The sequence below is a fragment of the Ixodes scapularis genome, unplaced genomic scaffold, assembly GCF_016920785.2.
Source record: "Ixodes scapularis isolate PalLabHiFi unplaced genomic scaffold, ASM1692078v2 PGA_scaffold13__105_contigs__length_92229423, whole genome shotgun sequence".
In the NCBI taxonomy this organism is placed as follows: domain Eukaryota; kingdom Metazoa; phylum Arthropoda; class Arachnida; order Ixodida; family Ixodidae; genus Ixodes; species Ixodes scapularis.
This window is the reverse complement of record NW_024609839.1, coordinates 59,871,759-59,943,847: the sequence shown is the minus strand read 5'-3', so window position 1 is coordinate 59,943,847 and position 72,089 is coordinate 59,871,759. Positions and strand designations below refer to the sequence as shown.

General features: G+C 47.2%; 1 protein-coding gene and 1 pseudogene across 1 annotated transcript; both read left to right on the top strand.

Annotated features, from left to right (window-relative positions):
• The first annotated feature begins 27,643 nt into the window (after nucleotides 1-27,643).
• Nucleotides 27,644-42,071, top strand: LOC8033616 (beta-alanine-activating enzyme). Its single transcript, XM_042289652.1, has 7 exons — nucleotides 27,644-27,726; nucleotides 31,508-31,700; nucleotides 32,114-32,343; nucleotides 35,162-35,268; nucleotides 36,406-36,783; nucleotides 41,861-41,958; nucleotides 42,018-42,071. Exons 1-7 carry the CDS (start codon nucleotides 27,644-27,646, stop codon nucleotides 42,069-42,071), a joined length of 1,143 nt encoding a protein of 380 aa, XP_042145586.1.
• A 2,607-nt stretch (nucleotides 42,072-44,678) lies between these two features.
• LOC115331633 lies at nucleotides 44,679-46,327 on the top strand (annotated as a pseudogene).
• The last annotated feature ends 25,762 nt before the right edge of the window (nucleotides 46,328-72,089 follow it).

The following is a 72,089-nucleotide window of genomic DNA, read 5'->3' as shown; positions in this document are numbered from 1 at the left end:
GCGTCCGCTAAAACATAACATATCAAGCAGAAATCGTCCGCCGGGACGGCTGAAAACGCAGCAAAAGAACCCGCCGAAAGAAGTAACGGTACGAATAAGAAACCTCCTTGAAAACGAAGCTGACATCAGGTCACAAGGTTGTTTGACAAACAACCAACCCGCTGAATGCCCGCTGGGAATCTGATCGTAGAATTGTTTGTTTATATCGGTTTTAGAGTGGATCGACGCCTCCCATTAGAGTAATATTTTGTCCGTCCTCGTATTTAGTGTCCGCAAATCGATATCAGTAATGTACTCTGGTTCGACTTTCGACCGAAGTTTCCCTCTAAGTTTACGTCATCTTTCCCGACCAAGCGCGTGGAACAGATTGAAAACTAATAGACCGATCTCACTCAGCGTTCGGCGCATGCGTGACACCGCCATCACTTTAGTGCACAGGAGGCAGACGGCCGTGCATGCCCAGGGCTCGTGCCGTCTCGTGCTCCACACGCGCAGAGCTCCAGCGGGGTTGTCGCACGTGCAGAAAGACTAAAGTTCCCTTGATGCCCTACGGCAGTGGTGGCGTAGTCAAACTGGCTGGTGAGATCGGTATATTCTGCGTCGGCGTTTGGCCATAGGTTTTCCTGGAATTCGTGTTCGATTGGTCGTTCACTAACTGAACATGGACCCAGCCGAGCGCGGATGTCAGATTCGTCCGGGATGGGACGGAGCGGGATAGCGCACCGTTCGAGCAGCCGACCGTCGCGGCTCTTGGTTCAGCTTCGAATGCCTCTCGCACCAGCGATACCGCTCTTCTTTTTCTTCACTTCTCTTTCTTCCCTTTCTTTTCCCAAATCATGACATCACCCCACATGCACGAGAAGTTTATAACAAACTTCTATCTTCTCCATTTCTTCTCTTCTATACTCTGTTTCACCTTGTATTGTACCGCAGGAGAGGCTACAAGCGCGAGCTCCTTGCTCTACGGCACATCAAGATTGGCGGTCTCAGCAGCCAGTTAATGTGAGCTTGTTCTGAGAATACGCTCTAAACAGCAGCCACAAATATGGCGTCCAGTGAATACTCCCTATGCGAATGTGGCTCGCGTATAATCAGACCATAAAAGCGCCGCTTTTATGGTCGTATCGCCCGGATGGTGCAGCCAGCGTTACATGACCGCATCATGAGGGCGCGCTCGCGCTCCCTGCCCGAGGGCAACGTGCCTGTTACTGGCGATGAAAGTTAACTACATTCGAAATAAATTTACCGTACGAGCCTACTACGTCCTCACTGAACTGACGTTCGTGATTTTTTCTATGCAATACAATGGTGACAGTGGGTGAAATACATTAAACGGCGTTGATAAAAAAAAAAAAAAGACACGAAAAAAGAATGGTTAAAGCGGAGACGAGCTGGGAGTATATTATTCATGCCCTGAGACTTGGAAGGAAACTTGAAGACAAAGTAGAATGCACAAGAATAAAGTGGACAGACAGCGTCTCAAACGCTGCCAGCCCACTTTCTTCTTGTGCCTTCTGCTTCGTTTTCAAGTTTCCTTCCCAGTCTGAGGGTAAGGCATACTCACATTTCGACGCTTTGCCGGCATCCTAGAACTCCGGGTCGGAGTCGAAGTAAGTCCTTTGCACGGGCGGTGTTCCTATAAACCGGTCATTAGTTCTTGCTAACGAATGGCAAGATAAAAGACAAGCCGTACTCATGCATGCCGCTGTGGAAGGCTCACGGCGCACGGAGCGTCGTGCATTATTGAACGAGCTTACGGTGCGCTTCGCAAACATTTAGTCCGTTGATAAATTCGCGTACCCCTTCATGGAGACTGCTCGGACAGCTTGTCAAACAAATGTGTTCTATGTAAGCTTCGACGGCGGGAAGTTGTACACCCTGCGAAAAGCTTCTGGTATGTCTGCCGCTGAGGGGAAATTGGGCCAGTGTCGTATGATTCTTGTCAACATGGAGTCCGAGCAGCTTCCTGTCCGTTACATTGCGGAGCTCATGCAACACTTTCTGTGACAAAAGACCATTTTCGAGAGTTCATTAAGCAACATTGGCTTCTTGCCCTTTACATTACGCAGCTAACTGACCTGGACTGACCTGACTGACCCCGACGGACCTGGACCATAGCATAAAAAAATTGACAACCTAGACAATTGTATTCTTTATTCCATGTGCCTTCAGAGTTGCGTCAACGCGCAATTGAGAAGGTCCTGTTTTCAACCTCACCTTAGGTGCGATTTTTTCTCACGAATACAAAAAAAAAAAAAAAAAAAAAAAAAAAGCTTCTTGCAGAAGTAAGGTATTTGCGGTTGTGTGGGAACATTTCTCTACCTCACAAAAAACTTTAATTGAAAACAAAAGATAAGCGTGACACGACTATAATGTCGTCCTTATCTGAACACACCCTATAGTAACTCGAAGTAATGAAGAGAGTTACCAAAATGTGAATTAGGCCAAATTAAAATTTATTACGTCAATAGTAACTCAAACTAATCATAATATCTGAGCTTATAATAAATAATTTAGTTGAATATTAGCTCAAAGTAATCTAAGTAGTAATCAAAATATCAATTAGTCCGAGTTACAGTCCACTGTGTCAAAAGTAAGTCGAAGTAATAAAATGTAATATCAATGTGAGTAGAGATCATAATCGATCAATGGTGGTAAAATAGGTCTAAGTAATAAAAACAGTCACTAAATTATCAAATAGGCCATGTTAAAGTTAATTGGGCTAATGCAACTCAAAGTATTCAAAAGAGTAATTAATGGCATGCATGCTCATAATAAATAAATTGGTTGAATATTACCTAAGCGTAACGAAAATAAAAAAAGTAACTTACGCCGAATTCAAGTCCACTGGTTCACGAGTAACTCAAAGTTTGTCAAGAAAAATATTAAGGTGACTGGAGCTAAAAATAGATTAATTGCTGGTATAATAATTCGAAGCAATGATGATGTCCATTTTTAAGTTATTAGTAAATCGAAGTAATCAAACTGCCAATCATAACTTCAATTAAGCTCATAACAAATCAATTGATTCAATAGTAACTCGAAGTAATCAAAGAGTAATCATAATGAGACTTGTGCTCATAATAAATCGGTTAGACTATTATTTAATGAAAACAATGTTAAGAGTAATCATGATGCCAATTAGGCCAAATCAAACTCTATTGGACCCATTTTAAGTCCAAGTAATCAAATGAGTGATCATAATGGTAACTGAGCTGAGAATAAAAGCCCAAAGTAATAATCAGGGTGAGGATTATGTCAATTAGACCGATATGGTCGAATAGGTCACCAGTCACTCAAAGCAATCAAGATGTCAATAATGCTGATATATACTCGGCTGTGTGACCAATATCGGGGAAAGATAAAAAGTAACTACCAAGTCAATTTAGTTAATTTAAAGTCAATTGGCTGAATAGTAACATGGAGCAATCAAAGGAGTAGTCCAAAACATGTAATCGACTGAGTGATAAGAATTCTACTTCTATAAACTTATTTCTGTCAATAATACCTATATAATCAAAAATTAATCAGAAGGTCAAATGAGCTTCGACAAGTTATATTTTGTCACCTGGACAGCAAAAATTCCAAAAGTGAGGCAAATCTCCGCACAGACACACGAGCAGTTTAGGTTCGACATTCACTGTCGGCCATAACGATTCATCACGATCGCTATGCAGCTCATGCATCGCGATCATCTAAATTGTGTCACTTATGTAAAACTCATGATTGATGCGACTTAAACTTGACACTGGTAATTGTATTTAAATTGTGCCGAGTTTGGCAATTTCAGAGTTAAAAATGTTGCTTTTACAAGACCCTTCGATGCGGCGTTGCGCATTTCCCTCTAGTGACATTTTTTTGGGTAGAAATCTCCATGAAATTTTAACTCAATCACCACTCCTCCTCGACGTCATCAGCGCGCCGCGATGAAGTTCCCTGCCAGTTGAGTTCGCCGCCGATGCCGCCGATAGAGTTTAGGCTCCTCCCACCGGCGACGTCACGATGAAGTTTCTCCATCGCTTTTTCCAGCATAGACAGACGAAGACAGACAGGACAAAAAAGCCACCTGGATCCTGAAGGGCGAAACAAAGTAGAGGTTGAACGCGCTACTTCTAGATGGCGCCAGCCTCCAGGTGAGTGAGGCACTGATCTCAATGACAATTGCTGGATCGCGCTTCCCGCTTCCGCGAGTGAAGCCACCAGACGGCCATCTTGCTCGTAGAGGATTTGCGGTCTTGCTAGCGTTACAGAGGCTGGCGACAGCCTGTTGAAGACACGTTTTCTACTCGTTTGTCGTCATTCGTCAAAGAAAATTTTTAAAACCCTGTGTAAGGGTTGAGATTTGCCTTTGAGAACACGTGGAATGTTTTACAAAAGTGTAGTGCGGCAGAAAAAATCCACAAAAATAAATAAACATTTAGTACTACTGATTTGATTGTCATAAACGCCTAGTAAACAAAAACAAAAACAAAAACAAAAAACGGGCCGCTGATGCCGCACTTTCTCCCCCTCTTCCGTCGCCACTGGACACTGGATCAAGCTAATTTGTGCCGCCAGTTACAAATACAGTCAAAGTTAAACGCTGCCCAGAGGTACATGCGGCTTCACGTACATTGCACTGGGAAAACGCATCCACACGGCGTCGATTCTTGATCGGTATCCAAACGTGCGAAGGCACAGGGACGCAGCACTTCGGCGCGCCAAGGAAGCTTTGACACCGCCGCGAGACCGGCGAAACTTACTTTCGACGGCCTGTGCCTTTTTCCTGCGGCACTCCGCTTTCATAAAATTTGCACGTGTTCACAGCGGAAAGTTTCAACGGTTACGCAGAGTCTTAAAAAGCGTCTTCGGCGAATGACGACAAACAAGTAGAAAACGTGTCAATAGCACGCTGGCAAACCGCAGCAAAACGCTAGCAAAACCGCAAATCGTCTACGAGCAAGATGGCCGTCCGGTGGCTTCACTCGCGCTGCAGCGAACAAGCGGGGAAGCGCGATCCAGCAATTGTCATTGAGATCAGTGGCTAGGGGAGTGACCAAGGAGATTATATAAGACTTCTGGAGTGGCGGCCCGGAGTGGCTAATTAGGAGTGGCCGCTGCGCAGTGTTGCAATACTTAGCCTTTTTCCCGCTAGACTTAGCTTTTCTTGGTGGTCGCCTAGCTGGCAAAAATATGATCCAGCGGCTAGCGGGAAATTCTAGCTTGTTTGTATAAACTCTAGTGGGTTTTCTAGCTTGTTCTGAAAACAACTATTTTAAATACTTTTATTTCAAAATCGGCTACGAGTCGTGTTCCAGAAAATACCTGGCTCCGGAAACATATCTACCCTACCTACCGACCCACACTATCCGCCACTACCGCAACACCACCTAGGCGGGAAATAGGCCACTTAGCACCTAGACTTTCTTGCATATATTGCCTCGCTTGGTTGTCACGTGATCTGGCCCTCTGGAGTAAACGGGACCTTCTCGAGTGGGGCTTGTCGCTCAGCTAGCCGGCTAGCAGCGAAAAATGAGCACGGCCCTGTCTGGAACCTGCAGCCCTGCAACTAAACCAGCTGAACCCGTACACCTGGTAGTGGTATTTTTTTTTTCTTTTATTGTTTATTTTTATTTGCATCAAGTACAACGTACATGTATACTGGAGGCTTGTGGAAAAAGCTGTCGCAAGACCAGCTTAACAAAGCAACAGGCCCCCACGCTTGCATTTATGAAGCACTAAAAAAATAATCAGCATACCATAAAGTTTACAGCATTAGCAGAACAAAAAAAGAGAATAAAGAGAAGCAACAATTCACACAGTCAAATTACGTCATAACCACGCTAATGAACGCACATGCACAACAACTCTCGAGGTTTAATAATATCGCACAGCATTTTTTACATAAGAAATGTCGACTGGGTGCTCAAATAACGCAATGCTTTAAACGTGATATCCAAAAGCTCGACATTTTCGACAGCTAATCTATCCAGTAATGTTGGTAGTTCGTTGTTCAACGTATCTTTCCCGTAAATTGTTCTATGAGCGATAACTTTTCAAGGCTCACTATAGCGCGCTGTGTCGGCTGTAAGGTAGCTAGTCCTTTAAAAAAAAGGAAAAAAAAGATTATTTAATTCTGACCTCTTGTTCAAATGTTTTAGAAAGCCGATAATCGTACATTTTTTTTTTTTTTTTTTAGATTGGTAATGCATTATATTTTACGAACAACTGATTTGTGTGAAAGCAAGACGGAATATTTTCGAAACTCTTGGGAACCGTTTTTGTATTACATGTATTTTATGTAGATTTTCTTGAGTTATGGTTGCCCAGACTAAATTAGAATAGTTAAGCCTAGATGAAAATAAACTATTATAAATTAAGATCGTAATATTTCGGGGCAGAATTTGTCCATTAAGATATACAAGACCGACTATTTGGGACAGCTTCGCGGCTACAGAAATAATACGTGTATCCCACAACAAAGTTTCTTGAAAAACAACCCCTAGTACCTTAAAACTAGATACAACTGCAATAGGAGTTCAATTTAGAACTATTGGCTGGTGTAACGCGACATTTTTTTTTTTTAATTTTTTGCTACGAAATAAGATTGCATTAGTTTTGTTTATATTTATTTTCAAACTACTTTGTCACGGCCATTCATCTAGTTTCTGTAACCTTAAATTTGCTTTATGGACTATTTCATTAGATAACTTTCCGGTTATAAATATGCTGGTATCGTCGGCGTAAATGATCATAATAACGACTGATCCAACAGAAATTATGTCATTTATATGCACATGGAAAAGAAAAAAGACCCAGATTACTCCGCTGTGGTACGCCGCAAGAAACAGGAAGTGGATCGGAGAAACGATCGTCTATACGGACAGTTTGCATACAGGATGGTGTAGACAAGACGTGATTAAAGATGCAGCCTTCCCGCGGAAAAAATCACGTTGAAGTTTTTGAACAAGCAGCGCATGGTATAAAGGATAAAATGCTTTAGTTAAATCGACAAAGATACCAAGAACCAATTTTCCTTCTTCAAGTGCAGTCAAGAGTACTTTCTGCGCGAGCAATGCGAACTCTGCACCGAGTCCTTTACGGAAACTAAATTGAGATTAATTTAAAAGGTTATCTGTCTGCTCAAAATCAATTAGCCGGTTTAAATAATTTTTTTACGGTGCTTTTGAAAAATTGGAAGCATTGAAACGGGACGGTAGTTTCCCGTGTCATTTTTATCACCTTTCTTATACAGCACATTTAAATGGGCAACCGGCAGTCTTCGAGGAAAAACAGTCTAAGACAAAGGTTAAATACAGGGTGTCACAAAAGATAATTTAGACGGTCTTTTTTACCGCAAAAAATAAACTAGGCATCGCCGAACGCTCCTTCACCGCCCAAAGGTAGCGCTAGAGGTCACAACCTGATGCCAAAGTTTCGGCCCATTCCGATAAGTTAATCAAAAGTTATAAGTGATTTTTTTTTTAAATTTCAATGGGAAAATGGCGGCCGACGGAGTTTTCAAACACATGGGGCTCTATGGCACCAGAAACCGAAAACGGGCAAAAATGGGCTCCATTTTCCCATTGAAATTTTCAGAGAATCACTTATAATTTTTGATTAAGTTATCGGATCGGGCTGAAACTTTGGCATCTGGTTGTGACCTATAGCTCTACCTTTGGGCGGAGAATGAGCGTTCGGCGATGCCTAGTTTATTTTTGCGGTAAAAAAGACCGCGTAAATTTTCTTTAGTGACACCCTGTATATGTGTTAGGTAAGGTGCAAGAAGGTAAGCAGCGTGCTTAATTGGTTCTATCTGAAATTCATCAGCGCCTTTAGCATTGCTGTTGCTTAAATTTATAATTGTAGTAGTAACTTCTTGTTCATTTACAGGGTTAAGAAAAATAGAGTTCGAGTTGGACGGAATATTCACAAGACTGTTCGTTGCGGCTTTATTGACAGTATTCACGGAATATTTGTTAAATGCATCTGCAAGTTCTTTTCCCAATAATTCACCATCATTTGTGTTTATCATGTTGACTTTGTTGGGGGAGACATTATTCTTCTAGACGGCATTTAATCTTTTCTACATGTGTTATTAGAACACCCTGCCGCAGAAATGAATTGATTTGCAAAGTAATCGCGTCTTGCCTGTTTTAGTTCTTTTTATGTGGACGATTGGGACAAGTTTTAAAATCACGCTATATTTCTTGGTATTTAATTTTAATAAATCGGCTGTAGAGCTTGTCCTTTTTGTCTATACGTGCGAGAAGCTCGGAGTTAACACATGGCTTACAAGTTTTTCTGTTTTTTGTTTGTAATACGTACAAGGAAAACTTGTTTCATATGTCGGTTTAAATATGCTAAGAAATTCATTATAGGCATCGTTTGCGTCATTAGTGTTCCGTACAATTTCCCAAGTTGTTTGTGCAATTTTATCACGAAAGATGGTCAGGTATGTTTCGGTTATTTTCTGTATTGGGCGTGCAGGCTGCAACATTTTATTTTTTACGTGGCCCTCCGTACAGATTAATATTGGTGGATGGTCACTAAGGTCGCAGGCGAACACGCCTGCTTTCAGTTGGGCAGAGCTTATATTTGTTAAAAACACATAATTTAGAGATGAAGAGTGCTCAGTCACCCTTGTTGGTAGCATAGCAAAATTCCGCAAATCATGCGACGTTAATAAAACATATAGTTTAGACCTCTTTGAAACACTTTTTATGATATTAATAATCCTGTCCCCGTCGCAAATGAAATTGAAACAATTTTTAGGTCTCACTTTACAGGTCCACTCCTCGCTTTGCAGTTGACTGTAAAGTGAGGAGTGGACTCGACCACCATGCCCAGAAAAACAAATTAAAAGAAGTATCGTCCGTATCCTCGAAGAAGATGTTCTTACCGCCGAATTCAGAAACCTCACTCAAACTACACTCAAACTGAAGGGCCCCTCCACTTCCTCGAGGAAGGCGCGAGGGCCGGCGCTGGCCAATCGTGAGGACGGATCCGCCGTCGCGATTGGCCAGCGCCGGCCCTTGAGCGTTCCTCGAGGAAGTGGAGGGGCCCTTCAGTTTGAGTGTAGTTTGAGTGAGGTTTCTGAATTCGGCGGTTAGCCTCGTGCCGGGTGCTTTTTAGCCGTGCCTCAAGAGCGTACTAGAATAGAGCAGCGCACATCAAAGACAAAGAGAATTCGACCCCTTGCGCGAGGCTACATCGTCTGTTACGCGAGTTGTGAACCCGCGAAGCGAGGGGGTACGGACCCGTGTTTGGTGTCTGTGCAGGTGGCGGGAGACGTCGAAGAAGTTGGAAAGAGTGAAACGGTGTAAAAGACAAAAACAAATAAACACAAAGAGCTTTTTTCTGCCCGGGAGAAGAAAAACTCGATGGAAGGCGACAGAGAGCCTACTCGGCGTTGTTTAATTTTGTCTTCCGTATATTTGAACATGCCTTGCCCGTTCTGCTAATGGCTCTATTGACCGGTCAAAAAAAAATCGTGTTTTCTTTTCGGCTATTATCCTCTTCCTGTTGTTTCATATTTTGTTGAATTTGCTTTTTTATGCTGCTGAATATTCTGCTCGTATTGTTTCAGTTACTTTATTATGCTCATATATAAAAAAGTAACGAGTAATTAAAGGAGCTGTGCAACGATGTTCACTTGGAATGTTTTTCTCTCTACACGAGCTTACTGGCACATCTGGGACTCAAGGATACTCACACGCAACGCCATTGGCCAAGAAACTCCTTTGTTGCGGTGTAATTTCAAGGACAAAAGCGATCATTTTCATTCAATCTCTCCTTTGCAAAATTTGATGACGTAACTCGGGGATCGCTGTACACCCAAGTGACGATATTTGAATGCGGTTCATAGATTGGACCCGAGCATTGCGTGCGCACTCGACTTGGGCTCGTGACAATTGCTAGCTCGAGAAGCAATTCGGGTTGTGACCCGTGTCCAATCGCTGCAACGACGACAACAGCCGAGCCATAACAATGTCTGCAACTCAGCGCGTGTCCTGCGCTTTGCCAACCCCAGCGCGTGGCTATGATCAGCACTGGCGGCATATAATCGGCTCCAGATCACGTGGCCACTTGTTCTGGCTGCGAGTTGAGGGGGTGAACGCTGCTCGTTTTTCTAATTTTGTTTCTGGGACTTCTATTGCGTGGGGTGAAAAACGAACGCGTGTTTCATAGGTCATTAACGTTGGGGATCCGTTTTAAGCGGTATTTGCGCAAAGTACAAAAAGTGTTGCATTGCTCCTTTAATGTAATCCGTTACCAATATTATGTAACAAAACTACATTACAAATTACTTCCGAAAAACAGTAACGTGGCTATTACAAAATTACTTAAAGAAGTGACGGATTACTTCCGAAGTCTGGGTAGATTTACCAACCTTTTGAGATGAAGGGACAAGCAAGTTACACCCTAAAAACGCAACAATTGTAACTTTTTTTTAAAGATTGAGTACGATGAAACCAAAGGACAAATAGGGGACAGTGTCAGACAGGCACATGCCTGTCTCTGTTCCCTGTGAAAGTGTTCCCTGTAACGCCGAATTAGAGCGCAGCACTTGAGGAAGAGGAGGGAAGGGTACTGAGAGGGGGGGTCACGTGACCTCGGGGAGGAGGGTCACGTGACCTCGAGGGGGGGGGGGTCACGTGACCTCGAGGGGGGGTCACGCGACCTCGGGGAGGGGGGTCACGTGACCCTCCCTCCCCGAGGTCACCGGAGGTACCCGAGGTCGTGCCGAGGTCCTCCTGAAGGAACCCGAGGTCCTCCCGAGGGAACCTGAGGTCCTCCCGAAGGAACCCGAGATCCTTGGGGGGGGGGGGGGGGGGGGGGGGGGTCACGTGAACCCCCTCCCCGAGGTTACCGAAGGTATCCGAGGTCCTCCCGAGGTCATCCCGAAGGAACCCGAGGTCCTCCCAAGGTCCCGCCGAGGTCCTTTGGTGGGGGATAGGGGGGGGGGGGGGGCGGGGGCTCGCGGTTACGCCGACGGCGACGGCGACTCCGACGCCGATGCCGCTCAAGCCGGAAACGGGCGCCTAAGAGCTGCGCTCTAGAAAAAAATCCAGACAGTGTTTGTCACTCGTAAACAAGGTTTATTTTGCACTTGGAGCAGAGTGGGCCCTTGCCCGCTCTGCCCCCAGTGCAGAGTGCCTTCGTTCGGGCAACGAGTATTCCTTTGTACCATTCTCTTTGTCCTTTTTGTCTGATCTCCCTCTCCCCGCTCCGCCGTCTGCAGATCGGCGGCTCAGTTCATTTTCAAAACGTTTGAATTCAACAATTCTCTCGTCTCCTCCTAGATCCTACAGAATGCCAAATTTAATACATACGCTAACACGTTGTTTACAAAGAAGCCCGCGTGCGCAGAAACCAGATGCGCGTCAGATGATGCCTTTGCGCATGCGCCGTGGCGACAGCAGCTCCACCGCAGCGACGCGACGCGAGAGCCGCGCGTTGGTTCGTAAACTTTAGAACTATGCCGCGAAATTTCCTTGTTGCCATTTTTGTTCTGTACCATTTTGATCCGGACCATTTTATCCCACTCCTATGCCTCTCTATCCTCCCGCTGTATTTATTATTTTCCTCAGGATCGTTTTCTGGTGCGGACATAAAAGCTCAGACTCTCTGTTGACAGAGGTCTCTTTTAATTAATGGCTTTTATCGGCTTTTCACCGAAAGATCATGCGAACCACCCGTGTGTAGGAAGTCATTCTTCGTGTTTGCATAATGCCCCATAGGGATAAGCATCACAATGGAAAAGAGTGATGAAACATATTAAACGGCCGTCAGCAGCTTGACGGAACGTTATTCGATGAAGCGGTGTTCGATGGAACGTCATTGGATGGAACAGCGTTTGATGAAACGGCGTTCGATGATGCGTCATTCGATGAAACGGCGTTTCAAGAAGATTCATTCGATGATACAGCGTTTGATGAAACGGCGTTCGATGATACGTCGTTCGATGAGATAGCGTTCGATGAAACAAGTTCGAAGAATTGTCATTCGTGATACAGCGTTAGATGAAACGGCCTTTGATAAGGCGGCGTTCGATGAAACGGCGCTCGATGAAACATGCAGTCACTTCTCTGACGAAACAGCGTTCGATTAAATGCCCAATAACAGACGCAAGCACGGCGGTGGAGTTCTCGTTCCTCCGACCCAGGGGCGGATCCAAGGGGGGGGGAGGCGACGGAAAGCGGCCGCCCCCCCCCCCCCCCCCCCCCAAAACAAAGAAAAAACAAAGTCGACCTTTCTTCTCCCCCCTTCTGGGAGGGCAATGTGACATGGGCGGACCCCCCGGTGCACACGGAAGAATGGAAGAATAGTATCCTTACAAATTTCCCGTTCCCCCCCAAAAAAAAACAAGAACAAAAAAACGGAGTTCCGGATACACCCTTGCTCCGACCCCGTAGACAGAAACGGGGAGATGAGGAAACGAAAGCGCGCGGCGACGTCTCAATACCGCCGAGCTGTGGCTGGAGCTGTAGTTGGAACACCGAGTTTTGGGTGGGTAAAAGTAAAGCTTGCTGGTCTTTGCCTACACTGTACTCGTCTAAAAACTAGCTCACACATCCCCGTTTTATTACGCTTTCGCAATTCAATCACTAAAACGTTCGGGCCTCAAAGGTTGATTACGCGACAGATGACCCGGGGACTTGTACTTAAGCTCTTGTAGCTTCAGCGTTCAAACGCGTCCGGGCAGTGCGATGGAGACAAAGGCTTAGCGCCATACCCACAAATCATACCAACCAGTGCTGGGTGTTCTGACGTCCCGACGCCCTATTATCTCCCCCTCTCCCTCAACTTCTGTCCGCATACGTGACACATCTGGGCTTGAAACAGACCGTTTGTCTTCCGGGAAGGTAGTTTTTGAAAACCCAACCACATGTGCTCTGATTACAGTTAAAACCGAGTACGTACAGCGCCAGTTCGCCACAAGCAGGACACCTGTTAGCACGTTTGCGTAGTCAGCGTGGGGGAACGGTAGATTACATCCCTGAAGCCTGACTGTCTTCAATGGAGGAAAAGGCGGCGACCCTGACTCTGGATCAGTGCTTCGACGCGGTGGCTCCGCAGCACGCAGAGGAGACGGCCGTGGTCTACGATGACGGCGCCTTCAAGGGAAGTCTGTCGTATTTCGAGGTTTCTCGGCTGGCCGGAGAGGTCGCCGCGAAGATTCGGAAGTACGGTACCGAGGCGCATGGCACAGTTGCCTGTCTGTGCGCCCAGTCGCTCCACGTCGTTCCGATTATCTTGAGGTAAGTTTTCTATCGCACAGAGGCGCGTGTCGTTGGTTTCTTACGAGTAAGCATATGAGTAACAAATAACTACTTTTGCCTCTTGCTTTAAATGTTTTTAGTGAATCCGCATCTCCGTGTACGTTGTGCTGTTACTCAATCAGTGCGCGTGTGGGAAAAAAAGAGGGCAAATAAGGAGTATGGACCATTTTTGTGTGATGGTTAGCATGTTGAAATATGACGTAGATGGGTTGGGCGACAAATATTAAATACTTTAAGCATAACTACAGTAATAAGGTACGCGAAGAGCAAGTCGTTTGCTTCTAGCCCAGAGGCTGCAGTAATGTCAGAACACCGAGCTCGTATTGCCTCATTGAAAAAAGAATAGTGGGTAGACCTCAAGACCAGGCACGGCGCTAAGAGGAGGAGAGGGGTGGCGGGCGCTACCCCTAAAATTTCTTCCGCCACCCCAAGATGAAGCCGCTCTGTATACAGATAATTGCCTACGACGTCGGTTTGAAGACCCAGTGTAAAGCGCCGTTCACACATATGCAATTGAGTAAGACCGAAAGAGACAGACCGGTTTTTAAGCCTCTTGCGACGTCTCAGGACCGGATGCTCTGCTGTGGAGCTGGTCCTAAGACGTCGTAAGAGGCTTAAAAACCAGTCTTGTCTCTCTTGGTTGTACTCGGTTGTAAAGGCCCGTTCACACTCTGCGACCGAGTAAAGCGCCGTTCACATATATGCCACCGCGTAAGACCGAGAGAGACCAAACCGGTTTTTAAGCCTCTTGCGACGTCTTAGGACCGGATGTGCTGCTGCGGAGCTGGTCCTAAGACATCGTAAGAGGCTTAAAAACCGGTCTGGTTTCTCTCGGCTTTATGTGTGTGAACGGCGCTTAAGACCGAGCGAGACCGGTTTTAAGCCTCTTGCGATCTCTTCGGACCAGCTCCGCTGCAGCGCATCCGGTCCTAAGACGTCGCAAGAGGCTTTAAAACCGGTCTGGTCTCGCTAGGTCGTACTAGGTCGCAAAAGTGTGAACGGGCCTTGAATGTGTGAACGGCGCTTAAGCTATCAAGCGCTTTAGAAAAAGCAGCTCCTCTTCGTGGCGCCTGCTGGCTTAATTTTTTCTCCGTATTCCCTCCCCTCTGTGGTGCTTATCTTCAGTGGAGACCAAAAACATGGACGAAGGCGAGGTTAGCTAAAGGCAAGGTCATAAGGAATTCCGGACTGAGAGAAGCAAAACCTGGTTGTGAGCGTGAGCACAGGTGGCAGAGGTCCCTGCTGCGACAACCCCCCTCTTCGTCCTCGTGACTCCGCGTTTGCCTTTTCAATAAGCACACCGCATAAGCTATCTTCTGTAAGCCCGCGGGCGACAGCACCTCAGAGCAAGCTGAAAGAGACATGCCGGTAGACAAGCCCAAAATCCGAAGAAATGAACAAAAAAAAAAAAAGTAGTAAAAAGGCGGCTGGCAGTGAGGAAGGGTAATCCCCCCTTTGTTACAGGATCTCATGCCTGAGGAAGGCGGCTTGGCGTCTGTGTCTGGAACCTTTTAGTGCAAATCTTCAGGGAGAGAAAAGAGAGGGGGAGGGGGCTCAGGAAGGGAAAACAGAGGTGTTCTTGAAATTACACATGGTTTTCTGTAGTCGACATATTTTGTGTCTGCTCAGTTGGACAGTAGTAGACCGGAAGCGTCCAGTCTGATGCGCTATGGCGTTTAGTCGTTCAATGAGTGACTTTTTTTGGACACAAATGCACTAAACGAAAAGATGAGGAAGACGTCTCTGAGCCTGATTGCCATGAAGCCAAGCGTGCACTCGACGAGAAATCGTTGGGTAACGCAAGCGCCGGGAAACAAGAACGTGCCTCCAGTCCATCTCAGAGCGACGACGGCGAGCCAATCGTCAGTCTTCGGAACGACGAACGGAAAACCCCACCCACTCGCATGAAGGCAGACATACCATCTGGTGTGGCCAAAACAGCCGACGATTCCCCAGCGCAGCCCGTGCTACGATCCTTTACCACAACCAAGTACGGGAGCGATTCCAGGACCGTCAAGACAAAGTGGTACACCAGCTTCCCGTGGTTGGAGTACAGTGTGGCTTCGAACTCTGCTTTTTGCTTTCCCTGTCGGATGTTCTCCACAGGCGGACAGAGAAGCGGAGGTGCGGTGTTTATGATATAGGGCTATCGCAGCTGTAAAAAAGCCCTTCAGAACGATGGCGGACTTCGACTTCATGCGAACAGTGCGGCGCGCAAGATGTTCCAGGTATCCTGGGCTTCCTCAAGGCTCATGAAGGAAACAAGCACAGAAAACTCAGTGGTTGTGCACCTTAGCGAGGCATATTCAACCGAAGTGAGAGAGAACCACCACTACATTTCTGCAATATCTGACGTGCTTCGATTAACTGCGATTCAGGGGATAGTCCAGAGAGCAGACGACAAGTCATGTTTGAGCAACGGTAAGGGAAACTTTCTCGAACTGCTTCGGCTTGTTGGGAAAAGTGGTCATTTTGCCAGAAAAAACTGGAGAGTGGCCCTGCGATGCGAAGTATACACACCACTCGATTCAGGACGACATACTTTCTGTCATGTCAGATCTGACTTTGCGCCATTTTAAGAAGGAAGAGGACCCAATGCTTCGCACAAATGGTTGAGGAGTCCCGCGATGTCAGCAAAACAAAGCAGCTCTCCGTCGTAGTACCTTCCTCAACGGGACCGTGTACGAGATGTTTCTTGCATTAAAAAGTGCGAAGATGCTGGACACAGCCTTTCTCTACCGTACGTGGGATTTTGCACCAGATGGACTTCACGGTAGTTGCACATTTGTGCATCTTCATCCAAGTCTTGGGCAGGCTGCAGATCATCTCAGACTACCTACAAATCAAAACATGCGCCCTTACTCAAGCATCTATGATGATCACTGGAGTATGTGAGCGGTTCAGCAAACTGAGTACGGCAAAGGGCTTCGCGAGCATTTTGAGTCAATGCGTAAACCTTGCAGAAAAGAACGGTATTAGTCTCAAAACTGATGGACGAATCAATCGTCTGCCTGCACACCTTGCAAAGTAGGTGACAAAAGCAACGCTGCCCGGGAAAGACACCAGCTACTGCACCGAAAATGACTATCGAGTGCACATTTTTCTTCCCATCTTGGATAGGATGTGCGAAGAACTTCAGCAATAATTTGGCGAGAACGATGATGTTCTCAAAGGCCTTAACTGTTTCTAGCCCCAGCATGATCGTTTCACGGACATTACACAGGTTGAGACGCTGGCAATCCATTACTCATGCGACTGGGATAGTTTGGTGGCTGAGCTGAAACTGAATTCTAGAGTTCCACAGCGATACAAGAAAGACAACCAGTGCAAGGTGACAACCACCATAATGTTTGCTAAATTTCTAGACAAGTTTCAAATAACCTTCCAGGAAACCTATCGTTTGTGTGTCATAATTCTGACAATTCCTGCCTCCAGTGCCGCATGTGAACGTACGCTTTCATGCCTGCGTCGGCTGAAGACGTATCTGAGAAATAGGATGTGTGACGAAAGGCTCATGAGCTTCGCGGTTCTCGGTGTGCAAAAGGTCACTGCAAAAACCTTGCGTTTAGTGATATTGTCGACGCCTTTATGCCGCCCATAATACCAGGTGAATTCGCCTGCACTAAACTTTGGACTAGTAGCGTGTAAAATTGTAGATATAGGTGAATATTCGAAATGTGAAATTGTACGAAAACTTTGCTGTAAATACGAGTAAAAAGATAGAATCAACTGAACTTTAAATAATGCTCATACCCAGTCTGACCCAGCAATAGACCATTTGCTATATCCCCCAAGTGCCCCGGCCCGCGCTAAAAGAATCATGGGAACGGTGTTCCTTCAGCTCGTTAGCGATCGGTAATTTCGACCCTATTCTTGGTTACACAGCTATCGAACGTAATCTGGGGTCACCCTAAACAAGCGCCTGATATTGTCACGAATGACAATTGATGAGGCAAAGATAACTGAAGAAACTAAACGTTTAATGGGCCGAACTTGTGCCCAAATTATTAAAAAAAAAAAAAGGAAACAGGACAAAGCAGGAGAGCGTAGCGGGCGTCGATGTTGGCGAAACCGCAGGATCGAGCGCTGGGGCGAGACTGACTCGGGCTCGCCACTCGAAGCCCCTTATGTACACGCATGGGCTTCTGGAATAATCGGCATAGAAAATTCGATGCGTAGAACATTCGGGCCTGGAACGGCCATGAACCATGGGCCATGAACGAAGATCCATGGTCTGTGATGAGGACTTCAGGGGCGCCGTGCCGGAGAACAATGGACTCGATGAAAAACTTGGCGACTTCAACAGCCGTTTCTGATGGAAGGGCTTTTGTCTCGGCGTACCGTGTGAGATAATCGGTTGCGACGATTATCCATCGGTTTCCTTGCGTCGATGGTGGAAATGGTCCAAGCAAGTCCATTCCGATTTGCTGGAATGGAGCAGATGGCGGCGGAATAGGCTCAAGAAGTCCTGCCGGTCTCGTCGGTGGTTTTTTCGTTGTTGACACTCGTGGGAAGATCGGGTGTAGTGGTGCACTGTCTTCGCGAGCTTGGGCCAGTAGTATTTTTCGCGTATCCTGGCAAGAGTTCTGCTGTAGCCAAGGTGTCCCGCCGTCGGGTCATCGTGGCAGGCTTGAAAAACTTCTCGAAGACTGGAAGGAACCACCAACAGCCAGGCCGTGTTGTTGTCGCTGAAGTTCTCCTTGTAGAGCACACCTCGTCGGAGGGAGAAGGTTGGCAGTGTTCGTAGAAAACCGCGGGGAACGACGCTTCCTTGTCCCTCTAGGTGCTCGATGAGTGCTCGCAGCTCAGGGTCATCTTATTGGAGTGTTGCCATGTCGCTGACATCCAGAGCGCCGAGGAAGCACTCATCGTCGTCCTCTTTGGTGCAGGCAGGAGCGGCCTCGACTGGGGCTCTTGACAGGCAGTCGGCGTCATTGCGCTTCCGGCCGGACTTGTACACCACGGTCATGTCGAACTCCAGCAGTCGGAGGCTCCACCGGGCGAGGCGTCCAGAGGGGTCCTTCAGATTCGCCAGCCAGCAGAGCGAGTGGTGGTCCGTGACCACGCGAAAATGGCTTCCATACAAATATGGGCGGAACTTTGCTATTGCCCAGACGACATCGAGGCACTCCTTTTCAGTAGTTGAATAGTTCCTCTCCGCGTTAGACAGCGTCCGACTTGCGTATGCGATGACTCGCTCTGCGCCGTCCTGCATTTGAACTAGAACCGCACCCAGTCCGGTGTTACTGGCGTCGGTGTGGATCTCGGTTTCAGCACACTGGTCGAAATGGCCAAGAATCGGGGGCGTCTAGAGTCTTCGTTTGAGTTCGTCAAATAGACCTCTGGTGTTCTTCTGTCCACTCGAACTTTACGGCGTCCTTCGTGAGGTGTGTCAGCGGTGCGGACAGCTTGGCGAAGTCTCGAACAAAGCGCCTGTAGTAGGCACAGAGTCCGAGAAATCTTCTCACGGCCTTCTTGTCAGCCGGCGGCGTAAATGCAGCTACGGCGCGGGTCTTCTCGGAGTCAAGTAGAACACCTTTGTTGTTCACGACGTGGCCAAGGAACTTTAGCTCCCCATAGGCGAACCGACACTTTGTTGGCTTGAGTGACAGGCCGGCGGTCTTGATGGCTTGAAGCACGGCTCGAAGTCGTCTGAGGTGTTCGTCGAAATCTCGTGAGAATACCACCACATCGTCCAGGTAGACAAGGCAGCTCTGCCATTTCAGACCTGCCAGCACGGCGTCCATGACGCGCTGGAATATGGCTGGTGCTGTACAAAGTCCGAACGGCATCACTTTGAATTCGTACAGTCCGTCGGGGGTGACGAAGGCAGTTTTCTCCCGGTCACGTTCGTCGACTTCAATCTACCAGTAACCACTCTTCAGGTCCATCGACGAAAAATATCGGGAGTGGCGCAGTCGGCCTAACGTATCGTCGATTCGGGGGAGCGGATAAACATCCTTCTTCGTTACAGCGTTCAGTCGACGATAGTCCACGAAGAACCGCAGGGTTCCGTCCTTCTTTACAAAGACGACTGGGGACGCCCATGGACTTCTTGAGGGTTGGATGATGTCGTCGTCGAGCATCTCCTCGACTTGATCTTGAATCACTTTCCTTTCCTTTAAGGAGACTCGATACGACGACTGGTGAACAGGGAGTGCGTCGTCGTCGGTAATAATGCGATGTTTCGCCATTGGTGTTTGGCGAACTTTCGATGTCGTGGCAAAACAGTCACTGTATTCGGCAAGGAGATCAACCAGTTGCCGACGCTTCGGAGCTGAGAGTTCGGGGTCGATGTCCAGCGGCGGCGGCGTCGTGCTCTTCTGCTGTGGCGACGAGGTTTCCTCAGAGATTGCAGTGACCACGGCTGGTGCCTGAAGCTCTTCGACGTGGCCCACGGTGGTACCCTTCGTTAGGTGCTGCGGCTCCTCTCGAAAGTTGGTCACAAGAACAGTTGTACGTCCTTCTTGGAGATCCGTTACGCCTCGTGAGACACCAATTCCTTTTTGGAGGAGCAGTTGGACGCTGCCTTCCAGAAGAGCTTCACCGTGCATGGCTGCGTCGGTTATAACGGTGACGAAAACACTCGACCGCGGCGGTAGGTTCACATGGTCGGCGATAACTCGGACAGCGGTTGACGTCGTGTTGATCTCCGCCGGCGGCAGGACAGGGACAGGCTTTCGCAGCGTCAACTGGTTTGCCGCGAAGTCGATGACGGCGCCATACTCGCACAGAAAGTCCATTCCGAGGATAACGTCCCTCGAACAGTCTTGCAGAACGACGAACTTCACAGGGCACGTCTCACCGTGGATCTCGACGCGAGCAGTGCATCTCCCGACTGGTGTGATGAGGTGCCCTCCGGCGGTACGTATTTGAGGTCCATCCCACGGCGTCGTGACTTATCGAAGGCGGCGGGAGAGCCTCCCACTCAAGACTGAGTAGTCTGCTCCGGTGTCCACGAGTGCCGATGCGTCGAGGCCGTCGATAACAACGTTTAGGTTGTTGGACACCGATGCAGGAGCGCCGTTGTGATGCGTAGCGTCGGGAGAGTGGGAGCGCTCCGTCGTTCTTGGAGGCTCTTTGCGTCGGTCGTCTTCGGCAACTCCACCTCCAGGGGTTGCCGCGCCTAGTTTTCCCGGCGAGGAGCGAGGGGCGACAGGCTTTCACGTCAGGGTCGGTGCATCGGCGAAGCTGGACGTCGTGGCGAAGGCGATCGGAACTCTCGGCGGGACGCAGGCTCGGGGGACTGAGGTCGTCGCAGGTACTCGTCGATCTCCCGAGGGCGTTCATCCTACCGGGGGCGCGGGTCGTTTGGTTGGAATCCGCGCAGCCCGAGTCGTCGGTATGGGTATCGGCGGTACTCATGGTCAGCTTCCCCGCAGTGGTAACACAGCGGGCGTCGGTCGGCCGTCCTCCAGACGTCTGTCTTCCTCGGCGCAGGTCGCTCTGGGTGAACGTACGCCTGATCTTCCTGTCTTCGGGGGTACTGCGGTGTTGAGGCGTCTCTTCGGGGCGGCGCCGTGGCTTGGCGGGAAGCTTGCGACGGTCGTCGCGCCATGGCGGCGTAGCTCAACGTCGGTTCCTCCGGTGCCACCGTGGTGACGGGAACCTCTAGTTGGAGCGCCCGATGCACTTCTTCTCGGACAGACACGGCGATGGAAAGGGCTGGCGGACGGCTGGTGGTTGGCAGCAACCTTCGCAGTTCCTCCCGGACGACCTCCCGGATAATTTCGCGGATGTCCGTACTAGGAGCGTTTCCGCCGCTAGGCAGCGCGGTTGCAGTGACGCTTTGCTGCCGCTAGTAGTGGGAAGCGCGCGCTTGGAGGGCGCGCTCGATGTTTGTCGCCTCGGTGACAAAGGCGTCGACGATTGCCGGCGGGTTGCGGACGAGGCCTCCGAAGACGTCGTTTCTCACCCCGCGCATGATTATTCGTACCTTCTTTTCTTCCGTAGTCTGAGGGTCGGCGCGGGCGCTAAGGCGCAGAACGTCCTCCACGAAGCCGGTGACGCTCTTGTTGGGGCCCTGGGTTCGGGTTTGAAGTAGGTCTTAGGCCCTCTCTCGGCGGTGTTGGTTGAGGAATGTTGCCTTCAGCTGGCTCTTGAAGACATCCCACGATGTCAAAGAAGGCTCATGATTTTCGTACCAGTACCTGGCAGTCCATTAGAGCGAAAAATACGCGTTTTGCAGATTCTGCTCGTCGGTCCAGCCATTGTGGCGGGCGACACGTTCGTACTGGTCAATCCAATCCTCGACGTCCTCGTAGAGTTCACCGTGGAAGGGGGCAGCCATCCGCGGTACGACGGGCATGAAGAGGACGGGAGAAGCGGCGGCTTGTGACTGGTTTGCCATCGTCGTCTTTGGCTTGGGCTTGTCCAGCAGAAAACCGTACTCAGGATCCTCTCCCTTGGTGCGGCGGCTGGTCCGAGTTTCAGGTTCCGCGTCGTGTGGTCTTCTCACCGAGCCGGGAATCGGGCTTGCACTGCGGGCCCTTGGAGGGGAACGCTGAACGGGCATACAATACACCGCACCTCCACCAAAATGTCACGAATGAGAATTGATGAGGCAAAGATAACTGAAGAAACTAAACGTTTAATGGGGCGAACTTGTGCCCAAATTAATAAAAGAAAAAGGAAACAGGACAAAGCAGGAGAGCGTCGCGGGCGTCGATGTCGGGGAAACCGCAGGATCGAGCGCTGGGGCGAGACTCTGGATCGCCACACGAAGTCCCTTAACCAGACAACACTTGGACATCCCCAGGATGTCCTCAGGACAGCCTTTCGAGGAGATTATGATGTCCTGAGGATGTCCTCAAATGATCCTGGAAACATCCTAAAAACGTCCTATTGTCCGGGCTCAGGACATCCTCAGAACGTCCTCAGGAGGGCAGCCAAGGATTTTTCTATTACATTTTTAGGACAATGCAGCTGTTCACTGAGCTGTTAGAATGCTTTCATTTTTATTGTTTCTAGGTTTTCTCCAGCTGGTTTCTGAACCTGAAGATGCCTGCAAGAGCTGCCTGCAGGAAAAAGAATGCTTTGTTGTGCACTATTTTAAAGTGAAATTCACACACTAATTCTAGATCACTAGTCAGAGAGAGGAGGAAGCAAGCTGGCGGAATGCTGAAGAGGAGAGAAGAAAACCTTAGTAAAGTGGTTAATTGGGCGAGTTGGTAATGATTGAACATGGTTAAAATTGCGCACAAACAGAGAAGAGGGAAGATGGAAGAGAGAAGAGACAAGCGCAAACTCACAACTCGATGTATTGAAGGTAGAAAAAAGAACAGAACATCGAGGGCTGTTTATTATTTTTTTCTACCTTCAATACCTCGAGTTGTGAGTTTGCGCTTGTCTCTTCTCTCTTCCCTCTTCTCTGTTCTTTTTTGTTTGTGCTCAATTTTAACCATGTTCGAAGAAAACCTCCCCCCCCCCCCCCCCAGCATCCTGTCGGCTTTCTCCTCTGCGTATTTCTTTGCGCAATGTCCTCAGCCTGTAACTATAAGCATGATCGTGCCATTCATCATTGCAAACAAAGGTAACTGTTCAAGAAATACTTTATTGCAAAGCAAATGTTATACATGACTTTTTTCAATGTCTGCACCAGACGTTCAGTCTGGCTTCGCATTTTGGCCAGCACTAGTCCAAATAGTCAGCGGGATCTGCAGAAAAAAATCAATTCCATAAGCATTAATAATAAAAACAGGTAATATGAGAAACTTACCATCATGTCGAACATCTGCGGCCTTTGACTGCAGCTTTTTCAGTTTCTCTCCAGCGTGGCGCAGCCATACTTTGATGATGGTCTCCTCCTCAGCTTTGTTTGCGCACTCAACATTTCATTTCACTGCTCCTAAAACATTGATTTGTGATGACAGTCACAGCAGAAAGCTAAGATGGTCTAGAAAAAAATCACAATTAATGTTCGTGTGAGGAAGATACCCTTGCTACCGAGTCTACTTTCGCACAGTTGAAAAGCTCGAAGCCCTCGTTTACGCGCCGGCGTCTTTCCCGTCGAAATTGCCGTTCATTGTTTTCCGCCATTTAGAAGAATTCATTTAAAAACACACTAACCTTTGTCTCCTGCCTTGCATTGCTGCCATAATCAATTTGGATGGAACAGCGCGGGTATACAGACTCGCAGCGCTGATTAACAACTCAGTGATATATAAATTCTTCTTCTTCAAATCGTCATCATCTTCTCCTTCGCCGTTAATGAGAACATTTTTAACTTTTTAACACAAGAAACCAAATAGCCAATAAACATTAAAAAGTAAATAATAAATAAATAAATGACAGCTAAAGGTAAATAAAACAAAGAAAATTAAAAAATAAAAATAAAGTTAAAAACTATTTTTAGAAAATAAATTACAATTAAAAAATTATAAGCAGTGAGAGAGTGCAGGCGAGCTGGTAATCAATCGACATCTTGTAAACCGAGATGGGAAACGATAAAAAAAACGGTCGATCCCCACTCCCCGCACCACGAGCCACATTTTTTGTTTTTGTTTACTGACGCACCAGACACGGCACAGTAGTTAGAAACGCATAGTATCGCGTTTTGTATGCTGGGCCTGTTGGAACACACCAGCACAAGGACATCAGCGTAGGCAAGAAGCTTGATTTTGCAGCTGTGAAGGCGAAAACCTTGAACTTTGTTATCGTCTATAATGTGTCTGCAGAGGGGCTCAAGGTAGAGATCAAAAAGAAGTGGTGACATGGGACAACCTTGTCTAACCGAGCGTTGTACTTGAATGAATTTCGTAAGAGTTCCGTTAACAATAAATTTCGTTGAGATTCCAGTATACGAAAGTTTGATTCCACGCATTACGTTTTCTCCTTGCATTTTTACGAGAACATCAAAAGGAAAGGAGTGTTGAACTCTGTCGAAGGCCTTAGCCAGATCAACATGTAGAATAGCCACTGCTTCTTGTGTTCGTTGGCATATCTCTATTATGGACCAGACGATGTGGATGTTCGTTTGTACATTCCCTCCTTTCATGGAACGCGTCTGATGGTCTTCAACCAAAAACGATATCACGCTTTGTAAACGCCCGGCGAGTACCCTTGCGGACATGAACGCTGCCCGTCGGCGTCCGTTTTCGCCTTCTTTCATCTGCTATTTCGCCCCCGTCTAAAAACTTCTACAAAGCTCTCAAGACTCGACCATCCAAGCGGCGTACTAGCGTTTCATCTCAAGCGTCTGCCAATGTGCGGTAAAAAGTGACCGTGAGGACAAAAAAAAAAAAAAAAAAAAAAAGCCACACAATAAATATGCTGTTATTTGAACTTTTATGTTCTTGTTATTTTTTTTATTTTTTTTGTGGCATCTGCGAGCAAGGCTAGAGAGCGTCATGACGCACAATTAGAACGTGACCTAAATTAATTCGCTTTGACAGGCCAGGTGCACTGCAAAACATGAGAGCTACATGCCTTTCGAAGCAAAATGACAGGAACATACCTGTACTAACATGATGCGAGCCGAACGCCCGATTGCTTCCAGCCAAATGGCTCGCAAATTCTTACCTCTGTAGGTATCTTCTCGTTATTAAAACCATAATCGCAACCATGACGGTTGCACAATTCGCAGAGCAGCGGGGCCGCTTCTGCGGGAACCAACATCTTTATTCAGCATCAACACGCGCAAAGAAAAAATGAAGCCAGATCGATCAAAATAGTCAATGTTGGACACTAGGTTTAGGCCAGCCCCGCTAGGAAAACAAGTATCCGCACACCGCTTCCCAAGGCACTAACTTGCGACAGTTGTTTGCTGCAAACTGTGTCGGTTGATGAGGTCTTCCTATCAACATATCTGTGAACTCAAAACGACCCGCACTCATAAAAATTGACAAGCTCAACGAGCTACGCTCCTTTAGCACTATGCAGACGCCGTGTTTCTTAACGTTTCATACCAAAGCGAGAGTATAGCAACCTCGGAATACATTTGAAAAGAATAACGATTTTATTTTCATTAATTTCTCCTCAAACTTATTAGAAATTTAGTCGATTAAAATGCTATTATGGCATGGAGATACATATTTACAACCAATCTTTAATGTGGGAAGTGATCCAAAAGCGCGTGTCTTGATTTGCGTGCCATTGCAGCGTTCTCAAGGCTGGCCGGTCCTTCGCCTTTCTTGATCTGGAGAATGTGCAGCGGAGCATCCGTGCCCTGCAGAAATCAACGTCAACCGCACTCCTGGTTGCCGAGAAACTCATCTACGAACAGGTCCTCGGAGCTGCATACCCATTATCTAATCAAACTATCACAATCACGACTCTCTCTCTCTGTCTGTCTGTCTGTCTGTCTGTGTGCGCGCGTGCGTGCGTGCGTGCGTGTGTGTGTGTGTGTGTGTGTGTGTGTGTGTGTGTGTGTGTGTGTGTGTGTGTGTGTGTGTGTGTGTGTGTGTGTGTGTGTGTGTTTAAGGGGACATGATTGCGAGACTTCTGTTCTTTGTTTTGTTTAGCATTAAACAGTTTTCATGGAAAGAGTGAAATCTTACGTCAGATACGTGCTATGCGTCTGGCGCTAATGAAATCCTCGGTAATGCCTTGTCTGTATATTTATACAGCCGGAAGTTAGCCAGCCCCAATGGGCGTCAGGTGCCTCAGCCGCATGTGGATGAGAAATTTAGAGGGTGCAGTATACAACCGGTAGCCTGGGTTCTTTAATGCTCATCACGCGGTAGTGATACACGATCGCACTCTCACCCAGACCGAAACAAGCAGCGTTGGGGGACTGAACCTCATAGGAGGTATTCACTGGACGCCATATTTGAGGTCACTGTTTAGAGCGCATGCTCAGAACGAGCTCACATCAATAGCCTGCTAAGACCGGCAACCTAGATGGTGCTAAATGCACGCTCCAAAAGGACTGCGGAAGCTTGCCGTCAGCACGCGCTCAGCAGCAGCGGACACGGATGTGGCCGCCAGTGAATACTACCTAATCGCGGTGAACAGAAGCATCGCCACGGACGCTTTATTCTCATTCTGGGTCGTGTATCACTACTGCGTGGTGCACGTTAAAGACCCCTGGCTAGCGGTTGTACTGCACTGGCTAAATTGCTCATCTACAGCGTGTGACTCGTCGCAACTTTAATGGCAGACCAACTACACGCTGTATAAATATCCCCACTACCCCAATTATTATTATTATCATTCTGGGTTGTGAAAGAATTCCACCAGGTGGCCATACCCAAACTTTTCGCCGCGAATCGGTGACGTGCGTGATCGAAAGCGTCGCTGTGGTTGGCCAACCACGATTGGCTGAGTGCTGACTGTAATGTCAGCGAAGTATTCTCATCGACGGAAATAAGAGTAATGTGAGAACTTCAATTTGGTGGTATTGACGGCGTTGGTTTCAGAGCGGAACGATTTCGAGAGTCCGCCGTGCTCATTACAGACACCGTCGAACGTGTTGTTCTCAAGCTAATGACGTCAGGAGAGGGAACCATGGGAGGGCGACACCGAAACATATCGCCGCCTCTGGGTTCTGCAGGGCGAGCTTTCGCTCCACGCGTACCCCATGCTGCGGTGCTTTTAAACACGCTCGGCCACCGATCCCCCCGCATTCTTCGGGAGTAGTAGCACGGTCGCTTCGATAAGGTGGGCAGAAATTCGAGACATTGAGAACGTTGTCTTGTGCACGTTTTTCAGCGCTTATCACGCAGGCGAAAAGTGCCTAGTCACTGCGCTGTGGACAGATGCTCCACGCCCGATATTCCTTAGAAAATAGCTACGGCGCGTGGGCGGAGCCCGTTCCACAGCCCTGCACACAAAGGTGACAGCGCGCAAAAAGGCGATTGTGAGAATGGTATATATAATAACAGTAATAATAACAGTAATCTGTATTCATTCGTAGAAAGATGAAACATACAAATTGAGTCTGTGTAAGCCGGAGAAGGCTTGTCGGGCAGTGGAAGCACATTCTTCACAACAAGTCCGCGACAGAGATCGACGAGTGACACTTAAATAAACGTTCGATTGGGGGTGGTCTAATGGTCTGTACAAAATAATATGTTGGGCGATAGAAAATATACGGTCCTGGGGTTTTAATTCGCGTTTATTAATACTGTATGACCATCGCCTATAATTTTCGGGCACATATAACAATGTCTGCAGTTTGAATAAAATAATTTTATCCGACTTCTTTTTTCCTCGGAACGGCAATTGTTTTAGAATCTTGTGGATAGTCATGTGTGTGTGTTCGTGTATGTGTGTGATCATGTGCTCTTGCATTTCAGAGCCCTCTTGCCGACAGCGGAGAGTGGGAACTCGTGGAGGACTTTTGGGACGGTTTTCAGCTTCTCGCGAACACACGTCGAAGCGAGACTTCCCGGGACGACGTTCAAGAGACGACGCCAGGGCCCCAGATTGCTTACGTCATGTGGACCTCCGGGTCGACGGGAGAGCCAAAGACGGTTAAGGTACCCCATGCCTGCATCGTCCCGAATGTGCTGCACTTGAGGTAACGTATTTCAGCTTATCGCTCAAATTTGTCTACAGTCTCTCAAAACCTGTGAGGCGGCTCAGGGGATTAACGTCGAAGTTCGGGCTGATTGGTATACAGGCATAATAAACGCGAAAACAGCGCGAAGATGAGGACAAAGTAAAAGGTAACTGACAGGACACAGCACTATGTCCTGTCGGTTACCTTTTATTTTTTCCTCGTCTTCGCACTGTTTTTTTTTCTTTTTTTTTTCTTTTCTTATGTCGGATCGCGAGAGTTTTGTACCACGTGACTCTCGTGTCTGACGTCACATCATGGCGGCGAAGTTAGCTGTGGAACGGTGCATGTTCAAATGCTTCACCCCTTGAGAAACGGACTTCCGCACTTGCGCATTGCACACAAGCCCCGTGGCCTAGCCTACGTGGAGCGAAAGTTCATCTGCTTGTTTTGCAGGGGTTCTGGTGACGTCAAAAGGTTGACGCCTCGAGGTCTACCCACTATCCTTCGATCAGAGCCAATCAGAGCTCGGCGTTCTGACGTCACCCCAAACCCCTGTAAAAGAAGCAGACAAGCTTGCGTTCCGCAAGGAACCGACGAGTTGGTATCGCAATGACATGAAAACTCTGGAAGATTCTCTTACATACCTCGTAGCTGTCTGGCTTGCAACCTTTCCGGTGTGCTGGCGTGGGAATGTTCAAAGCCAAAATCGAAATATAAACTCTATCACGCTCCCCCTCTCCCAAACTGTAAAGATGTCAATCTTACGGTCCATATCCATGTTGCTCAAGGAACCCAAAACTATATACCAGGGTCACCAGCGTAAAGCGCGGTCGCACAGCTAATACATCAAACAAAAGACGGCAGGGAATTTTAGGGAACAGTCTTTGCACATTCGATATGGTAAGATGGGCCCTGCGGTACAAACTGTGCGTGTGGGAGTCTTCTGTGGTAGCGCTTGCACAGTTCATACCGGAGGGCCCACCGTAACATACCGGATGTGCAGGAACAGTTCCCTAAAACTCTCTACTGTTTGAGGCGTGTTTCTTCCTTGTCTGACGGTCACAAAGAAACAGTCTGCAGACCGGTTGGGATTTGTTTTTCGGCGTTCTTATCCCCTAATGCCACCAGCTCATTGGCTGCCGGGCAATAATGGGATGCTGACAACTCAGCACGCCCAGTGTTGTCTTAAGGGGACACTGACAGGGTATTTACGCTCGTGAAGTCTTTATTTTAAAATTGATCAAAAATAGCCCAACTACTCGGAACACAGTTTGCGGCTCGAAATTCGGTTTCTTTCCGTCCGAAAACAGCCGGTCGAGAGTGGACCTTTTTTGCCAAGTGAGGTTCTGCGCATGCGTACAGCCCCTCTCCCTTCCCGCGGTCCCCATTTTCGCGGGGCGAAATTCGGGTCGACCAACGTGTTCAGCACCTACCTTTGCGCGTATTTCGTCTTTTCTTTTTTATGCCGTTCTTATTTGAGTGTGTGCTAGTATATGTTGCATGAAAGGCCACGATCATCATCAATACAACGGCACGATGCCAATGTATTCTGACGGGTCGGAGGCAAGTTGGGCTGCCCCTCATTTGTAGTTCGAAGACAACTCCGCAGACGGCGCTCGTTACCCGAAAGAGGTCCATTGGCCGGTTTCAGTCGCGCCGACTCACGTTTCCATGGTGACGGGGCGTTCAATTAAGCTTTGTGAACCAAATGTATTCAAAGTCGGAGGTCACCTAAGGCACACATTCTATATTAAAAATATGAAAGAATACGAACCCCATTTTTGTAGCTTCCAAAAAGCTGCAAATATGCACGCAAAAAAAATGTAGGACTGAGGGGCTGGTCGACGTTACGGCAGTGCACGACGGACCAACGTTGCGACGGACGTGGGGCCACTACTTCGGAACTGTCGTTCATGGTTCTTATCGGCAAATCTATCTTTAAGCGCAGACCATCGAGCGGAAGCGATATAACTGCAAAACAATTGTACGACAAACAGTGCACGCAATTTCGTCGTCTGCTTCACACGCCGGAGAAGCGAAGAAAGAAAAAGCGCGGTCGGGTATAGCCACGTGACTTCCGGCCATGAGCTTCCGTGCTCGTGTTTCTGTTTCGGTTTCGAGCAGTCGAGTTGTTTTTTGATTTATTAATAATATACGTGACTCTGTAGCACAATGGTGATTGGGTAGTCTCCTGTAACCATATTAAATCGTCTAACAAAAACACAAAAATAGTTTTTTGAGGGTGTCAGTGTTTTTTTTTTTTTTTTTTTGAAGATGTCGATGAATGTGCTGTCCAACATGCTGTTTACAAACAAATCCGCGCTTGTCCACACCATGGTGGGGGCACTGCGCATGCACAGAAACCAGTTTCGCATGAGGGGAAGCTTTTGCGCATGCGCCGCGTCGAAAGCAGCGCCACCACAGCGGCGCCACGTCACAGCTGCGAGTTGTTGTATAACTGATATCGTTGTTTGGTGCAGCACCAAATTGGGTTGGGTTACCTGACGCTTAAGTTTAGTAGATATGTAACTATAATTTGTGACTCACCCGAGTCTTGGGTGTTATTAAGGGTATCATGAGTATATTGTATACCCTGTTTCATAATTAGTATACAACCCTGTCAAAGCTATGGTTTCCTTTTGTGCGAGAATGCGTGCAAATGGTCTGCGAGATCAAACTCCATGCCTGTGCCAGCAGCTTCGACAGCGTTGTACACTGTGTACTGGTTTCAGGGCATATGTCTGTTTGTTTAAGGTTATATTTTGTCGTTTTTATAATGTTGTTTTTTGTCAATTTTCGAGCCAGGATATGTCGCTGTGCATGTAGGGTGCGCGAAAAACAACAGTTGTTCCTTTAGGCCTTGTAGCTTTTCCATTTGTGAAGCACCCACGAGCTGACTGTACAGCGCGACAGGTTATTCGCAGGTGGAAAACAAACTTTTTTTTTCGTTTTTTTCATTAACTGAAGAGCGTGTTGGTATTATTGACTGGCAACAGAAAGAATAAGCTAACTCGTACCGAGTTTGTTTTATTTTTCTGTTGCCAGTCAACGTTATCTAAGGCCCTGGATTTCCTTTATACGGGCATGAAGCAAACGCTGACATAGATTTTTTTAATAAAATAGTGTTTTTGAGAGTGACAGCTAGTAAGATATATGGCTAGAGGGACAATTCTTCATGTGTTTTTGCGAACAAAATATTATTCTGTTTTGTAGAAAAAAAAAAGTTTGATATGTTTGTGAAACGTTCCTCGGCGCGGCTATTTGCCAAGCTTGAAGTGAAGTAATCAGGCTCGAAACACGAATAAAAAGCCAATAAGAACTTATCATTGGCATGTTTATATGCCGGAAAGTCGACCTGCTTTGTCTGCCTCGATATTTGGTATCTCGTGTCCTCCCCTCTGAAAGGTAAGAAGTTGATTCCAAATTGAGTGGTACGATTGCCCTGAGAATATTGTATAGGAAAGCTCGAGGTTTCAGTCAGCGCCAGCTTTACAGGCTTTAGCCCTTTATCTTAGACATCATTTTTATGGTGTTATAACAAAGCTATAGGAAAGACTATAAAACTAGAGCCAATGCACATGCTCCGCTTGGAAATTCGGCACTCCGCTTCCTGATCGTGTTGTGTCAGTGAATCTCAAGTCGAGGGGGGGACTCTTTTAGCATTTCCGGGGTGCGAAAAACCGTGTTCTGTTATTGCAGGTAAAGCTTCACGTAATCTACGTTTGCTGAAGTGTCTTTTACGGTATCTGAATCTATTTGATGACTACAAAAAAAAATTTAAAACAAAATCTTTATGCAGGACAATTTTCAATATATCTTCCGAAGACGTCATCTTCGTGTCATCTCCACTGACGTTTGACTCCATTGTGGTCCAAATGTTTATGGCATTGTCGACTGGGGCCACCTTGCTGGTGACGTCGGAACATCTGAGACGGATTCCGGGACAAACGACAGCTCATGTTCTGACCAGGAATGGAGTCACCGTTCTTCAGGTAACTGGCCGTCGAACCATTCTTGGTGCGCTTTTTACCCTGAGATGGGAAACGATAAAAAAAAAAAAAAACGGACGAACACAACGAAATCTCAGTAATCTCTTGGTGCGCTTTTGTTAGTTTTGAAGACCCGGCAATCCTTGTATATACCAGTTCTAGCATTGGGCAACGACAGCTCGCAAACATTCTACCCGACGTCCTTGAGCTCTATCAATGTCCCGCTTTCGTACATAAAGACGGTTTTAAAGCGGAGTTCATCAAGGGCGCAGTTCGCTTTACATGGAACTCGAACCATTTCGAACCGGAAACTCGAGAAACTTGACGCTACCAAGATGGCCGCGTGCACTGTGTTACCACGCGTCCGAGCACTACCCTATATCGTCTGTTCCTTTTGTTCTTTCTCGCATGTCAAGGGAACTACCAGTTTCTTCGTTCGCCTGGGCGCTGCTCTCGTCAAGGATTCGCTACTCTCCAGGGACACGAGGCTGCGAGTCGTGGCGTTCGGAGGCGAAGACTGTCCCTCCGTGGCCATGCTGAAACGCTGGAGCGGCATCGGGAACGCGACGGAGTTCTACAACCTGTACGGCACGACCGAGGTGTCGTGTTGGTCCACGTGCCACAGGATCGACCTCGTGACGACCAGGTCGGTCAAAGGAACGCGCCGTTCTGTCCGTCCTACAAGGAAACAACAACGCCTCAGACAGTAGAGAGCTTTAGGGAACCGCTTTTGCACATTCGATACGGTATACGATGGGCACTCCGGTATACGAACTGCCTATGCGCTACAACATAAGACTCGCAAACGCGCAGTTTGTACCGTGGAGGGCCCATCGTAACCGTGCAAACACGGTTCCCTAAAGCTTTGCAGACCGTCTTTTTGTACGGTGTAGTCGCTGTCTGACTGCGCGGCTTTGGAGTTTCGATTGCCGTTCTTCGCCGAGTCTTTGCAGCGTCGAGATTGCTCAAATAGTCTGAGAGCAGCTGCGGCGATAACATTCACTATACAAACCGAGTTTTGGGGGAACCAAGTGCCCCCGAAACTCGGTTTGTAGTGAATGTCATTTCAGCTGCACGGTGGCAAATGACTGCGATTCATAGTGACTGTCATTTCATGGACATTCCATTAGTTTTGCAGTATGTTTTTAATTAAAGTTTAGTTAATGGTTTTTGTTTTATTTATGACTAGCACTTGTTAACGTACAAATTAGCTCGCTGCCTCGTGCGAAAACGGAAATGATTTGATGTAATGACGCAGCTGGGCAAGATCGAAGCGAGCTCATTTACGATATTAATGTCACGCTTGTATGTAATTACGTGTTATAATCGCGAGGAATAATGAAATAAAACTAATTCATTTCGGACACGATGTCAACTTGGGTTATAAAATGTTGTAATTAGAAGCTGTAATTAAACAAAAAAAAATAGTTCAGAAGGATTAGTACCCTGAAAACCTCTACTCAAATAATGTAAGCAAAGTTATTTAAAAAAGACTAATTTTCTATTTATGCTTTCCGGTGGAGAACATTCCTTTCCTTGGCAATGTGTTCCATTTTTCATGTGGCTTTTGCCTATAGTAAGGGGAATGAGAGATTAAGGAAAACACAGCGCTGAATCATTTTAGTTAGCTTTTTTTGTATTTGAATTAATTAAATATTTTGATGTAAGTGAGACGTACGTCACAGATCTTAATTGCATAAACACTACTTTACAGCTGGCAATTTGACGACAGTAAAAAGTGTTTTAATCTATTTATGCTTGTATTCTTTACAAAATTCATCAGTCCAGGGCATTTAGATATGTGCAAAACGCACCAGGCCAAGATATTTAAATGATTGCCCCAAAACTTATAAGGTAGATTAAACGACTTCATTAAAAGGTACTGTTCGTCCATTGCTAATACTATACGAATTCCAGCAACAACGGTACGTTTATAATTTGCACACGAAACAATAAACAACTAGGACAAAGTACAAAACATGACATCATTCATTTTAAAAGATGTCGCGTTCTGTGCATTGTCCTATTCTTTGCTGTTAATGTTTTTTTCTTTTTTTTTTTCTTTTTTTTTGTAAATTTAATTTTACCAGCACGCTCGTTTTTTTTTTTGTTTTTTTTTTTTAATATATTTCCAATATTTCATTTTCGTAAAACGTCAACAATCTTATCCGCCTCTGCATTAGAGCGATTAGCCGATTGATAAACTGATTATAGGTAACCGATGAACTGGTTAAAATTTTTCAATCGTTGCACATCCAGAATAGTGATAGGACACCGCAAAACTCTTTGCAATAAGAACCAGGTAAAAGCAGTTACCTTTCTTCCACGGATATTGCCTCTTCACTGAAATCTTGGGACGTACAGTAAGTGCCAATATATGTAATTTCTAGCATCACGCGTGAGTTCTGCACATCAAACTGTGTTCTTCGGTTATATTTCTCGTTAATCCGGACCAAGTTGGAGTTTTCCTCTGTAGTATGGAACTGTGTTAGTTCTACGAGCCAAGAGATGATTGAAAATGTTCAAAAGCGTTTCTTTCGAATTGTTTACGATCGTTACATTGGTCGTACTGTTTATTATTCTTACGCGAGACTCTTGGAACGATGCAAATGCCCTACTTGGAGTTCCAGACGGCGTGAGCGCGATCTTGTTTTCCTGTATAAATGTATTCATGGATTAATTGATTGCCCAGATCTCACATCTGCTATTAATATTCACGTTCCGAGTCGAGTTTTGCGGGTTTCTCCAACTTTTCATGTTAATCACATAATCCAAACCAGTCCCATGACCCGTATTCAACACTTCTACAATACCCTCAGGGGAGCAGATATTGATGTTTTTAACCCAAATTTCGTAGCTTTTAAGACTTTCGTAACTAACCTGTGAACATTTTGTTGTGCATCATTACCAAGGCGTCAAGCTGTTCATGAGCACAGAAAATAAACAAATGAATGAATGAATGAATGAATGAATGAACTGGCCCAGTTTACTTTAAAGGGATACGATGGCGGGTTAGGGTACTTCCGGCACGCTAAGTTTTGAAACCGACTACTTCTACAACAACAGGAAATGTGGTAGTCCGTTCTATTCCTTTATTTTAAAGAGCAATCGTGCATGGGGCTCCCCCCTTTATGCCGCCCCGCCTGAACGCCACGAGTGCAGCTCATATTGCCACACCCTGTATGTTTGACGAAGAAATACATATCGTACGCGCTGCTCGGTGTAACTACAACGAAGAGAGAAAATATTCCCTCTCTGTCTAAATTTTAAATAAGACATCGTAGCCCCGGGTAATATTCGGCAATGTAATTTTGTCAAGTTTATATTTGACAGTGTGTATGCTAGACTCGGATTATTGCGGCTGTCTAGGTTGATTAGTGGAAATCATGGTCCTGTGGCGGCACGGCCGAGATTCAGTTACCATCATTTCGCGCTAATGTAAAGTGATACCATTTCATTTACAGGGATGCCAAGTACGTTCCCCTTGGGGATCCCTTGGACGCAACGGTGTTGGAAGTGAGGAATGAGCTCGGAGAAGTCATTAGTGAAGGAGACGGTCTGCTCTTCATTGGTGAGGCGGTTTGCTACCATCTGCGTTTACGGTCCATCGTGTTAATGCACATTCCCAGCACCTAATACGCGGGCGAGAAGTGCCGAGCACTGGGTTGTGAATACGTTCACGGTGTCTGATACTTAGCGGGAGAGAGTTTGTGCGCTTGCTCGGAACACGTTTTACGAGCCAGTAGGTACGGATGACAGTGCGCAAAAAGGCGATTATTGGCATCCTAAACTTTCTTGGACATCCCGCTCTCGGTGGTTCTCTCGCAAATGCACGGAACTCAGAATTTCAAACTGAACAACAAACGTCGAAATTTTCCTCGGGAATATTTTAGACGACAATAATAAAATATCGTTAAGCATTAAACATTTGGATGCGTGTAGTTATCATTTCACAGTTCTACAAAGTTGTTTTGCATTGCACTAACAAAGTTATAACTGTTTTTTTTTTTTTTAAATTGTGATGTTTCTGAGGACTGCCTGGGTGTCATAGAACACAAATCAATTACAATTTCAATATTTCCTTGATAACTTTTTTTTTCATGAAATGTCCCAGAAAGTTGGCCATGAATGACGTATATAATCACCAACAGCAAAACATGGCCGACTATTTTCCACGCTTCTTGCATCGCGATTGGTTCTTCTGTTTTCTTATCGCCTGATGTGAAAATTTGACGCTGACGTTAGCTGATAATAATTCGTAGTATATGGAAGTGTGCTTTCAAAGATCTGGAGCCTCTGCCCTCCCGCAAAGCGCTTTGGGAAAGTCAATGGCTGCCGTCTACGGAGGAAGCTTGCAGACACCAGAGAGCGCTGTAGGACGAAAAGGGCTCTTACTGTATGAGAAGGGGTAGAGAGCATAGGATTGTAGAGAGGGTTCATCTATAACCGCGGGGAGCGTTTGCAATGTAATGGTGGACGCCGTCCTGCGGATACTGGTCGCAATTGCGCATGCGCCGCGTTTTCGCGTGGCGAGGAGGACAGCAGGCGGAAAGACAGAGACGTTTGCAGACAATCAATATCCGAACGAAAGACGGCTGCATGCACCGAGGCAATAAATGCTAACGCACATAAAAGTAACAGATGATGAATGATTTGAATACCTGCAACGGGTACCGCACAGCCATGATACTTTCACCCCCTCTTGCAGGCGGTCTCAACAAACAGTGCCTGGTGGGCAACGAGACGTGGGACCAAATTGGGCCGTCCTACCTCCGCAACTCGGGAGACCTCGTCCACGCGTCGGGCGGCGTCCTCACGTTCCTGGGTCGGAGGGACTCCAACTTCAAGTACAACAACCGCCTGGTTCACTGCGCCCTGCTGACCAAGACACTGTTGAGTTCGGGGCCCGTGGAGACCTGCCACGGCCACTACTCCAAACCCGAGAAGATGCTCTTCCTCTTCGTCACGCTGGCTCAAGACTGCGCACCTGAAGAGGCGATGCCGCCGCTGAGGTCGAGCATCGAGCAGCACTGCGAGTGTCCGTTCCAGATAGTCCCGGTACGCACGCTGCCGCTCAACTGCCACGGTGAGTTCGAGAGATGAGCGTGGCTTTGGTCGCTGACCGTAATGGGCTTCCAACTAGGATATCGTGTTCACGGTAAAAAAAAAAAAAAAATATTTCCCGCATTTTCTTTTTTGCTGGCAAAAAAAAAAAGAAAACTGGCATTTATTGGGGCTCATGTTTTCAGGCCAAACGCATTTCTAGATAGTTTGTTTTTTCTTGCAAACACACTTTACCTTATCAGTAGGTAAGATAACGGTATGAGGCAATAATACATCCTGTAGCTATACCGCCGCAGGCCAGCCAACGCTACAGCTTTGTTTCACGTAAAATCCAAGCGCGGTAGAAACCTACGCGGAGCACGAGTTCGTCTGCTTTTTTTTCAGGGTTTGCGATAATGTCAGAACGCCGAACTCTTATTGGCTGATAGAAAGGGGAAAAAAGTCAATCAAAGCCAATCGGAGCTCGGCGTCGTTCTGACACCACCGCAATTCCTGTGCTAGAAGCAGACGAAGCTTTCCCTCCGCCTCCCTATAGACAAACAAGACAAGACAACTAAGACCCCTTTCGAAAGTCCCGTGCCGATTATTAGACGGTCGGAACCCCTGCACAATGGCGGAACAACTGCATCGAGGAACGAGCAAGTCATTCCATAAGATAGCGAACGTCGGAGCGCGGCCAACACTACGAGTAGACCAGCCAATCAAAGAGCGTCGAAAGTGCAACGTCACTGCGCTCATCCCCTTTTTTGTGGGTGTGTTTTTTTTTTAGTGTGCCGTGACGTTGAGGTTTTAGTCCGCCATTGTGCAGGCATTTCGCAGTTGCCAACAAAGAGCCGTATTTCGAAAGGGGTCTATACCACACGGAGGGGGAAACACGGTCTACTAAAACTCGCTATTAGTGAGTTTTAGTAGACCGTGTTTCCACCCTCCGCTAAGCCCTTCCGCTACCCAGAACTCTACAGCCCAGGCCATCGGCGCGCAGGCGCAGTGGCGATTCCGCGCTCCGTTCTGCAAAGCGGCTGCACGAAAACGGTCTACTAAAACTCCCTAATGACTACAAACGGACGGCAAACGCAAAAGTCGTCGCGCTCGCTTTATGCTCGATTGGATGGGCCGGCAAACGATAACCCGCGGAAGGACAGTGATCACGTGATTACCGTGGCGTTGCGCTTTTTCGGCACTGCTCGATTGTTGCCCTCGGCTCGTGTATACTGTCCGCTGCGCTTGGACTAGAGCCGCGGGCACAGTGCTAATGCATCGTGCCATAGCCTCCTCTATACTCACAAAGCCTGGCAGTTCGACGACGGAGTCATAGAGTGCCCGGTCGCAGATTTGGAGCGCGAGGATCTGGTTGCACAGATCATCGAAGAGCCATTTCTCGGGGGACCTGGACGTCAGCGCACAGCTTTTGCAGCGGCGAGGACCCGAAACACACTTGCTCGCTCGGGAGGAGTGTGTTTTGGCGTCTCGCCGCAGCGGGGCGCCAGTCACGTGGCTCTCCTCTCATCCGTTGTGTGCCGCTCCACCTTTTCCATTTCGACGGCCGCTTCTCGTGGCGATCTGTCAAGCTTCGTCAGTATATAAGAGGCTATGATCGTGCAAAAACACAGTTTGCACACACTGTCCGGGGCGTGTTTGTTTGAATTCGCGTGTGACGGCACATCGGGTGCACAAACATACGTTCCGAGCACGGACATGTATAGGAACATGCACGGAGGCGGAGCTAATCCTGTCGTCATGCCTGCACACCGTGCCTTTTGTACGGTGTGGAACAAGGGAACTCCGGTTTCACTTTTTTTTTAAATGTTTGTCGCAGCTGGTGCACGTCGCAGTCGAAAGATTGGCAGCCCCTTTTTCAGAATGGGCAGTGGGTATTTTAAATTGTTGTCAAAATTTTTTTTTAAACAATTCTGCTAACTACTTCATATATGTTGACCTCTCGGAACGCGCCTTCATCGGGGTTTTGCCGAAACCGGTAAGAAACGTATTCTCCGCTTTGCGTACATCTTTTTTTTTTTTTTTATTATTATTATTCTGTTATGCACGTTAAGAGAAAAAAAATAAAGTGCGCTCTAACGATGCTTGTACACCTTATTCGTTTTAAAGTGAGCAGGCGCGGCTCATAGACGTCATTTAATCCAGAAAAAAAAAACCTGCACGCGAAAAAAAGGCAAAGCGCGTGTGCTTGAGGATACAGGCCAGGGTTTCATCCGGACCGGAATTGTTTTTATTATTATTACTCCTGGAGATTTTTTTTCGGTGTTTTTTGCATTTGACAACTTCAATATGCCACAGGATAGCGCGAAACAGCTTTCATTTATCTGAGATCTAATCACGGCTGTGGCCTATTTTGACGAAAAGACTATGAAGCTCTAATTCGAATGTGGCAACTGGGTTGTGTCATTTGAAATCGAGCGCGTGTTTCAAAATAAATATTCAAAGTCTACAAAAAGAAAACATGCATTTTGTAGCCCCATTCTCGTATTGAAGCAAAGCGGCATCCTTGAAACCCTTTAATATTTCCTCGTAATAATTTGAAGTGGAGCAAAGTGAACTATGACATTTTCGCTGACTGACTTTTGTATCCAGTTCGGTTGGTTCTTATCAATAGATAAAAGCGAAAACACTCACAAAATTCTTTATATATATATATCGTAATGGTCCCTGAAGAAAGCCCACCTAAAATCCATAGCAAATTGTATGAAAATGAAGGGTGGGCTAACTTTTGGTGTGCCATACAAGAAAGTTGAAAAAATGGTAGTTTTCGGTTTCGTGACCCTTGAAACTTGTGATCGCAGGAAGAGGCGATGAACCAGAGACGTCAGTCTTTGCCAGTCAGCAATGTTCGCTCATCTCCCGCCGTAGTTAAGTAGCACCGTTTTGGCCGAGGTCACCATGGGCCAGAGCACTGCAATCACTGGAAGTGAGCAACTCTCGGTGGTTCAGTATGCAAAATTTGTTTTCGCGTCTAAGCTACGCTCCATGAAAAACGCTGAGGGTGACGATAATCGTAGCCGTCCATTTTATAATTAACATACTTTTATTAATAAACGTTTTGAATCGAGTTGCCCGTTCCGGCGCGCGGGTTCGCTTTCAGGTGAAAGCACCCTGCTATCGACACGTCAGTCATCTTGCTTAAACGTTGGCAGTTATCTAAAGGGTTATGCAGAAAACTCAGCAAACATTTTCCCGTCCTCAAGCAATGGTAAAACACTCCGTCACAGAAAAAACAAACAAAAAAACTACAAACTCTCCTCCAATAAAATATGTTTTTTTGTTTTTTTGTTTGTTTTTTTTTAGCGCAAAAATAGACTATGCGTCGCCGGACGCTCATTTTCAGTCCAATTGCTAGAGGTTCAAACCAGATGAAATAACCGTTATCTTATTCAAACGTTATAAGTGAGTTTCTAAGATCTTCACGGGAAAATGGTGGCCAACGGAGGAGCTCTTGAATACATGGAGGTGAATGGCACCATGTTACCGAAAACGGGCAAGAACAGGCCCCGTTTTCTCATTAAAATTTTTAGAAAATTACTTTTAACTTTTTAATGAAACAACGGTTGGTTCTGAAACTTTGGCGTCTGCTTTGGATCGCTATCTAACGCCACATTTTGGCGGAGAATGAACGTTCAGCCATGCGTAGTTCATTTTTGCAGCAAAAAGCAAAAAAGACAACAACAAAAAAATAATAATTTATTTATTCTTAAGAAGAAAAGGGGGGGGGGGGGGGGTGCACATGCTGTATAGTATACCGTTTAAGCTTCCCCTTATACACCTTATCCAAAGCTTAGGAAGTGGCATTTTCGAATCTTGACGATCGCCAAATGCCCCCGTTCTTCACCAAGTACCAAAATGGTGGCGCACTGGAGGAAACCGAGACACAGAGCTCAATCGACGTCATTTATTTAGTGGCTCTGTAGTGACAGCTATTCGCGTCTCCGGCCCGTTACTCGCCCTCCCGCGGCCGAAATGGGAAGCGCTCTTCCGAGGGTCCCCCGGTTCTCCTGCTCAGCGGGTACAGCAGAACTGCAGGCGATCAGGCTCGCGAAATGTCATTTCCAAATGCCAACAACAATCTTCACTGTCCCAATGTAGTGCAGCAGCTGGTATGGGATTGTACCCTATTGGAGAGTATTAGTATTGCGTATAGAAGGAAACGCAAGCACTGTGCTTCTGCGTTAGAGTTGCGTGCTCCACGCTGCGCATGTGCGTAGTAGCCATGCTCCAATCCAAGACCGCAATTTTGGGCTCCGCTTACGCGCAATGTTGAACACGCAACGCTAAAGCAAACACACAGTGCTTGCGTTCGCGCGTATACGCAATACTGGAACTCACTACTGTTTCACCTGTTTCCAACACCAACGAAACGTTCTGCACTGGCAGACGTGCAAGCGGGTACCCGCTCCTTCAAAGTGGAAAGACTTTAAAAAAAATGTTAAATCCTTTTTTTTTTTTTCTTTTTTTTTTAGGGGGAGAGGGGGGGGGTAGCTTTGGGTGTGGAACGTTTGGAGGAGGCTTAGGTAGTTTTGCCGATTGTTAAAGGTCGCGACTTTGATAGCACCATAGACTTTATCCACAATTAATGCAATCTTACATGCACTTCTCAGATTATCAAGAATCTTTTCGTTGATTTTAGACTATCTTTATTTTATGACGTGTTAAATAAAATTGCCGCAAATGGCACCAGTGATGATAATTTGCACACTTTTGATTGCCATACTTTTTGGCGCGTTTGAAATTAGATCCTGAGCAACAAATTATAATACCAGCTTGAAAAACTATCTGTTAAAATATCTTATTTGTATTATTAATGAAAAAAATGGCGGTGTAAGCCCCCAATAAATGCCTAGATCAGAAAAACATTTAGATCCGTTTACAATTCCCTGCAACGCCGGAGGAGGATGGAAGGGTACTGAGAGATAGGATTGCAGGGTACTGAGGTTTAGGTTACTCCCTGAGGTCACGTGACCTCAGAGGGGGGGGGGGGGGGTGTCACGTGACCTCAGGGGGTGACCCTCTAGAGGGTAACCCTCGTGAGGGTGGTGGGTCAATGAGTAGCAGACGAGCTCTGCTACATCTATATTATTGTCTGTTAACAGGCAAGGTTGACGTACAAGCACTTCTTTACCAATCCAAGAAAGAGGGTTTGCTGGATTATGGCTTTGCGTATCGTCAGCACCTGTCCAAGCTGTGGAAGGTAAGCTTATCTCGTTGACATGGTGCTTTAAAAACAATTACTTATGTATCAGTTTCCAGGTGCTCAGCACGGGTCGGTGCATGAGGCACATCATGCTGAGTGTAGTCACCTAAAATATGAGACTCTAGCGCCAACGGAACCTGCAACGTGCACGATAATGATTTTATGCGTTGCGGACGGACTTTACCATGCAGAAGGAGCCAGTAGTGTGACCAGATGTGTTCCGGCTCATTTGACGTACTTTTCAGTGGGCGGGACGTGAAGAAAGAGAGTTCAAATGAGGACTTCATGCAGATGTCAGACTTTTTTCAGTGCCAATATTTCGACGAACCTTATACGAAAAGTATGTTTTTCAGATCAAAACAAAAACAAATTAGCACCAATAGTGAGGTCCGGAAGTTCTGATGGTCTGCGAAGCATTTAGCACAGAGAAACTGCCCAGGCGGGGATGAAATAATTGGCCTCCACAGCACATCGTTGTGAATCTCAGTCCACCTTCAACCACTGCCAGGAGCATACGGTCTCGCAGTTCTCTTCAAGTCCCATATGATTTGGATCGATGGAGCCAAGCTCGACAGTGCTCGGGAGGTCTGCAGTCGGCAAATGTTTGCAGCTACACATGGCTTGTATTGACGCCGCATCAGCCGTCATTGCTCTGTACCATGCTCCTGTGCCCGCACCTGCTGCAGCATGTATTTTGCACCTCGGCAAACCTTGCCGAGAAGACAAATTCAATGGTGCCAAATGTATGCTGCAGCAGGTACGGGCAGAGGAGCATGGTACAGAGCAATGGCGGCTGGTACGGTGCCACATGAGGTTCCGTGCAAGGCACATGTACAAGTAAGTTGTAGCCAGGTCCAGTGTGGTTATTAGTCGGTTTTGTACGAATATACAAAAGGACGGGAAGCAGTCGGTTGATGGGCAGATCGACCCCCAAGCTTCAACACCATCTCATGTGAAAGAATGGCAAGAGTTCAACCTCTTGGCAGGTTAACATTTAATTTAATTATATTATCGCCAAAGTTGCACAAGCGCATACTTGTACTGTGCCTTCGATGATTTTTAACATGTGCTACATGTAACATTGCGCACTCCCTCATCTGTGATTATACTGTCGAGACCGGTTAACGGGAATCGGAAAGCACTTCACTATATCTGATATTTCGTTATAACCGACTTCGGTTATAACGAAGTGCAAAAGGGAATGGGAAATCGTGATCGATTCGCTATAGCCGCTATTTCGTTCTAACCGGTCTCGACATTATATGTATAAATAACCATCATCGAGTTAGCTTTATTTTTTTCCTTTGCATATGGCCACAAGAGCTTAGAGCTAGTGTTGCATTGCCTATGTAGTTGTCTACATTTTTCCATGATGCTGCCCAAAACCTCTTGTATCCTACTTTCTGCATTAGGAGTGGTGCACACTCTATTACAATTGTGTTTTGAGGTTTCGCGATGTCATTGTGAATAGTTCGTAATTTCTGTAGCTACGTGAAAAGTATGTCTACGCATTCTTTGTACGATGGTTGTCATTATATGCTACGCGAACGAGCTGGAATGCTTGAACGTCGCTTTTTTGACGTATCAAATTGTTCGTGTTTTTCGGTGTGCCTTTCCAAATAAAACTTTAGGTAGTTGATCTGCGTGTTCAGTTAAGTGTCACTTCGCACGCTGCATTTGTATCCCTTCTAGTTCTAAGTAAATCACGCAGAACAATAAACAGTTCACTATGCGATGAAAGTCATCTTTGTGCTTGCAAATCACGGGGAGTTTTCAGGACGACCGAACGGAAAAGCCAAAATCCCATGGGGGCTGCCATTTTTTTTTTAAACGAAAACAAGAATACATAAAAAGAAAACATGCCTAGTTCCAACGTCTTAGATGAGAGGGCGCTATAACGTGATAAAATATTTAATCAAGAAAACCATGCTTTCGTTTTCTTATCTAAAAAGGTTTATAATTAGGATCCTTCAAATAATGTTATATTCTAATAATTGTATTAAATAAACTTTATTTAGAAAATAGCCTCACCACCAGATGTTTTAATTATCACATGCTTACTCTACAGTGGGCGAACTGTATATTATAAACTGTGAAGCAGACCTTGACCATATACTCAGTTGTTGTTGCTGTACGCATCACGGTGCAATCTACCATCCATTTGTTGCAAATTCTTTAATACATCATGTCAGCGCCATGATGTATTAATTTTTGTTTTATACTTGTTCCCTGAATGAGAACAAGTATAGGTGGAAAACAAACTGTAATAAACCTACACAGCGGTTCTCTGCTGATATGGTGTCTATCACTTTATCTAAGCAGCTTCGCGATTTATCAGACTTAACGTATGCCCCCTCTACTTTTCTCTTTTGTGTGGATCAAAGTTATTTAAAACAAGTAAAGTTTTGAAATGTGTACGTTTTTTCTTATGACGCAAAATATCGGCGCGATTGAAGCTAACCTTGTTCGGTGCCTTCCTTTCGTGTGTGTTTAGTACAATGCATAGCCTTTCGTGAACACGCAAAATTTTGCAAAACATTATCATCATTACCAAAGGCACAAAAAGCTATTTGTCATGGGCGTCATCACCCCTAGTACGCCACTGATACCATTGTGATTTTATTTTTGTGTATGCTTTTACACAGAAATGGGCCCCACAAAACGGCAGCGAGGACAGCATCATCGGCAAGTCGCGTTTTCTTCTCAGCGGCGGCACGATGCGCGGCATCGAAGCCCTCTGCCAGGACATGGAGTTCGCGACCAACTGCTCGCTGCCACTCCTGGCCCACAAGGTCCTCGGCGGTACATTCGAGGACGTCGCCGCCTACGTGGACAAGGCGATCAGACGAGCACCGGAGGTCATCGGTTGACCCTTCCCCTCAGTAAAAAAAAAATCTGATACTTTTAATCAAAATGTGTGGAATTTGCGCAAAGACTGCGCGAAAAGCTTATTTCAATACACACCGGGAAATTAGTACCTTATGCGTCGCTACGCTGCCGCGTTGTTACAGCCACCTTGCACAAATTTTAACTCTTTTCGGTCATGTGTCACATCGGAGAAACGCGCTTCCGGTAAGGAGTCGGGCATCGCCCGGCACGCGTTCCCGCGTCCTTTTAAACGTGCTCCTTCCCTCTTTTTTCGCTGGATTGGTGGCGCCATCTCTTGAAAAGTTCTTTTAACACTTTAATTACTTCACTCTTGAAATGGTTCGAGTTTTCTTTTATAGAGGGCAGAACTAATCCTAAATAAGCTGGAGCGCGCAAATTTCAACCTCGCTGGCACGAGGGATGGCCGCATTCCAGCCACGCTTGGTTTGTGGTAACTCTTCGTGTGACGACGATTTCCGTTGTAGAGGACAACTATATCTCTTCGTCAGGTGATGAAGAGACGTCCTCTGCTGGCTTGGGGGAAAGTAGTGATGAGGATGAAACAACTGCGCAAGACAGCGGCCGCGGAGCCGCTCCGCCAAAAGCGTCGTCCTGAAGTTTGTACACAAAAAATCTCCCGGACGTTTCTGTACTTACGTTCAGTGCGAGTGATCCCGGATCAGAAATTGGGCCCTCGAATCTTCAATCTGAACTCCCGCTGGTTCAATTATTTCCTACGGATCCACAGATTGGGGAAATCACTCACGAAACGAACCGTTATGCAAACATTTTCATTTGGAAAAGCTGGGAGGACGTCACTGTGGATGAGTTCAAGGTATTTCTCAGAGTCCTCATGAACATGGCTTTGAATTTCGATCCAGATATCCAAGAGTACTTCAGCAAAAAAATTCTAAAAAAGATGCCGTTTTTTTTTTTTTTTTTTTTTTTTTTTCGATCTGTGTTCACCCGAACAAGATTTATGCAGATTTTCTGGATGCTGCCCGTTTCCCCTTTTAAGCAACGTCCACCGGGACAGCCGACACGCGGCAGCTAAGCGAGAAACGTTGTGAGCTACATTGATTCAAAGTGCAGGGAGCATTTCAAGCCCGGTCTGAAGATTTGCGTAGATGAGAGCACCGTTGGCTTCAAGGGGCACTTCAAGGGGCGAGTCTCTTTCAACTACTACAACCCACAGAAGACAACCAAGTGGGGTCTTTGGGTGTACGTACTCGTGGACTCTGCAACTCGATATGTTTCGGCACTCGAGCCATACTGCGACAGCACTACTACGGAGAGCCTCGCCCCGGCCAGACCTCTCTTTCACTTGCCGAAACGTCCTTCACCTCCTCGACAAAGTGCAGTGCGCTTCGCCGGGAAGGGGGTACCACCTTACACAGATGCGAATTATACGTCGCCAACACTCGCCGAGGTTTTGCTTTTGCAGGGCGTCAAGCTGAACGGGACTGTAATGACCAACACAAAAAAAAAAAAAAAATGAAAGACGTTTAAAATTCTTTGTAATGCCGAATTTGAGCGCAGCTCTTGAGGAAGAGGGGAAAGTCTCGTGTGACGTCACAAAGGTAAACTTTTCCCGCTAAATTTGGCGGGAAATTTTTCCAATAAATTTAGCGGGAAAAGTTTTCCGCTATATTTAGCGGGAAACGTTTACGCTCGAGACGTCAGGTCAGACATGACGTCACGAGGGTAACATTTTTCCGCTGAATTTAGCGTAAAAATTTACCGTTAAATTTAGCGGAAAAATGTTGCCCTCGTGACGTCATTGTAGGAAACGTCCCATAATGCAACGCGCGGTCGCGGCGACGACGACAGCGTCATCGCTCAAGTCGGAAACGGGCACCTAAGAGCTGCGCTCTAAAAGTATGCAAGAGCAGTTGAGAGATGAAGGTACACACGGCGGACCGGGCCGCGGAAATATTGATCACGTGATGCGCGGCCCGCGGGCCGCCCGGCTGCAGTGAGCATCCACACGGCGGACCTAAAGAGCAGACGACAGAGTGAACGGGCCGGTCTAACCCTTGACCTCACAGCTCCGCCAAACGCATGCAGCGAGCTGCTTTGAGGCTATTTGTAAGGAGCCAAGATGGAGGTTGAACGAAAGAGACGTTTGGCCACGGTGGCCCTGGCGTTGACTATTGAGAACGAGGAAAACTTAAGTGAACCGAAAAGGGCATGCATCTATTGTCCCACAAAGCGGGGAATTGCTCCACCAGCGCGATGAAGTAAAAAGTTGCATCGTCCCACCACGCCGCCATCGACGCACAACAAAAGGTTCGTCTTCTTCATCTTCAACAGTTGGCGCCAAAAGAACACGACTTTGGATTTGGATTCCAATCCAAACAACAAAAGTCAACTTGTTGCCAGACTTATCGCTTCAATTATACTAAAAACGCCGCGGTCCGCCGCCAAGGTCCGGGCGAGAAAAGTCGCTTGGCATTTCTCACAAGCGCGGGCCGCGGACCGCCGGCGGACCTCGGAAACCGGTGACGTAAGATCACGTGATGCGCGGCCCGCGGACCAAAACAGCAATTTGGTCCGTCGTGTGGATACACCTTTACCGGCAAGGGTACTCGTTCATGGCCCTCGCTTGGCAAGATAGCGCCAAGTCACGATGCTGAGCTCAGCTCACATCCCCTCGATGAAGGCTGTGAAGAGAACTAAAGCTCGTGGCCAAAGTGTGATGCTCCAGAAGTCCGTCGTCATTTGTGACTACACTGAAAATATGGGGGCAGTGGACCGAGCCGACCAATACTGTGTAAGCTACGCTTTCTCTCAGAAATCTCTCAGGTGGTGGAGGAAGCTTTTTTGTCTGAATCCTTGACGTTTCCATTGTCAACAGCTAGCTACTGATGAAAATGCAACTTGACGCTCAGGGACTGAAGGGGCAGAAACACCTGCAGTACCGTCGAAGTCCGGCATCCCAATCCGACTGTGAAGAGAGGCTAGATCACAGGCAGCACTTTGTCTACAAGCCACCAGAACGCAGCAGCAAAGACTGCGCAGTATGCAGTGACCGGAAAACTAAGGGGGGCAGGGAGGAGACAGTTTTCTTCTACAACACCTGCAGCACGCATACCGGCCTCCACCCTGGAGAATGCTTCGAGAAGTACCATACACCGGTGAAGTTCAGCTAGAGAACGCCAAGAGCAGGAGCTCTGCAAAATTAAATATTTAATATTACCTTTGTACTGACCGGAACGACCATTTCTGTTTCTGACCGGAACGACCATTAAGTTGGTGAGAGTATTTGACCGCAAAGGGTTAAGAACTTTTGGTTATCGCTTAGAATAACGTGTAATTTGATTTGATATTCGTATCGAACATGACTTGGTGCTCGGGAAAGTTTAGCACTATTTCTCGTTGTTCGTGGTTTGTTCTGGCGGTTTTATTGACTTACTGCTAGTGCGCCTCTCACCGCACACTGGTGCACTACGGAAAAGCTACGTTCCAGGTGTACAGCACTTCTCCAGGGCATTGGGTACGTAAAAAAATAAAATAAGAAATAAAGTATGAAGCGCTAGCACTCTGAACCAAAAGGTCTGAGAACTAACCGTTATCTCATTTAAAAGTTACGAGTGACTTTTGAACATTTCAGTGGGACAATGGGGTCCGTTTTTGCCCGGTTTTAGTAACTGGTGCCATTCAACCCCCTGAACTCTAAAGATCCGTCCGCCACCATTTTCCCAATGAAAATTTCAGAAAGTCGTTTATAACTTTTGAATCTGGTAACGGTTACTTCTGTTGTTGTTTATTGCCCAGAGGGAAGGCCCGCAGGCCTAGGGGAGGGAAGAGGACTAGGTCAGGGGTAGCCAGAGTGACATGGGGTTAGAGCCGCAGACAAAACTACAAAAGTTTAAAGAGCCGCAGGAAAAACAAAAGGGGAGAGGGGGAGTGGGGCTACTTTTAGCAAAAAAATGATATGGAGGGGGCAGTCCTTTTAAAGGAGACAGCTATAATTGTCAACTACAACAAATAACATCAGGCAGAGAATGTTTCTACAACCACTGAGCAAGTATGAATGCATGTTTCTCTAGCCAGCTACTGTCCCTGACGCCCACGATTCGCAATGTGTTCTAAAATGAAGGAAACAGGGCCACTGTACACATATATGCGTCAAAAAGAAGTCCAGCTCTATCTAAGTTGTGTAGTACAAGGTTGCCAAGACTGTGGACTTTCTTGTTTTAGAGCGCAGCTGTTAGGCGCCCGTTTCCGGCTTGAGCGGCGTCGCCGTCGGCGTAACCGCGCGGTGCATTATGGGACGCGCGACGTCACTAATGGCGTCATCAATGACGTCATCGGCATCGGCACTGATAACGTCATCAGTGACGTCATCGGCATCAGCATCGTCACTGATGACGACATCGTCACGTGACCTCATAGGGGTCACGTGACCCCCGTGAAGTCGCGTGACCCCGGTGAGGTCACGTGACCGCCGTGAGGTCACGTGACCCACGTGAGGCGACGGCGACGCCGCTCGGAGGGTGAAGTAGCAGACAGGATGAGAAATGAGGAGGAGGGAGGAAGGATATACCTTCCCCTCGGTACCCTTCCCCTCCTCCTCCTCAAGAGCTGCGCTCTAATTCGGCGTTACAGGCAGTTGTAAACGACTTTCATTTTTTTTAATTCTATAACTCTCTTCGGTCTTGGGGACACAGGAACGGAAGGGGGGGAACGCTTACGAGGGAGCCACGAGCCACACTTCGACCCGCGAAGAGCCGCATGCGGCTCCCGAGCTGCAGGTTGGTCACCGTTGGATTAAAGGAAGGCGGAAGGCTTGACGTGGCGCAAGCTGCCGCCCGTAACAAGGGGTATAGCCATTACCATCCATCCACCTGGAGAGGACGGCGCTATAGACAGCATGGCGCTGACATCTAATTCGGACTAAAGTCCCTGTATCTGGGAAAAGTGGTACATTCTCTTTCCTTCTCCTCTAAAAACCCTCCTTACCCAACCCTTACCCCACCTCTAACTTCTGGTTTGCGACGGAGGCGCCCTCTGGAATTTCCCAAGCGCCTCGACGTCTCGGTCAGACGAAGCGGTCGAGATGCCGATCGTGTGGACTTTTCTCGTCAGACAAGTGTGACAATGACCTCATTTAGAGCCCGCATTCGTGTCGGACCGTCCTGAAGCCGCTCTAGATCTGTTCGTCCAACCGCGGATCCCGAAAGTGCTTTGGAAAATCGTCCCTACCGAGTTGCATTAGGTCATTGTCTCGTGAGTGTTCGGCTTCACAGCTGGAGCAGGCGAGTTGCCGATCGTGTGGACTTTTCTCGTTATATAAGTGTGGCAATGGCCTCATTTAGAGCCTGCATTCGTATCCGATCGTCCTGAAGCCGTTCTAGATCTGTTTGTCCAACCGTGGATCCCGAAAGCGCTTTGGATAATCGTCCCTACCAAGTTGCATTAGGTCAGTCCTGGAGCAGACTTGGAAACTAGCGCTCGGTTTCAGCATCTAGTTCTCGAATCAAGAAATTTCTGATTATTTCAGTAAAAGGAAATGAGGCAAAAATAATTCAAATCACTCCCAGAGAACAATGCAAAATAAGCGAATGCGAGATCAAAATTTCCATGAAAATACACAAGCACAGATGACATAAAAAAATCAGTCACAATTTTATTTATTTTACAAAACTGCCAGCCTGGAGAGTTTTACAAAACCGCGGCAGGAGCATCCACTGCAAAAAAAAATTGGGTTGTGTGCATGTTTATACAGCCTAGAACTTGGTCTGCCGCACAGGGGCGACGAGTCTCCCAGCTGTAGATGAGCAATTTAGCCAGTGCAGTACAACCGCTAGCCTGGGGTCTTTAACGTGCACCACGCTGTAGTGATACACGACCGCACGCCGATACGATGCTCATCCAGATCGAAACGGGCAGGGGTGGGGCTCGAACCCAGGATCCCTGGGTTCTGCAGCGCGAGCTTTCGCTCCACGTGCTCCGAGCTGGTATGCGCTAGCCCACTCGGCCACCGATCCCCCTTTTTTTTTTTTTTTCTTTATAACAGTTTTATTCACCAACGGCATGTTCAGGCTACATATACATTTGCTTAGCACACATCATTAAGAACGTTTGGAGTTTTCACATAGTTTTTCACATTTCTTTACCCACGAAGGCAGGTCATCTTGATCCGTGTAGATACAACGTATTTGTGTTACAAATTCCACGAAGTATGCTTCAACTGGCCGTGGGTTAAGATCTGCGTTTCTAACTGCCATTCTGGAGCACCAGATACTGTATAGACCAACGAGCATTATGAGGTCGTACGGCACAAGTTCGTGAGAAGTAACTGGAAGAAAACGAATCGATTGTGACGTTATTTCTAAGTCCTTTTTCAATGTCCGCTGTAACACGTCCCAAAACAAAAGGGCGTCCCAACAAAAAATAAATACGTGCTCTATAGTCTCAGGCGTTTTACACAGTAGGCAGTTGGTGGTCCAAGGAACAAAAATTCCTTTCTCGTGGAGCCATGCTTTCACTGGTAGGGTCGAGGTGTGAAGTTTAAAGAAGAAACTTTTTGCACGCGGCGGGATCGCCATTTTCTTAACACGACAAAGAACATCCTGGCCAGGGCTTTGTCTGTGCACTGCGCGATACAAGGGCTCTGGAAAAAGACTGTCATACAGAGCATTAGACAGGCCCTTCCTATTTACAGATGACAAAAAGTCCCTGGAAAAGCGAACTGACAAAAAATTGTACGTATCGACAACCTCTTTGAGAAAACCTCCTATTTTGGATGGTTGCTCCCCGCAGCTTGAGACCAAAAATGTAGGCAAGTGCCACGCCAATTTTGTTTGAATGACAGTGCGCATAAATGGTTGTTCGATGTCTCGTAGAAAAAGGAATCGTGACACAAGTTTTCGTACAAACAGGTGTGCAAGGCCCAGTCCCCCCTGAGGGATGCGACGGAAAAGATGATCTCTTCTCATCGGTTCCCAACTCGATTTCCAGATAAACATAGCACAGATTCTATGGACTTTTTGCATACAACTTCGAGTACATTGCAACACTTGAAGCACATACATGAGCTTGGCGACAAGGAAGATGTTACAGGCCGTTGCCCTCGCAAAAATTGACAAGTCACGGTTCGGCCAGCGTGATACCTTCCGTTTCAGTTCGGCTGTTGCTTCGGACCAGTAAACACCAGGATTGTGCATATGCTGGAGTGGTACACCAAGGTATTTTGTAGGCGTCAAGCCCCATTTGATTCCTTCGAACTCCAATGGCTTTGTAGCCCATGAGCCGTGCCAAAAACCGTAGCATTTTTCTAGATTCACAGCCGCACCACTAACGTCGCAAAAGTGTTTAACCAATGCGATGGCGTTGGTCACACTTCTTTTATCGCTGCAGAAAACTGCAACGTCATCGGCGTACGCCAATACCTTGACTTCGAGTGCGTTGAACTGAAAACCTTGTACACTCGCGTTGTTCGCGACGCTCAAACAGAGAGGTTCCAAATAAAGTGCGAACAACAATGGTGAGAGGGGGCAACCCTGCCGGACTGAGGACAGTACGGGAATGCTCTCAGTTACGTTGCGGTTTACTCTCAGTCGTGTGGAACAGTTTTGATATGTCATTCGCACTCCGTCATATAAAACGTGTCCAATGTTAACATGTCGCAAAATGGCCCAGAGGAATTTATGGTTCACACGGTCGAATGCCTTCTCGAGGTCAATCTGTAGCATGGCAATCTGATCTTCTCTATCGGTACAACAGTCTAGAATGCTTCTGGCTACGTGAATATTTGTTTGTATTGTTCTACCCTTTATACCACATGTTTGATGATCGCCTACCAATTGGCATATTACATGCTGCAGCCTTCTATTGAGAATTTTTGCAAATATTTTATAATCTACATTGCAGAGACTTATTGGCCTATAGCCCTCTACACGACGCAACTTGGCGATATCCTCAGATTTTGGAATTAAAACCGTATGAGTTTTCATGAAAGACAGCGGAAGTACTTTTCTCTTATAAGATTCTTCGATGACAGCGAGCAAAATGGGACACAGACGACTTTTGAATTTTTTGTAAAAAGTTGAAGAAAGCCCGTCAGGGCCTGGCGTTTTACCCCCGGGCAGGTCGCTTATTGCTCTTTCTACTTCTTCTACGCTGATGGGTTCCTCAAGCCATTTCCGCGAGTTGTCGTCTAGCCTCGGCATAAGAGACAGGAGGTCTTTCATTTCACAATCGTGCCTTCCTGAAGTGAGTGAAAAAATCCGTCGGTAATGTTCTACAAACGCTTCCTCGATGTTTGTGCTATCCGCGGTGAGGGTGCCTTTCCTCTCGATTTCGGTTATTTCTTTGGACATTGCATATCTTTTTTCAGCTATCAAAGCTTGCTTGGTAGGTTGTTCGCCGCAAAGAAACCTTTGCGTTCTTGCGCGGACCACAGCGCCTTCATATCGCGCTTTCTGAAAGTGTTCGAGTTGGGCTTTGATATTTTCTATGTCTTTTACTCCTTGACCAGGATTAGTACATTCTGCTTCACTCAGGGCCTCTAAATTGTGCTGCAGTTTTCGCTCTTCTGCCCTGGCGTAAAACTTGAGCGTGCTCGATCTTTCAATTGCTGACATTTTAACCTCCTCTTTGAACCGCTCCCACCGTTCTAAGGGGCACATCCCGCTTTGCTCAACCACTCTGTCAAGGAGATCGTCCACCGCAGCTTCAAATGTCTTGTCTTTAAGTAGGCCTGCGTTCAACTTCCACAATCGCCAGTTAAACTTTGACCTAGGGGTTTGGTTTTCTCCAATTGTTACATTTACGAGACAGTGGTCACTAAAGAACACAGGTTTTACGTGATAAGATCCAATGTTATTTACAATGTCGCTAGAAAAATAAATGCGGTCAAGGCGTGCGTGAGAGGATTTCTGAAAGTGTGTGAACTGAATTTTCTTTATACTTTTTGAAATGTAAAAAACATCTTCCAAATTATTCTCAGCGATTATTTCACTCAGGACATTTGCACTAGAATCACTTACGCGCGTGAATGGAGTTCTGTCTCTTGCTTCACAAATGCAATTAAAGTCGCCTAGAAGTATAGTGGTCCGGTCACATTTAATGTAATGTGGAATCCCTCGGAAGAATGCCTCCCGTTCACTAACTTTACAAGGGGCATAGATGCAGATTACTCTCCACTGCCCTTCCAACAAATTAAAGTCACACAAAATAAAACGCCCATGGTCATCGGTAATGACACTCACATCTGAAAGGGGGACAGACTTTTTAAGGAATAAAAAACAACCACCTGCAGTGCCAACTGCATGCGTTACGCATACCTCGTACGAGGTAAGAAAGGGCTGTAACGTCCTCGTCACCTGCTCTTCCTCCGCCATTTTTGTTTCTTGTAAGGCCAAAAAGTCTAATTGCTCCTCGTGGAGCAAACGTAGCAGCTGGTATTGTTTTCGAGTGGAGTTTAGTCCTCTAATGTTGAGGGTTCCAAACGTTAAACCTTTACTGGAAGGGCCAGTTTTTTTAGTCGGAAGCATTGTTGGGATTGGAGGAGGAAGCGTGCATTGGAAAGCGACATATGAACAACCTCACATGGAAGCTACATCAGGCGTAACTTTGCAACTGGCACTAGTAAAGCGAAAATGGATCTAAGAAAGACATGACCTAAAGCGTTCGCAGTTTGGATGTAACCAGAAAGTAACCACCTTCTACGAGGCTCGCTCTCGTCCATTGCCTGGGGGAGGGCGGGGCTTGCACCGTTTCTTCCTCCCGTGAACTGGAGTCCAGTCAGGCCCCTCCTCTACGAGCTCTAAAGGCCTCTTTGAGGGGTCAGCACCTTCATTCATTTCCAGGTCGTCTTCGGACGTGATGTCCGAATGGTGATCGCTCATGCAAGCTGGCCTCGTTGACTGGTCCTTTGAGGGGTCCGATGCAGCACCGTCGACGCCCGGACTGGCGTTCCCAACCACAGGGTTGTCAGCTCCCAGGCAACTTGGCAAGATGGTGTCGCTCTCCCGTGCTAGGTCTCCCTCTCGACCGGCCAGAGGACCAGATGAGATGGTGTCGTTCTTCCGGGATAGGTCTATTTCACGACCAGCTTGGCAATTAGACGCCAAAGTGTCGTCCTCTCGTGCAGAGTCTCCCTCACGGCCAGTTGGACAACTTGACAAGGTGGTGTCATTCTTTCGTTCTAGGTGTTCCTGTCGTCCGTCTGTAACCTTTGGGTCACCGGTAGTGACTGGATGTCGAATGTCGTCTTCGCCTTTCTCAGCTTCTTCTTCATCGATGAAGAACTCCGAGTTGTCTTCCCCAGGAGCAGGCAGCATCACGGTGGCGTATGTTCGAATGCAGTCCTCTTGCTCGTGGCCATAACGATTGCACTTGTCGCAGTGGGGAACGCGGCACTCTCTGCGAATGTGGCCTGTCCTCTTGCATCGGAGGCAGAGTGGTGCCCTCCCAGGAACGACGACCAGGACCTTGCTGCCGAACATAACCAGCTGGTGCGGGAGATGATCTTTTGTTGTGCCCTCCTTGAGGTTCATTTTATCAAATCTCGTTGTCGTTTGAACATTCTGGAATCCTTCCACCCTCCACGTGTCCCGGGAAACTTCGTTCACCTTCCCGTAAGGCTCCAGGGCCCTCCGTACTGCATCGTCGCTTATGTGAATCGGTGTCCAGTGCAGTCGTAGTCGGACCTCGCATTCGTCAGGGTCGATGAGCAAACAACGTTTTTCTTTCACGACCAGTTCTTTTGCCGCAAGAAGCTTCCTCTTCGCAGTCAGAGAGTTAAACGTGAAAAGCCAAACATGGTTCATTTGGTACTGGCCAGCTCCAATCAAATCTTGTAGAACGCCATGGCGTTCCATTTGTGTTCGAAAATCGTCTATCTTGTATGGGCGCCCGGAGGTGTCACAATGCGCAAATGCAGAGTTCAAAACTTCAGTACCTGTGGGCAGAGACGGCTGAACCACTCGGTAGGAATCCTGAGACATTTCAGTGGATGAACCACGGCCGGTGAAAGCCGTTGCAGACGCTCCTCGGGAGCTCATCAAACTTGCGACCGTTCCGAACGGGGGCACGCGCTTCTCCTCCGCCACCGATCCCCCTCCCACTCGGCCACCGATCACTGCAGGTAGAATACATGCTGAGTACATAACAAGAGAGATCACAGAATGAAAAAAGAAGATAAATGACACGGAGACACACCATATACAATCAAAATGCTTTTTTAACACTTCACAAATGTGCGGGTAGCTTGTGGTGGCTGCCGCCACACTGCGCCGGCAGGGGGCAAGGCGCCCGACGGCAGCAGGATGGATATTTAGCAGCTACTTTTTTTTTCTCTTTAATTAATTATGGTGATAAAGATTAGTTTGTTTTTAAACCGGCAACCGTCTTTCTGTCGCCACAAATTGGCGACCCGGATGTAATTTGAACACGCACACGTCAGGACCATGCCGACTGACGTCCGCATGGTCCTGACGTGTGCGTCTGGACTTAACTTCGAAGAACTGGCAAAGCTCGAAGACTCCGTCATAGAAGTCGCTGTGCCCACCATTGCACAAGTCCAAGGTGCGACCGGGCCACTACCGTCCACGACTTCACCTGCTGGCGTGACGACTGCCACAGCCGACGTCAGCGGCCTTAGGGAGGAGTTTCATCGTGAGAAAGGACGCCTGTCTGCTCAGATCGCTCCCCTCACCACCCGCATTTCAACACGCTGACGTCACAGATCGACTTCCCAACAGCGTCGGCATCGCTCTCCCCCGCCCTCCCAAGGTACCTGCTGGTACCATCGCACTTTCGGCGCGCAAGCCAAGAAGTGCGTTCTACCATGCACGGCCTCGGAAAACGCCCAGACCCACCACTAGAGGCGGCGAGTGGTGCCGGTTCCGAAGCCAGCCGTCTCTTTTTCATATCAGACAAGAATTCTGGTTTTCGGTTCCTAGTCGACACCGGCGCCGAAGTTAGCATCCTACCGGTGACGTCCATCTCAAGCAAGCCACAGCGCTCCAACGTCACTTTGCAAGCGGCGAACAAGTCTGCCATTGCCAACTACGGCGAACGAGCACTCACACTAAACATCGGCTTGCGACGACCTCTGAGATGGGTGTTCCTGGTGGCTGACGTGACGCATCCAATCCTAGGGGCAGATTTTCTTCATCACTTCAAACTCCTAGTGGACATGCAGCGACTGCGCCTTGTGGATTCAACGACCAACTTAGAAGTCCAAGGCATAGAATCCTCATCATCACTCCCGCAACGTTGCACTCCACCCGCCACAAAGTTTGAAGGTCTGCTTCGAAGGTTCCCTACGCTCACACGGCCTGCCAACTTTCTACAGCCAGTGGAACATGACGTCACTCATCACATCGTGACGACCGGACCTCCCACTTATGCTCGACCTCGAAGACTCCTGGAAGATCGGTTAAAGATCGCAAAGGCCGAGTTCGAGCATATGCTTGAGCTCGGCATTATCAGGCCTTCGTCAAGTCCATGGGCATCCCCCCTCCACATGGTGCAGAAGAAATCCCCAGGGGATTAATGGCCTTACGGCGACTACCGCGCGCTGAACAGCTCTACCGTTCCAGACCGCTATCCCCTACCACACATCACGGATTTCACCGCGTCGTTGGAAGGGACAACTATATTTTCAAATATCGATCTAGTCAAAGCTTATCACCAGATCCCGGTGGAACCATCCAGCATACCAAAGACGGCTATCATCACTCCGTTTGGCCTCTTCGAGCATGTCAGGACGCCATTCGGCCTTCGTAACGCGGCACAGACATTTCAGCGATTCGTCGACAGCGTCACCCGTGGGCTGACATTTCGTTTCGCATGTTTTGGACGATATCTTGGTGTCCAGCGCTGATGCCGAGCAACATCTTGAACACCTAGAGATCCCCTTCCAGCGCCTGGCTCAATATGGACTTATTATCAACAAGGCCAAATGTCAGTTTGGCGTTTCCGAACTGGATTTTCTAGGCCACCACGTCGACTCCAAAGGCATCCGCCCACTTTCATCAAAAGTCGACGCGGTCACAACGTTCCTCACACCAACGTCGCGCAGGAAGCTTCGAGAGTTCCTCGGACTTGTGAATTTTTACCGGCGTTTTCTACCACACTCGAAACCACCTCTAAACCCCGCCCAGTACCGCAAAAATCGCTCCGTCTCTTGGACAAAACACCTCCCTAGAGACTCCTCTAGGGGGGAAGCCCTTGTAGCGGACAAGCGATAGCCATAGGAATGTCTGCCATGCCAAGACGCGTGACAGTGATGCAACGCCGCGTGACGCACGTGTGGCGCGTACCAGACACAGATCACGAGCTCTGCCCGAACGTCGAGACTGGCTGGGATCACGGCGGCAGCAGGATGGATATTTAGCAGCTACTTTTTTTTTTCTCTTTAATTAATTGTGGTGATAAAGATTTGTTTGTTTTTAAACCGGCAAACGTCTTTCTGTCGCCACAGGTCTGCAGGTATCCGGCTTGAGTTGCATACTTAAGATAAGGATGCACGAGTTTGTTATATGCTGCAAGTTTGGCTCACCTTGTATGCTAAAGAATCCATCAGCTTGTGCATTATGTCTGACACAAAGTTGAAGTCCTGTAGATGCCGATGAAGTGTGCATTCTACAGGCAAAAGCTACCCCACTTCCCCAGTACCACATTGAAACCGTGGGAAACACAAGAAAGATGAATCTTAAAAAACTTTCTCGAGGATCCCTTTACTCCATGCAGTCCCCTTCAGAGTGGACTTTTCGAGACACTTAAGTTGATCTGCAACGAGAAAGCGCTTAAGTCCAAATTGTAAATTGTTCTCTTCACGTTGCAACTGGTACTCCTGTCATTGCGCCAATATCGGTTTTATCTGCATTGAATATAGTTATTTGTAGCTCTTTGTTATTCATCAGTACACCAGAAAAACTGGCATTATGATGATCCTGCCTGATACCAAGTGTAAACAGTGTGCCTGAAAAAGAGAGAAAAAAAAAGAATCTTACTTTAGTCTTATTAAATGGCTAACAGTGAGACAATAAGATCGGATGTAACTAACAGTAAGGACAGTGTGTAACTGTCTGCACTCTGCCAGGAAATAAACAGTAGCCGAATATGAGAACTCATCAGCTGTTGCTGCAGTATCTGTCCAGGACAAGCTGGAGAAGCAAGGGCCTGTAGGGCGCTGCTCAGACCTTGCTCGGGCAGCCATGGACGGCACACACTTCTAGAATGAATAAATGAACAGAGAAAACAGTCGTCGTAGGTGTGCCTCGGTCGACCTGGATACAGTATCATTGTGCTAAACTCATCAGCAGCTCGGGGGGGGGGGGGGGGGGGGGGGGGGGGCGGTTGCAGAATTAGGCTGCTCTGGGGAAGCTGGGAAAGTTAGGTTCGGTACAGCACCACTTGGAACTTGCTGGGGGGCCTCAGGAGGACACACTCTCCTACAATCAACAAAGACGGCACTGTGCTAGGTGAGCCTCAGTTGACCTGGAAAGAGTATCGGACTGCCAAACTCACCGACAGCTGTGGTCATTGCGGCAGATTGCCCCGAGGGAAAATCTCCATTTAGAAGTTGCTGCATGGAGGCCATCGGGAGGGCACACACTCCTAGAATGGACAGAGATGGCACTAGCGGTAGATAGGCCTCGGTCGACCACGAAACAGTATCGGACAGCCAAACTAAAAAGCAGCTGCGGTTGCTGCAGCAGTCTGTCCTGGGGATGTTTCAGTACAGTGGGCACTATCTTGTGGTGCACTATTCAGGTTTGGCTTGGGGTGCCTTGGGGACTTTAGGGAGGCAACCAAAACAAACAAATGGAACTGCATTTTGTAAAAGAGGCATCCAAAATCATCAGTTTGTGCACCGAATTTGTATCATAAAACTGATGCAACGCGTCTCACCGAAGAAAAAATATATATATATATTGTGAGATGTTGTACATACCATTTACATTTCCAGTTCCCTTGCAGTGGTGGTTTACTCTCATGGTTGAAGGTAACGAAAAAAGGGAATGTTTGGTATAGCATCTTTCCTCAATTTTTTTGCTCTCCTTTGTTTTGCATGATAAGTGTTTTGAATTGGTCGATACTGAAGTGGTCCTGTAAGACTGAAGAGATCGGACTTTAGTCGAGAGCACATCGTGTAACGCCACCTCGAACGCCCGTTTCTGCAGATCCTATAGGTTAGCCTGCCAAAGACCTGCACGTGCAGTTGGCGCGCTGTCAAAGCTGCTGGTGCGAGTGTGGGGTCGATCTCAAATGTTTTATTTGCTTGCGTTTTTCGCTTCAATAATGGCATATTCGCCTGGCGTCGACCAGCCGAATGCACACCGGCTTTTCAGAGCGCTCCAAGAGCTTGAAAAGCGACCAGCGAATATGCCGAGAGTAGGGTGACCACCTTCCTGCTCGTGAAATGCGGGACACGCGGGACAGAGGGGGAGGGGGGGGGGGGGGGGGGGGAGGGATTTATTAAGACGCACACAACGAACTAAGGCTCTGTTAACACATTTATTATCCCGTACTGTTTATACACCTGCTAATTGTATTCCAGCAAATAAACTCAAATAAATTTCACTACCAGTGATAGATTATTTTGAATGCCAAAGATGGTATTACATGTGCCGAAGTTGAAAACATAAAAATCGACTATACCAGTACTCAATGCATCAAATGGAAATAAGAAACAGTAAATATTTTTCTGGTTATTGTTTCCTGTCTACGCTTACTTCTATCAACATGGTCCTACACAAATCTTTAACATTATGTTCTTTTTCGACCGTTGCATGTGTGGCTGCCTTCACTAAAAAAAAAGAGAAAAAGAAATTCACAGCCAACCTTTCGCATTCGCATGGTGCTACACAAATTTTTGATATTATTTTCTTTTTCGACTGTTGCATGTGTGGCTGCCTTCACTAAAAAAAAAAAAATTTACAGCACACCTTTTGCATTGGCACGGTAATTTAAAACAAATTACAATATTTTATATTTAAACTTTTGGCGAGAACTTTCTTGCACAATATTTTCCTACCAAAGGGAGAGGCACAACGGCGCATGCGCGTCGGTCCTCTTGCAAGAACGACGGTCTCTTCCCGCAATGCTTGGATAGATCATAGAGCATGGCGCACCATTTCGATCCACAAAATTACTGGCGACCTCCGCGCTTCCCCGTGCCTCGTTGTTCGGCAGCACCGTGAGTTGCTGAGTGAATTTTACGACAGTATGAAATACGGGACATTTTAAAGATTTGGGAATTCCTTGCGGGATGCGGGACACGAGCCCTCAATGCGGGACAGTCCCGCGAATCGCGGGACGGGATGTCACCCGTGCCGAGAGCGAACGCACTTTGAGCGGGCTAAGCACACACGCTAGTCCAGTAAGAGCGTCGGCAGAGAAAACATACTCCTGCTTGCCGCACTGGCTGCGCTCGCACTTATATTGAAACGGAGTCTAGATACAGCCCAATCAGTGATGTGATTGGCCTAAGCCGTTTTGGAGCACCTTCTGGAGCAGCCAAAACAGAGTTTTGGAGCAGCAAAACTGGCTTTTGGAGCAGCTAAAACAGTGCTTCGAAGCAACAAAAGTGGCTTTTGGGGCAGATATTCTTAGAAAAAAAAAAGATTAATATTAGGTGGTGGACAAAAAAGGACACATTGCTCGCCGCAATCAACCAAGTATTGTCAAGATAGACCACCTGGGAGTCTTTTAACATGTAACTGAAATGCCAATGACATAACACAGTTTGCAATGCTTCAGTTAAATTATACGAATATATCGGACGATATATTCGTATACATTTCTACTACTGCTGCTACGTTGCAAGATACATTTCTAGTACATCGGGCTTTTCTCCGCATCTCTCCTGGACCCCAAGTTTCCTTGTCATCTGGATTGCCATTAGCGTTTGTCAGGCAAGATCCTTCGGATATTGCATCCGCAACAAGTTGATACCACCTGAGGTAAAAGCCCTTTTTGGAATCTTCGCCCCATCACTCGGCCATGGCACTCGAATGTGCAAGATACTGCAATCGGAATGGCATAGACAGACCCGCTTTTACCGGACTTCTCTTTACGTGAGCCTATGCAATCTTCCGTTTGGGAGGAGCATGTGGCGTGAACACTCTCTGCACGCCGATCGCCTAACAGAATATTTATGGCGACTTACTTTGAGACATCTCCGCAATCTCACACCCAAAAAGGTGAAAGGTCCCAGCAATCCTGTGCATGTCATAGGTGACATTCATCTCCCCCACGCTGTGCAAAATGTTCTCAGTCTTGGTCCTAAATTTGCTGTGGAACCAAAAAGGTCACCGCATGAAATGCTATCGTTTGTCCGCCAGGTCTCGCGCCGTGTTCCTGAGTTGGAAGTCGACCGGGTTACATCTGAAGGAGTTGACCTGCTACTCCGAAAAGTACCGCAGGCCTCTTCTATTTGTACCAGGAGGGTGGTTCAATATCTACAAGAGAATTCCTTATTTCTTTTGCCTGCCGACAAGGAAGGAGGCTTCGCTGTCATGCACCAAGAAATGTATGGGACAAAAGCCATCTCAGCGATTGAGTCAGTTTTTCAATGTCAAGAAGATGTCTCCCTGAGTAAGGCCAAAAAATATGCTAGACAATTGTGCCAGTCGTATGAACAGAAAAGTCTTTGCACCCGCATCGATCGCAACAAGTTGCTAAGTCTCAGTGTATTTTTCAGTGCCAAAACCCATAAACCCGGTTATCCCTTCAGAGTCATTGTATCCGAAAAGGGAACTTGGCAAAAATCACTCGCCCTTTTTCTCAAAGAAAAGCTAAACCTTCTTACAATTGACGACCCTTTCTTAATTAAGAGTTCCAACGAGGTCATCCAATTCCTGTCACAGTAGAGTTATGATCACCTAGAAGCTTTTTCCATCGACATAAAAGACCTGTACTACGAACTGCCCCAGGACGGTCTTTTGCGAAGTGTAGAAGAGAGTATTGATTCTTTTGGTGGCATAGCGTTCCAAAATTCTGCGGGTATTTCTGAAGACAATTTTCTACATCTACTCTCGGTTTATCTTCACTCCACCTTTATTACCTGGAAAGAAAAAACGTATCTACAGAAGAAAGGTGTTTGCATTGGGTCGTGCATTGCCCCAGTGCTAAGTGATCTCTATCTCGCCCACCAAGACAGACTCTTGAACAATTGGCTTGACTCCACCAGAGTTGCTAGAGTATTTCGGTATGTCGATGATTATTTGATCATTCTTGACGCCGAGAACAGTAATGTTCCAACCACTATTGCCGGTGTTCTATCTACTTTTAAAAACTGCCTAAAACCACTGGAAATTACTTATGAGCTTCCGGAAGAAAGATCAATCCGATTCCTCGATCTCAGGCTCAATTTACAACACACTCATATATGCTGGAAATATGAGCCAAGGAATAAAAAACCAATTCTTCCGTACAATTCGGCACATTCTAAGCTAGTAAAAAGAGGAATCGTCAAATTATGTCTAAGTAACTCTCTTCAAAAATCTTGCGAGCATTCTATTTCAATAAGCTTCGATGCCCAAATTTCCAGATTAACATCCGCCGGATATCCCACGTCATTATTAACATCGATTGCTGAGAGCATCTTGAAAACAAAAAATACGACATCCTATATCACACCAAGAGCCGGAGAAAGATCTACGAGACCTGTCGTGCTTCCATACTTCCACAGGTTCTCCCATGGAATCAAGAAAATTGCGAACAAGTTCAACATCACTGTCGTCTTTACTGCTCCCAATAAGCTTGGCAACTTGTGTAAACAAGTCAACTCACCTGATTTCCACCGAACAGTATGCTGCACCAAAAACCATCAGAACAGGTTCGTTGAGTGTGCCGATGAAGTGGTGTACTCATTTCCCCTTTCGTGCGGGAAAGTGTACATTGGTCAGACCGGACGATGCCTTAACGATAGGCTCCGGGAACACAACAACAACAGCTCCAGAGCCAACTCAGGGCATCTAGGCATACACTGCCGGGATTGTGGGTGCGACGTTCACTTGCCATCCTGTACAATTTTAGGCAGGAACAGAAACCAATTAACTCGAGAAATTATCGAAGCAGAACATATCGCCAGGAGCTATAACAACTGTATAAGTACACCATCCTTACACCTGACAGAAAAAGAGAAAACATTTTTAGGCATCTAGGAGATCGGTGCGCGTGAATTGGGAAATTCGGTGGTGCTAGAGGTTGAAGAAGACAAAGTTATATAAAAAGAGTTGTCAGTCAGCGCGGTTTGTTTGAATTTTGCTTTATTTTTCGTGTGTAAGGTGTGAGTGTTATTTGCTATAGTGCGCTGTGGTGTGTGTTATCATATCGGACGAAACTGCACATATTAAAATTTATTTGAAAATGACCAGCTTAGTAGTAAATAGAGAGTTTTAGTAGATTGTTTTCAAAGGCCCGCTACAGCTACAGGCGCGCGCTTCAGAGCATGCATCGAAGGGGTAGCGCGAGCTCCCACTACAAACAGCGTGACCCGAAAACACGATCTAACAAAACTCTCTATTATCACATCATTAGGTTGACTAGTAAAATAATAAATGGAAGCAGTCTCTAACTGATGAAACACCTAACTACTGCCGTGCAATGCGAAATTGTCGCGCGAGCGGAGGTGGCTGTTCGATCGAAACCATGCCACTCCGCTCCGTCTCCAACTAATTCCCAAATTGTACGCAAAATGTAACTGTACAAAATACGACAAAAAACAACACAAAAACAGTCCAGCGGCACGTGCTTGCCAGTCCGGCAGGCGAGGTACAAGCTAAACACAGAAGAAAAAAAAAAAGAACCTGAGCGCATTGATGCAAGACATCGCGAGTCAGGGTCAATAAGTTCTTGGAGCGCTTTGCGCAACAACTGAGCTCGAGACAAATAAGCACGCTGTGCGGGTTCAGCATGCGGACATTGTCATCTTTGCTTTATCTCACTTTGCTTCACCAACATCTTTCGCGGCTGATTTTTCACGTACCGGGATACGTCTCGAAAGAAAGCCTACCGAGAGAAACCTAGGCAATGAATACTTCGACACAGCAGTCTTTGAGCTAAAGGGATGTTTGTAGTAGCGTATTAAACAAGAACAGGATTGTTGATGAACATGCGGCAGTCCTTACGTTTCAGTATGGAAAGTGCCATAACTGCAGTGACGTGGGGATGGCAACACCCGAAGCCGCGCGACCATGGTGGCTGACAGGCAGGGACCAAATATAGTTTATCCACGGCCGTTCCTTTCAGGAGCGAATGCTTCAGCCCATAAAGTAACCCCGCAGCACCAAAACATGGTTTCATTTCACAGCATGACGGCATGCTAGCGTCGGAGCGTCCGCACACGCCCACGTCTATCATTGAAATATTTTATCAAAAATACGCGAGACGAGAGACGGCGGGAAAAATCATGCATGACCGGATGAACGATTGATGCAGGGTACTTTGTGTCGTATAGCTGCTTGCACCACCTAACTCCTGTGTGCTCAATTACGGAACTCAGTTTAGTTTCGGTTTTCAAAGGCGACCAAAATTGGTCCTTTGGCGCAGGCTTGGCGGAGATTACCCATATTTTGGCAAAATGTAGCAGGATGTAGCAGGGTTAGCCCCTTGGCGCAGTTTGGCGCAATTGGCGCAGCAATCACATCACTGCCCAATGCTCGGGTCCGCAGCTGCAGCAGCGTAGCAAGCTATCTGTGCAAAACAAAGTATGGTACGCGAGCACGTACGCAACACTTGACGAGAGCGCGTACTCAGGACGCACCCGTACTTAGGAGCGACGCCGATACCACAAGCACCAGCAGGAGCAGGCCGTTTGAACGACTTAACGCCCCGACGCACAGTTGCGTTTGAGAGCGTTTCACTGCGTTGCGACCGCGAGAACGCAGGACATCCATACTTATTTTATCGCGTGCCAAGTAATTCCTTGAATTGGATTCCACGCTTCATACGAAGCACAGATGTGCCGGTGACTCGCTTTCGTTTCTCGACGCAACGCAGTCAAACGCTCTCAAACGCCTCTTTTTCGTCATGAAGCGGCGCCACGTGGAACTACCCAAATATGCGCTCGACACACATACCCCTAGAGCCACCATAGCCCCGGTTAGGTGGCGCGAGCTGCCGCCCAATCGAAAAATTAATCTTTCTTTATACTTTTATAAGTATGTAATAATATAAGAATTACTGGTAGAAGCCACATACCCCACTCAACAGAAAAGTTAACTTCTTATTCGATCATTGAAATATCAGTAGTCGCGATCCTGACGGTGGTCTAATAACGGAGGTGGTAGAGGCCGACGTCTGCTCTGTTGCCACCTCCAAGGCCCCTCTCTCAAGACTGGCGTCGGAAACCTCAAGAGCGTCGGGTTAGGATGCCTAGGGAACTGAACGTAACGGGGCGTTGTGATGCCAGCGACACCGACGCCCGTTCGTTAATGATTGCACTTCTACAGTCAACCAACAGGTTCGCGACAGGAATCAATTTGGGCCTATCTAAAAGCACCGCGAGTTCTTTTTGGTGCAAAGATGAACTAGGCTGTCGTATTTCTCGGATTCGTTTTAGAAAATTATCGTCGGTGTATCTTGCGTCTTTGTTGTCTGTAGGTGTGAGACCCTGTAGTTGCGCTTGATTCGTTGGCTTGATAATTGGAATTGGCTCCCTCTTCTGCCAATATACATATGCGGGGTTAGTAATGCAGTTTTGTCACGCCGACTGTACAAATTATACAAAAGGTCAGACTTCGCTACGATGATGGCAGTTTCGATCGATTCAGCGCCAGTGCAAGTTTTTGTGCTGTCAAAACTTTCAATGCGCAATTTATGCGGATGAGGAGGACTGGGGTTTCTTCTTTTCTATTGTGGTGCTATAGAAGTCTAGGAAGCGGAATTCTAGAGGGCACTTTCTACATTCTAAATCTATATGCATTATGGCATTACTGATTTCTGGAAATTTAACCTCTCGTTTATGTACCCCATGATCATAACACCGTTCTCCATCGTTGTTGTCAAAGATGTCTCCTTGTCTATCGTGTTGATCTAGAAGTCTAGGAAGCGATATTCTAAAGGGAACTTTCTACATTCTTAATCAATATATATTATGGCATTACAGATTTTTGGAAATTTGACCTCTCGCTTATTTAGCCCATAATCATAACTTACCGTTTTCCACCGGTGCTGTCAAGAATGTCATCACAAAATACTACGGAAGGCTTACCTTTTTATCAAAACTCCCCCTCTCCCTATTACGAAGTTTACCACTTGTTAAATTTTTTTACGTATAACCGGTTAAATATTTTCAACCTAAACCTTACCTTTAAACTGTTATGAACTCATGCATGCAGAACGAACAGAAAACGGCAATAACATCAATGTTTATTGACATCCACAGTCAGCGGCATAGACTTCCTATTTTCCCGGGGGGGCGGGGGGGGGGGGGGGGGGGTTGGTGCGCGTTACCTTTTCTCCAGAACTGGAGATTGAAGCTAACGAAAGCACGCTGGGATTCCCTTGCCACTACTATAGAAGCTCGTGACATAGGACGTAAACAGCGTCTCGGTAAGGATCATGACCCGGGCCCGGGGGGGGGGGGGGGGGGGGGGGGGCACGAGCCCCGATGCTTTCCCGGAGTCTACGCCTATGTGTAGACTAATTTAGAAAAGCAAGGTCTTAGAGGACACTTGGCGCACCAGGGGACTCACTTCCCATCACTTCCATGATCTGCTGGAACTTCACCACAGACTCAGCCGGCCTTCACGCAGCACTTCCAAGGAGACAAGTTTCATCAACACTGAAGCGGCGGACTAGGAGCGGCCGCAAAATTCTGGATGCTTCGAAATGAGAACATCTTGAAGTTGCCCGCGGTATCAACCTTCAGCGGTTCTCGCAACTTCGGGAGGGACTGACGCTGACGAAGGCGAAGGCGTTCTGCCTAACACTGCAGGCTTCAAGGAGGCTTAGAGACCCTATGCTGCAGTCTGAAGATCGGCAACTCCGTGATCAGCACAGACAGGAATCGGCTCCTTGTTCAGCCGGCATGACCCAGAACCGCAGCATCAGGCCATGACCCCAAGAAGAAAGCCAACAGTCCACGGTCCGCGAAAACCCCGGCATAGCCGCACCTGAAACAGCAAAAGCCAACAAACCGAGACAGTACCAGACCAACCATCGGAATTCGACAGGATCTGAAAGAAATAGAAAGTTTATACGAGACATCTTGGTACTACTACTAGTATGGGGGCTCATGTCACCTCTTCAAAACGATTCGACACCCTTAAAACACTTCGGCGTGATTGGACAGTGAATCCCGACTCCAACATCGCCGCAGAACGAATCCACGGTCAGTCACGGCTCACCTGAAAAGAAAAATACAAGACAGTACCAGAAAACAAAACCATCTTCACCGAGTACAAATGAAAACAAACAAAAATACAAGACAGCACCATGCAGTAACAGACGCATGGACACCAAGGTTCCCAGTGGAGCGTATAGAAGTTAAAGGGATACTGGACCAGGGAATTTAGTGTCTATAGTAAGTGGCGCACGTTCTTTCCACGAGCCTGCAGCCGCCGTTGTGCGCGAGCACACGCAACAAAAATGACGTCAAAGACCTGCATTCGCGGTTAAGATGACAGTGAAATGTATGGGCTTCGGGCCAAGGGAGAATAAAGACAAGTTTTTCATCTACACAGTGGTGTCTGGTGTAAAAGGTAAGCGATTAATTGGTCTAACAAGTACGCAGCTTTTACTTGTGGAGATGAAAAGCCTGTTTTTATTCTCCTGTGGCCTGAAGCCCATGTATTTCACTGTCCTCTTAAGCGCGAATGGAGGTCCTTGACGGCATTTTCTTTGCGTGTGCTCGCGCACACCGGCGGCTGCTGGCTCGTGGAAAGAGCGTGCGCCACTTAATATGGACACTAAATTCTTTGGTTCAGTATCCCTTTAAGTCGATACCCTAGCCAATCGCATTTGCCGGGATGCGATTCGCCGAGATATCAACTAACCGAGGAAATAAACACGATACTACGAGCGACAGAGAAATTCTTTTATTGCTTTCAAGCCACATATTCGCACGCTACAAGCTCCCTAAGGACAAAGACATGGTTAGGTGTGTAAACCTGCGATTCCCGTAAGCTGTGCATGTTTGTGAAGCGGCGAACACGGAACAGAAGCAGAGAAAAGTTCATCCAAGTTTTATTAATAACCGCTACAAGTATACAGGGGATCAAATATTTCACAAAAGAAACTGCAACCTAGACAACAAAACAATTAGCGAAAGCCACACTTGCCGTCTAAAGCAAAGTATTTCGTGAAAGAAAAACTCACCGCTAAAATCAAAAACAAAAAATTACCTTAAAAAAAAAAAAAAAAAAAGTCCGAGACAAGAAAGGTTGCACAACCAAGTTCTAACGGTGTGCGAGCAGTGGTTTCAATCGAATAGTGCCGCGTGAGTCAGCCTCCAGACTACGAGGCCATCGAGGCACAACGCGTCCACGTTTAGCCGCGGCCCATCTGAAAAGAAATAAAATACAAGAAAGTACGTCAGTAAACACATCTCCAACCCTGCCAATGTCCCCATTGGATTGCGTAGAGTCATTCGATATCTAGCAAATCGCATTCGGCGGGATGCCACTTGCTCTAATATCGGCTACCTAAAATTTAAAAAAAAAAATAAAAAAATTATAATAAACCAGGTAATTCAGCGAGTAGGAAGGTTCTTCATATTCAAGAGTCGCGCATTGATGACACATTCGCACACTGAAAAAAAGTTCCTGAAAGGCAACGAAACGGTTAGATATGCCAGCCTGCGATTCCCGGAAGCTGTGCGTGTTTGTGAGAGGAGGGGAGCACAAAAGACCAAGCACATAAAATATTTTTCAGTTTTTATTATAAACCAGTACACAATTACGAAAGGAGAGATGCTTATAACACGACTGCGGACCTTCAAAGTACACGGAAAGGCGGAATCACCGGATGACGGTGCGCTATTTGATTTTAAGCGGCATACGCGCGCGCCGCCCAAAAATAGTGAATCCCACTTACTTGCAGCCGAATGTCCCAGCCGACAAAGCGGTGGATACAAACAGCCTGATGCGAAGTTCTCGTAGGTGAAGGCCACGACGACGACGAGGGTTCTCGACGCCCAGGGTCACGTCGACCTGAAAATCCCCGTCCCAAAAGCCAGACCGCCTAAAACACTACTATGTACGCGCTTCAACCACGAGCGCTGGAACTTAGGTTTTTGCGACGCTGAGTATGGCTTTTGCGACAGGGGAGCAGTTGGCCCCGCTATGCGCCCAGTCTCGCGGCTAACCTTAGAACCGGTACGCAGGACTCGAACCAACATCGCGAACGCGAGCTGATCTTAGCCTATGCATGCCCTAGAGTTCCAGTCCTGTGTAGTTTTGTTTGGTTTTTTCACTAGAGGCCAACGCCCGTGTCGCGTATAACGGGGACTTGAGCCGAAGATTTGACTCGCCCATCTGCTCACCCAAGATCACGAGTCCCGCGGCGACCCTTGTGGACCCGTCCGGATCGGCTCGCACAACACCGCACACTGTCCAAGTTTAGTCTCACTGGCACAACACCGAGGAATGGCCGCGCTCGTCGCACAACCCCGACGATTGGAAGGTCCCGCCGTCACACCAACGAGGATTTGTAGCTGCGAAAGAGAGAGGCAAAAGCTTGTCAAATGCAACCATCCCGAATGCCACCGAGCCAACAGACTTCTAGCAGACCGTACGCTGGGCACGCGTTGTTAGCGACTCTCGCCGTCAAGTTCGAAGCACGGATTGAGCACGCGCCCGATAGGTTCGATAACTACAGCGGCAGAGCGCCCTTCTCGAGCTATGCCTTCCGCAGTGCTTTAGCTGCGCGCATAGCATCGAAGCGTTGTAAGGCAGGAAGCTCGCGCTGGACGCGGGGCAGCTGAAGCTCGTCCGTGCCGTTCTGATCTCGACAGTGACTAAAACTTTAATGAACGCTCGGAGCTTCGGAGCCACCGACCTCGGCATGGATTATTTCAATGCATATCTCAGGAATAACACTCCAGGCCAGGCGACAGCTGGCGAGTCCCATTGGCGCTCGACAACATTAAACCAACTACAGTGAGGCAGCGGTTTTACATTTAAGTTCCACATTTTCGTAATAGAGACATTAAGGTTAGCTGCCCGAAAATTTTCCGTTTCCCGCGTGGTGACACTTTCACCTGTTATCATTATAACTAAGCACATGTTTGCCTTCCACAGCCAATCGTCGTATAAACGTTGTCTCAAATTCGTGGAATATACATAGTGTCCAGCATGGCGGAAGAGCTAACGCCTGGAAGAGCCACACCAACAATCGATCCAACATTAAAAAAGAAAAAAAAAGCTATTAAAACACGCGCAGTTGGACTATGAGCTAACGTTTGGAAGAGTCACACCACCTATCGATCCAACATTAAAAAAGAAAAAGCTATTAAAACATGCGCAGTTGAACTAGAACCACTCGAATAAAACTAAGAGTTCAAACTAAAAAAGAAAAAGAAAAAAAAAGGCACAGATAATTAACGTTTGTGAATATCTGAAAAGTTCGCGCTTGATTTTTCCGTTTTGTTAAAACACCCTAGACTGGACGAAAAAAATCTTGAAACAACCAATGTAGAAGAGACAGGGAAAGTCAGTCAGAGGCTGGCTGACTCTTTACGCTGTCGCTTCTACTTTAGTTGTTTCAAGATTTGTTTCGCCCAGCCTCGGGTGTTTTAACAAAACGATAAAATCAAACGCGAACTTTTTTTAGAGCGCAGCTCTTAGGGGCCCGTTCCCGGCTTGAGCGGCGTCGCCGTCGCCGTCGCCGTCGCCGTTGGCGTCGGCGTAACCAAGGTCACCCCAAGGTCACACGACCCCAAGGTCACCCCAAGGTCATCCCAAGGTCACGTGACCCCCAAGGTCACCCCAAGGTCACGTGACCCCACCCCAGAGGTCACGTGACCCCTCCCCAGGGTCACGTGACCCCCTGAGATCACGTGACCCTGCCAAGTCACGTGACCCTCTGAGGTCACGTGACACTCCCCGAGGTCACGTGACACCCCGGAGGTCACGTGACTACCCCCAGGGTCACGTGACCCCCCCCCCCGCCGAGGTCACGTGACCTCCCAGATGACGTTACCGGCATCCGCATCGTCGTCATCATCACTGATGACGTCATCAGTGACGTCACTGATGACCTCACCGGCATCCGCATCGCCATCGTCATCATCACTGATGACGTCACCAGTGACGTCACTGATGACGTCAACGGCATCCGCATCGTCA

What these genes read in the sequence shown, in the direction of transcription:
- LOC8033616 (XM_042289652.1), top strand. Translation starts at nt 27,644, where the DNA reads ATGTGGACCTCCGGGTCGACGGGAGAGCCAAAGACGGTTAAGGTACCC. An exon ending in ATGGAGTCACCGTTCTTCAG is followed by an intron (nt 31,701 to 32,113) that starts GTAACTGGCCGT and finishes TCGCATGTCAAG; the next exon opens with GGAACTACCAGTTTCTTCGT. An exon ending in GCTGCCGCTCAACTGCCACG is followed by an intron (nt 36,784 to 41,860) that starts GTGAGTTCGAGA and finishes GTCTGTTAACAG; the next exon opens with GCAAGGTTGACGTACAAGCA.